Source organism: Antechinus flavipes, chromosome 3 (assembly GCF_016432865.1).
Source record: "Antechinus flavipes isolate AdamAnt ecotype Samford, QLD, Australia chromosome 3, AdamAnt_v2, whole genome shotgun sequence".
In the NCBI taxonomy this organism is placed as follows: Eukaryota; Metazoa; Chordata; class Mammalia; order Dasyuromorphia; family Dasyuridae; genus Antechinus; species Antechinus flavipes.
In genome coordinates this window covers 54,093,133-54,165,221 of record NC_067400.1, presented here as the reverse complement: position 1 = coordinate 54,165,221, position 72,089 = coordinate 54,093,133, and the positions used below count along the sequence as shown (strand labels likewise).

At 33.9% G+C, this 72,089-nt stretch overlaps 1 protein-coding gene and 1 long non-coding RNA gene across 2 annotated transcripts; one reads left to right on the top strand and one right to left on the bottom strand.

Annotated features, from left to right (window-relative positions):
• Positions 1-25,319: 25,319 nt before the first annotated feature.
• Positions 25,320-27,383, bottom strand: LOC127553034 (uncharacterized). Its single transcript, XR_007951648.1, has 3 exons — positions 27,232-27,383; positions 26,700-26,842; positions 25,320-25,468 (listed from the first exon to the last, which is right to left on the bottom strand). It is a non-coding gene; the product is annotated as an uncharacterized LOC127553034 (long non-coding RNA).
• A 584-nt stretch (positions 27,384-27,967) lies between these two features.
• On the top strand, positions 27,968-69,274 carry DAW1 (dynein assembly factor with WD repeats 1). The gene is made up of 13 exons (XM_051983395.1): positions 27,968-28,212; positions 35,169-35,241; positions 40,503-40,647; positions 44,973-45,031; positions 48,362-48,484; positions 50,685-50,784; positions 57,176-57,283; positions 59,561-59,667; positions 61,756-61,858; positions 62,517-62,631; positions 64,938-65,014; positions 65,838-66,000; positions 68,858-69,274. Exons 1-13 carry the CDS (start codon positions 28,131-28,133, stop codon positions 68,890-68,892), a joined length of 1,290 nt encoding a protein of 429 aa, XP_051839355.1. The 5' UTR covers positions 27,968-28,130; the 3' UTR covers positions 68,893-69,274.
• The last annotated feature ends 2,815 nt before the right edge of the window (positions 69,275-72,089 follow it).

Genomic DNA, 72,089 nt, shown 5'->3' with positions numbered 1-72,089 from the left:
CCTATGATCTTTTATGCTTCGACAAATCCAGGATTATCTCAACCAGCTACTTTTTCTGTTCATTCATGGGGTACTGAATGTTTCCATAGAATTTGGGCTAGATGATAAACTCATTATTGCAAGGCAACCTTTTTATTCTTTATTAAAATCTCTATCACTCTCTAAAATACCTGTCTTTTGACCTCCTATACCATCTCTTCCCTCCTCTTTGAGAGAGTACCAATACTCATAATTTATACATCATAAAGTACACATATAGGCTAGTAAATATAGTAAAGTACACATATAAGTTAGTAAATATAAGTATAAGCTAGTAAGCCATGGCTATTAATCCTTTCTCTATATTCTTCATCTTCTCTTTTGCTTTAATCTCTGATGGAGATGTAGGTCTTTTTTTTTTTTGTGAAGACAAACTCTTTCTCTTGTGTTTTAGGCACGTTTAAAATGTTCTTTTCCCCTTTTCTCCAGGGGCTTGTTCCATTAATCATATTCTTTTATTTTCTCATCTTCAAACTCTTCTTATCCATTGGCTTCTTCCCCAGCTCCTACAAAAATGTCCAAGTTTCCTTAGTCCTAAAAAACTTTCACTTGGCTTTGCATTCTCTCAAGCTGTCACTTTATATCTTATCTCCTTTATATAGTCAGGCTCTAGAAGGTTATCAATACTCACTGGCTTCATTTCTTCACTTCCCACTCACTTCTCAATGCTTTGAAATCTGGCTGCCACCCCACTATTCAACTGCTTTCTCTCAGATTATCAAAAGATCTTTAAACTACTCAGTCTAAGGGGAATTACTCAATCATTGTTTCATCACTGCAACTTTTTTTTGACATTGTCAATTATTATCTCCTACTAGACATTGTTTTCTTATTTGACTTAATGCACTTGATATTTCTTGGTTTTCTTACTACTTTTCTGCTGGGATGAATGAGCTGTCCAAGGAGGTCTAGCACTTCTTATATGAGGTCTTGCCAAGCCCTTTTTAGGACTGACCATCGACTTTTGGTGTCTATCTGGCAGTCAGCTCTCACCTGTGGATCCAAGAAGCTAGAATCCACACCCTGATAAACCATTTCAGCAGATGGGCTAAACTATGTTGAAGGTAATCAATGGACCTCAAACCTGTTGGTGAGTTAGATAAGGTGTTTACGCCAAGCTGGTGAAAACTTTTCCTGGCTCATTGAGCAGATGACAACAATGTGTTCCAAGGGTCACAAAGGAAGCTGACGCAGAATCTGTGGAGTGCTTAGAGCTTGGTCATCTATTGCATCCCAAGCCATTGACATCTTTGTCTTGCTATTTCAATGACTCTGGAAGAGAGAGTGAGATTGATGACTATGCAATTTTGCCTCACTTAAATCCAAGTCACAAAGGAATGAAGACATCACCTTATGATGTCATTGGTCCTCTCTAAGGACAAACAACAACAAACCTTTTTGCCTGTTCCTTCTCAGTCTCCTTTTCTAGATTCCTCCCTTCTTTCTACTAAGTAACTATGCTTTTAGCTCCCTCCTCTCTCCCCTCCTCTCTTTTCTCTCATATGGGTCCAAATATAATTTCTATGCATATGACTTCCAAATCTTTATCTATATCCAGCCCTAAATCTCTTTCCAGAACTCCAATCTGTTATTACCAACTGCTTTTTCTATATACCTACTTGAATGTCTTACTGGCATCTCAAAGTCAACATACTCAAAATGGAGCTAATTTTACTTAAAATCTTTTCCCCTTCAAACTTCCCTCTTCCTTTTGAGAGTACTACTGTCCCTCTAATCACCCAGGTATGCAATCTTTATGTTATACTTGATTCATTACTATCTTTCAACCCTCATATCTATTCAATTATCCAATTTTTTCTGTCTGTCCTCCATAATATTGCACATATCTGTTTATATGTAGTCATGTACACATGTGTGCATGAGCATATCTTTCTCCACTCACATAGCCGTTACTTGAGGTCAGACTTTCATCCCCTCTCATTTGAACTATTGCCACATCCTCCTAATTGTATTTCCTCCCTTCAGTTTCTCACAATAGCCAAATAGACAATTCTAAAACCCAGAACTGATCATGTTATTGCCCTACTCAAAAATCTTCACTCCTCTCTATTTCTTCTAAGTTAGACTAAAAATTTTTCAGCCTAGCACTGAAAGACTTTCACAATCAGACTCTTCCCTTTTTAGTTTTATATCATATTACTCTCCATTCCAATCAAGCTGGCTTCTTAGACATCCCCATGGATGATATTCCATCTCTTGTCTTTACACCATTGCCCAACTGTTCCTCCACGTGTGGAATATTCGTTATTTTTACCTCCACAGTATGGAATATCTAGCTTCCTCTAAAATATTGCTTAGATGAGACCTTCGTTCCTTTGCCCCAAATGAATTTGGATGCAAACTGCTTGAGGGGGGAATGATGTGGTGTAGCTTTTAGGGAGGATGTAGCAATAATCCTAAAGTTACCTGGCCTTGGGAGTGCTGTAGTTTCACAAATATTGCTAACTGTCAGATAGCAATCTGTTGGTCAGTGATAACAAAGTTTCTGAGACAATGAGGTATGTATCAGACCATTCCCCAACTCTATTTCTGAGCTATAAAATTAGCATTTTAATGACATGAAGCACCTAATCTCTCTAACTTTTTCATATAATTTTATCTTCTTCCTCCTGGTTCTTTGCTAACTTCTCTGGAACTTAGCCCACTTTAATTGTTGTTACAATTGTAATAAACTTTGCTCCTTGACTTGGAAAAACAAAAATAAAACAAAAAAACATTGCTTGGATGCCGCCTCCTCTACCAGGGTCTTTTCTGATTTCTCACATTATTAGTTTTCTTTTTCTCTCCTTTGAAATAATTTTGAAATATATAAATACACATATACATATATGGATATATTATATACACATACATAGTATTATGCATGTATGTATACATACACTTATATGTATGTGTTTATAGTACTTGTGTATATATGTTCCCACTTCTAATTTCATTAGAAGTAAACCCCTTGAGGACTTTTTCATTTTTATCCCCAGTGACTTGCACATAGTAGGCAGTATATGCTTACTAAATGGAATTGAATGTTTTATTTTTTTTAAATTTTAAATTAATTTTTTAAATAACAAATATGAATAAAAATGAATGTCTGAATTAGATGATTTCAAGGCTCTTTTACTTTCTTGGTTTCCCTTGCCCAGACTTGCCCTGGATTTCTAATGTTTTCATAAAATGTACCCATCAGAACTGAACACAATGGTGCAAAGGTGGTCTAAAGACTACGAAGGTAGAGCAAGACTATCACCTCATGTCCCAAACACTACTTCTCTTCATGAGGCCTAAGATAATTTTTCCACATTATTTACTTACATGGAGCCTGCGGTCAACTAGATCCCCCAGACTTTTTTTTGAATAAACTGTTCCCTAATAATTCTTTTTCTATAAAACCATTGATTTTGGGGCAGCTAGATGGTTCAGTGAATAAAGCACTGGCCTTGGAATTGAGTGTGTGAGGTCAAATCTGGCCTCAAACACTTAATACTTTCTAGCGTTTGTGACCCTTGGCAAATCATTTAACTCTAATTGCCTGCCCCAAAAAACAAAACAGCAAAAAAAAAAAAAAAAAGCCCATATTCTTTTTAAAACTCAAACCATGGGACTTTATAATACGCTTCATCTTATTAAATTTACTTGAAAATTTTAGTGTGCAAAAAATTCTTTTAAATCATACCCCTAAGTAGTTAGCTTTCTTGCTTAATTTTGTATCACCTACAATTTTAAGAAGCATGGTATTTATACCAATATAGAAGTTATTCATAAGTTCAAGACCAAGTTAATAAAATAGGTTCACAAATTATGGATTTCAGGCAACTTTTGTTGTGTTTGTTTGCAACAATAGTCCTGTGATAATATCTGCAAGTAAATAAGGCTTCTGAAAACAAAATTCTAGAAAATTCATTTGTGGAAGAAAACATGGAAGATTTTTTAAAAGAGAGAACAAATACCATAAGTTTTAAATGATTTATGCTAAAAATCCAAAAAAGAGTAAAAAGTACAGAAAGAAAGAAAACAGACCAAAAGACATCCTATATTTCATTATTCCAAGGCAATCAACACAGGAAAAATCAAACAGGCCAGAAAGAAATGGAAAAACTTGAAAAGATTGGGAGGAGGATGGGGAAAACCAAGTTGAGGAATGTCATGCCCATTAAGACTCTCCCTTTTCTTCTTCCCAGCCTCTCCCCACCCCACCCCCCTACCCCCCTTTCCACCACATAACCATAACTGAACTGCCTGGAAAGACAGGTTCCAATCATGCAAAAGTATCAGATAGGAAGTAACTTGGTGAAAATCTTCCTCTGCTTTAGGCTAATTTGAGCCTTTGATGATTTAATTCTGTCTACCACATATTGACCTAGTTGAAAACTGGGTCACATGTAGCTGGTTTTTTTTTTTTCTGTTTTTTTAAAGGAAGCCTAAAATCCCCTTTCCTTTAAGCAAAATATTTTTTAGGCTTTTTAAAAATAATAATAATATTCAGTTTCTCTTCTACCTTCTCATAGATAATTATAGAAATTGTTTCATTCAACCAAAGGGTTAGATTTGTGTATTAGCAGAACATTAAAAAAAAGAGTTAAGAAAACTAACAGGTATTTATAGTATCCTACCATATGTGAAGCACCAAATTTTCACTTTAATTCTATAAACCTTGCTTCTGTGTTTTAAATTCACAAAGTAATGGATTTAGAGCTAGAAGGAACCTTATAGATCATCTAATCAATCCCTCCCCTCTCTTATCGATGAAGAAACTGAAGCCAAAAGAAGTCATGTGACTTATCCAAGATCATAGTAAATGTTGGAATCAAGGATTATTCAGTACTTTTCCTACTGTATTTTTTTTTTTTACTTTGCAGCATTTAGATCTCTTCTTCCTTTTCCTCCTCCACCTCTTCCTCCTCTTCCTTCTCATCCTCATCCTTCTCTTCCTCCTCCTCCTCTCTTCTTCTTCTTTTTCTTCTTCTTCTTCTTCTTCATCCCTAGTACTTAACATAGTGCCTAACTCTTAGAAGAAATTAAGGTTTATATATAGCACTATCTAACATTATTAAAACTTTTCATCAGAATTAAGCTGATTAATATTATCAACAGATGAACTTTTGTTCTGGGTAGTTTTATTGGGATTTTTTTCTCTCTCTCATGTCATCTGCTGCTATATCATCCTCAGTGATAATTCTTCCTTCCTTTTTGAAAAAGATCAATGACATCATAGAGTGATGTTTTGACTTGTGCATGAATTAGATTTAGATGAGGCAGATTTGCACAAAGCCACCAGCTTTATTCTTTCTTCCAGTGACAAAAGTCAGGATGACTGGTGATGGCCTGGGATATGATGGATGACACTGGTGTCTTCTAAGTATGACCAAGCTGCTTTCAGTGAACAAATTGTTCTCTTCCACTCATTTTGCCAGGGAAAGTCTTTACAAGGTTGGGGTAGATGTCCCCCCTAACTCACTAGTGATTACCCTCAACCTGGTTTAGCACCTTGCTTGAGATGGTTTTACTGGAAGGTGGCATGCTACATCTTCTTGGAGCTACAGGTGAAAGCTGGGTAACAGGTAAATAGATATCTGTTGAAAATAACACTCAACACTAAAAATCAGATATCAAAAGGAAAAAAAAGAATCCTAAGAAATCATCTTAACATTTCTTACCAGAGGCAGGGCGCTACTCCTCTTCAGAAGAGGGAGCACTGAGTACAGAAATAGGAAATCTTTATACTTGCTGATGGGAAGCAGCTCCTCCCTTCAGAAAATGGATTTTCCCACTACATGTTTCCCCTTAATATGTATAAAAAACACTCCCCTCCATCATACATCCCATGTTCAAAAATGGTGGAAAACTCCTCCTCTGGGGTGTGTTGTTTAATATTCAATTAGCCTATTAAACAAGGGCAGTAGTGATTTGATTAGATTAAGTCATTGACCCCAACTAGTTTGGGCTGGATGGGCTATTATTTTAAATTTGAGGTTTTTTTCAAAACCACAAGACTCCTTCTGATCGACTGAATTCACCTGTGCCTTTCTAGCCCTCCAATTTCTTGTTTGCTCAAGACTTCTATTGATGACTTAATTGTTCTGTGAATCCTAATCTTCCTTAATCTCTCATATTCTGAAAACTTCTTGGTCAGTGGTACCCACTATCTCTCTCAAAGCTTGCAATACTATGGAAACCCACTTTTTCAGAATTTTTCACAATACCAAAGATGGATGAGCAACCCTGAAAAGGAGAGAAGAGGCAACAAACCTTGGCAACAGATTGGACATGGGGATGAGAGGTGGTAAGGACAACTTGGGGGCCTAAAAGGACGGTGGTGCCTTCAGTAGTATAAGGACATTTGGAAATGAGAAAGATGAGTAGAGTTTGGGGCATATTTAGTGTATTATCTGCTAATTCTAATTCAAGATATTTGAAAGACAAAAATATGAATCTGGAGGTCAGCTGAGAAGTTAGTTGCATAAGCAAATTTGAAAATCATCTGGTTAGAGATGATAATTAAATCCATGGAAGCTGATGAGATTAATAAGTGGAGTGTTATAGAGAAAGAAGAGAAGAGGGCTCAGAACTGAGTCGTGTGGATACACTGGGCACAATCTGAATAAAGTTCCAATAGAAAGAGACTGAGAAGGGGTGAAGAAGAGCTATTAGAAAGATAGAACCAAGAGAAAGAGTGTCATGAAAACCTAGAGAGACGAGAGTATTCAGGAAGAGAGAGTGATCCACAGTGTCAATTGCTGCAAAGAGGTCAAGAAGAATGAAAAAAAGAAAGAACATTGGATTTAGCACTTATGAGATCATTGTTCACCTTGAAAAGAGTAGTTTTGATTGAATGAAGAGGTCAAAAGTCAGATTATAAAGTGTTAAGAAGCAAATAAATAAGTGGAAACACATTATGGACAGCCTTCTCAAGGAATTTAGCTACAAAAGGTGGAAAGAAAGAAATATCATCCATGTTGAATTTATCTAATACTTTAATTTCAAAAATTCCCAAACTCAGTTCTTATGACCTTCATTTTCACTTCATCACTGAAATGTCCCAAGCAATAAAATTCAGGACAACCAAGGTGTTTGCAATTTAGAGAGCAATTTATTCACTGACCAGGACGGATCTCTGGATTGACGTCCATGCCAAACCCAAGTAGAGATAGGCTTATAAGCAATTCTTGTTCTGCCTTGCAGTTATAACAGTGACTTGACTTCTCACTTGAGAAGGGGGATGCTGGGGAGCTTACAGGATGTCTCACATTGTTAGGCAAGCATTCCATCTGAACATAACACTTCCCTTAATTTAGTTTAAGCAACATTTTCCTATAAGCCTGAGGCCCTTTGACCCAGGGATAAGGAGGCCAGTCTTTTGTCCATTTCACTCCTCCCCTTTTATGTTCATAGTTGTGACTCATCTGAGGACAATGGGGAATAAGTATGCAGGGAGCTATGAGGAGGAAGGGAAGAACAAGAGGACTGGACCTGTGATTAGAGTGACTGATACAAGGACATTGAAGCCTTACAACTGGCCTCCTGGTCATCCAACCACTGATGCAAGGAGGTGAGCGATTCCCTAATGACCCCCACCGACTTGACAACATCTGCTAGGGAGTCCATTGATTTTTCTAAATGGGTGATGAGACACTCTAGAGTCTGCATCAACCTGAGAGCTAAGAAGGCAAATGTAAGGCTGGAGAAACTGAGGCAAGATAGAGATCAGAGAGCTTCCAACATTCTATTAATTGGAGAGTTTGATTGACTGGACAGGACTCTATTCTCAAAGTATCCAGTGGTGAATGTGAGTTAGACCAAGGCAGGGGCGGGGTCAGAACACTGAGAGTGGGAACAGCAATCTGGTTCTGACAGCATGGTGGGAGACACTGGACATTCTGATAAGAGCCAGGAAGTCTGAACTCCCCCTTATCTTGAGTCTCACATTAACAATTTATAACCTTAGAGCAAGTGGCCCTCAGTCTTCAATGAACTAAAGGGGGATTTTGCAACGAAGGGGATTGAGTCAGAACAGTTAGGGAAACTGAGGCAGAATAATTTAGAGAAACTGAGGCAGAACCAATTAGGTAAACTGAGTCAGGACAATTAACGAGGATGTGGCACAACATTCCACACACTCTCTCTTCTGAATCCTATGTGAATCAAATAAACCAAAATAAAACTAGAAAAGAAAAAAAAAATGCAAGGACAAGTCTCTCCCTGATAACCCCAGAGTTAACAGCAGTACAAAGACTCCCTGTTGCAAGCATGTCAGGTCTCTGCAGCTGGGGCACCATCTCAGCCAGAGAATCCAGTTTGAGATGGACAATTCACTGTGAGTTAGGTGGTCTGCAGTCATTTGTGCACTTAACTCAGTCTCTACTTACAGAGCAGCAGGACTCAAGGGCTCAAGGCCCAATCAGAGGGGCAACCCTCTCCATGGGAGAAAGGTGAGGCTTGGAGTAGCTTCACTTGTCCCGGCCCAGAGGAACAGACAGGGCTGCAGAAAGGATCAGATTGCAGAGTAGATTATGCACTGTTAGAACATCAAGGAAGGCAAACCCCAAACTTTTAGATGTCTAATATCAAACTACAAGGTCCTTTGAGATTGCTGAAATACTAATTAATGAACTGGGGTTACAGGACTGGAAAAACAAATCAGAAAGACTGCCAGTCCCAGGATAGGTGTCTGATTTCTGGTTGTTTAAAAAAAAATCCCAAGAACTGAGTTTGCCAGGGCAATTCTGACAGAATAAGGGGTACCAAAGCTAAAACATCTGAACTAGTGAGATAGGGGGTGAGGTAGAAGTGCCTAAGGCAAAGTGAATATTAGCTAGGGGTTCCCATTCTTTCAGGTATTTTTAGAAAAGTATGCCAGTTTCCCCAGTGTTCTATCTCTTCCTCCCTTTTTTTTTTCCTCATGGAAAGAAATTATCAAATGACCATTCCACATATAAATCCCAAGAGTGAATCAAAATCCCTATACATAACAGACTAATACAGTAGCATTTCCTAAAAATCCCTCAAACATAACAGCAACAGTTACATAGTTATTACAACCTTGTTGTTGTTACAACTCCCATCTCAAATCTCAAACACACAGTAACAGATGACCCAGTCAAGGTTTAACAGTCAGTCATCAACTACTCCCACAATCCCCCATATCAGTCCATCAAGGGTGAGGGGACAAAGCTTCTCAGTCAAAACTGCATCCTGGCGAAGATGGTCTGTGGCTCTCAGTCCATGCAGAGGATGGGTGTGCCATACTGACAATCAAAGCTGATCAAAGTCCCAGAAGCAAGTCAATATCCGTGATTTGACACAAATCTCACAAATAAAGGTTAGAACAGTCTGAGATAAAAAGACTGGTCCACAAACTGCTGCAAAATGTGAAGAGCCAGCAGCTTCCTATGTGAAGAGATGACAGCTTTATAGGACAGGCACCAGCTGTAGTCTCAAGTCTTAACAGCAATTAGGTCTCACAGACCACTGTTAATTGTCCTCTTATCATTTAGAAACCTTAAAAAAACAAAACACAAATACCCAACAACAGACAGATGACCAGTCTAAATACTTATTTGCCTAAGCATTTAGGATACAATGATTACATATAATCAGACTGAAAACAGCAAGGTATGACATAATTGAATTGCATTAACAATCCTCTTGACCATTGCTCTGACCATAGAAATCAGTTATGGGAGGAAAAATTGCAAGAACTTAACTATAGCATAACATAAGCAGTCAAAACTCAACCTTCAGCACATACAAGATAAAATAGCTTTAACCCAGTTTTATTCCAATAAATTGTCCCATTAACTGTCAGAGAGTGGAGCTTTAAAACTCCCAACTATAAGCCCATGAAATTTTACCTCCAATAACAGAGGCCATTAATCAAATTTCTGGTAAATCCTAAACAAATATTTACCATAACCTTATAGTGATAACAGTAAGAAATTTGTCCCAATAAACTCACAACTTAAACAATTATCCAAGTAGATGTTTCATAAGTGAGCATTATATATACAAATCAGTTTGCTTTTAAAATACTCAACACATAGAAAAATAGCCCACATTGCATATTGTCCATAACAGAAACATTTTCAAAAGGACAAAGAAAAACTATTATTTTCAGAGGCCCTTTAAATAACCTCAGGATGATCCAATACAATCAATTTAAAACTGACACAGAATGTCCAAATACCACATAAGAGAATCTGAAAGATTCTTTAAACTGTTAGAAATAATCCCACCAAAGTATGGATCACATTTATGACCATATTCTTCAAACAAGAAAACCATTATGTATCAAGAAACAAATATTCAGTCAACCTAAAAGTTTGCTGCACTGGCAGTAACTTGATTTAAAAAAAAAAAAACACACTAAGGGGGGTGAGGGGAGGAGAGGATTCCATGTGGCCACCATTCTCCCACTCCTGCACTCCTGGACAAAAATTTCCTCAGGTTCCCCACTCAATTTCTTACATGGGAATCCTTCTCAAGATGTAGCCCATCAGTTTCTTCCCAAGTCTACCAGATTCCCAACTTTCTTCTTCTTTCATGCTGCCTACTTAAACAATCTCCAACAACTTCCCTAACTAGACACTCCACTGCTAAAGTAGCAGGAAACAGTGGGAGGCATGTGTGTGTGGGGGAAGTTGAATCTTTATTTTTGAAGACAAAGGATCCTCTTCCCGTTTCTCTCTCCCCAACCTCTTCCTGCTGCCAAAAACTTTTCTTTTACTTCCTAAAATCATTCAAACCTTTAATTGTTCTTACAAACCAATTCTTCATAAATCACCTGCATTCTTTTTTCCAGTTCTCTTAAAAACTTTTAAGATTCACAATATAGTAAATAGCTAGATAACTCCATAAAAGTAACTTATAATGTTAACATTTAAACTGAATCAAATAAAACTTTTTACAGAAGTTTTTTTTTTTTTTTTTCTGCCTCAGTGCTGTCTGACAGCAATTAGCATCTCTCTTATTTGTCCAGGCAGAGCTTGAATTTTATTGCTTTTTCCCTACCTCTCTAACTAAATCAAGTTGCTTTTTTTTTTCTTTAGTAACAAAGGCATCACTATTTAAACAAATTCCAAGATCTTATCCTCAGAATAAACAGATCTAGCATGCAAAGGCAATAGCAAAATTATTTCTCACAATTTTCAGAATCATCCCAAAGCTCCTAATCAATTTTTTCCCCCTGAGTCTCAATCAGATAAGGTTTTATTGCCCTCTAACAGGCTCTGAAAATTGCTTTAAGGGAAAAACTTTCCTGTCAGTTTAAAATGGCCAGGTTCCATTTACTTACAAATTAGAACAACAGGTTAAAAGTTTAAAATCACAAGCAAATTTTCAAATAACCCATTCCCAAATTTCTTATTCATTGTTCTTAAAACTTAACAGAGCTCTTAAATTAACAAAACAGACAGACAAATCACACAGAACACATACAACTAGAAGAGTGCCCCCAAAAGGCACTCAGAATCAGAATCAGACCAGATATGTCTAGATTTAGACACCCAGGACCATCACACAGCATCCTATGGAGGTTAACATGGGGACTTTAGTGCTGCGTCCAGCTTATCCCACTTGCTACAGATACAGGAGTACTCACCAGACCAAATAGATGGTTGCAGGATAGTTAGGCAACTGCAGGGGCCCCTCAAAATCTTATTAACCAGAACTGGCTTTCAGGATGCTCTATGCCAATTTTGAACCAAATTCAAAAATTTGGGCCTCACTCTCCTGGTCCACAGAAAGAGATTTCTGGAAACTGGGGCCAAGGAACATCTCTCGGTGACCACCCTCTAGGATCTATAACCTCTTTCGTCCTCCAGGGAGAGGGACTGGCCTTCAGACTGAACCAAAGGCTTATCTTGGTGGGAACCTCCAAGCAATTAGCCCAGGCAATAAAATTCAGGACAGCCAAGGTGTTTGTAATTTAGAAATCATTTATTGTTTATTTACCAGCCAGGACAGACTCTCAGTAGGGTAGCATCCTGAACCCAAGTAGAGACAGGCTTATAAGCAATTCTTGTTCTACCTTGCTGTTACAACAGTGACTTGACTTCTCGATTGAGAAGGGGGATGCTGGGGAGTTTACAGGATGTCTGACATTGTTAGGCAAGCATTCTGTCTGAACATAAAAAAGCACTTCCCTTAATTTAGTTTAAGCAACATTTTTTTATAAGCCTAAGGCCCCTTGACCCAGGGATGAGGGGGCCAGTCTTTTGTCCATTTTAATTACAGCCACTCAGTAGAACAAGCAAATTTTTGACCTTGGTATCCCCTGGAACCACTCCATGATCCCTAATTTGTTTTCTGAACACACACTCCTTAACTTTTATCTCTGATTCCTTTGGAGATACTAATACTGTTCTTTGCTCTCTATTCATTCCATGTATACTTGGTCTCCAAGTCTATATGCTCCTTTATGGTTCTTTACCTAATTACCTAGACCCTATAGTTCATGGAGGTCTGTCTTGTGTTGCTACTGAACCAGTTTTCCAGATAATGTCTCCTTTCAACCAACTTGCCTTTTCAGCCTTTCCCCAACAGAACCATTTCTTGCAAGTTCTACATCAAACAAAATGGATTATTGGCAATTTGACATATTTATGTTTTACTTTTAAGACTTTGAACATATCTAGATTGCATTGATTTAAGTCAACAGTCAAAGTCATTGGATATTTTTCAGTATGACTCCTACATAAATGCATTCTCTTTTCCTAATGAACACAGTTCAAATTAAAGACCCCAAAGGAGGAAAAAATAATATTTCAATTACTTAATACAGTGTGACCAAAAAAGGTTAAATTTGAATTGGAACACAGAATTGTCTATAGTAATATGTTATGTTAGAGGAGGCTTCAAAATTGTAATTTTGCCACCATCACCATCATTCAACAGAGGCTAATTCTAGGAATGAGTTGTATATCATCAATGCTTGCTACATTTGAACATGAAAGATAGAAATATGAAGTTAATATATTTGTGCTAAAATTAATATAATTTCAATAACATTTTGCAATGTCATTCATTTTTTACAAGTACCATATAGTAAGGTGAATCTCCAGAAAAGAATTTTATAAATATTTTTGTTATATAACTGAGATTTGATCAAACATTATTATAAAATATAATAAATGCTAACATTTCTTTGAACAAAATATGAGCTGAGTTCTACTCTTTAGTCTTTTTTCTCTTTGTTCCTCGCCAACTTTTTCTACCTTCTTTTCTCCAATCTCATCCCTCTTAAGTAGCCATAATGTGGAATCGAACTGTAGTTTTAAATAACTGATACATTGATATACTTATTATTTTTAATTTTTTTTTAAAAAGTCAAATATTTATCTTTTAAAAAAGGGACAGCTAGATCACACACTGACTCTGGAGTCAATAGAACCTGAGCTCAAATCCATCTTGAAACATTTAACACTTACTACTTATAGGCAAGTCATTTAATCCCAATTGCCTAGTAAAAACAAAACACCCTGCTTTTTATATAAGTTTTCATAACAAAATGATTTATGGAAAAATAATTTTTATAGGAAAAAAATTCCTACTCTGTTTGAAAGGAAGCTGAACTTTATCTGCTTATCAAGATAATAGAAAAAAATGTGTCATACAGACTAGAAAATATAGTAGATATTGTATATAATGGGACTAATGCTATTGTACCAGATAAGGGCTTATAGACTTCCTCTTTTGTTTCTGGATGATTGTATGCCTGTATTTCTAGAATGATAGTGACCCACACAGGGTGACTGCAGCAGCATAATCATTTGTAACAATCTTTATTGTATAAATGTTTAAATTGTGGGACTTTCCACTGTGAATAAAAATAGGTTTTGTTTGTCTTTTTTACGGTTTCTGGCAGTGAAAGTCAGGGGTAAATTTCTCTGCCAAAGGTTTCCAATAATTCTGGAATCACAGGACATGTAACAGCAGATTTTTTTCAAATAAAGCTTTTTATTTTCACAAGACTTGCGTAGTTTTCAGTGTTCACCCTTGTAAAACCTTGTGTTCCAAGTTTTTTTTTTCCCTCCCTCCCTTCCTGCCCTCCCCTAGATGGCAAGTAATAAAATATATGTTAAACATGTGCAATTCTTCTATATCTATTTCTACAATTATCATAGCTCAATAGAAAAATCAGATCACAAAGGAAAAAAATGAGAAAGGAAACAAAATGCAGACAAACAACAAATAAAAAAGTGAAAATATATTATGATCCACATTCAATCCCCACAAATCCTCTCTTTGGGTGCAGATGGCTCTGTTCATCACAAAACCATTGAAAGTGGCTGAATCACCTCACTATTGAAAAGAGTCATGTCCATCAGGATTGATCATAATATAAATTTATCGTTTTAATGGCAGATTTTTAATGCCTTCACTTCTACCTTTAAAAAGTCATTCTAGGATGACCACTGTGTTATTGAAAATATAAATTCCTTCTTCAGGATTAGATGAGAAGTACAAATAGAAGAGGAGTATGGGAATTGCATTAGAAGAGAATTTTAGGGCCCATGGGATCTCAAAGCATAAATGTCATTTAATAGAATGAAGTTGATTTTATGATATGGCCATATTATTTTAATGGAAATCAGATTTATTCTTCAAAGGACATTATACTTACATTTCAATAATTCATCAGATTTGTGATTTCATCTACTCATTGTCATATAGATCATATCTCTATGTGACTTTCTATGCTCTCCTACATCTTTTGTTTTCCTTAAGCTGTCTTTTAGGCCTTTTTACACTTTGTGGTTGCCAATGGAGTATCCAGGCTATCTGTCTTTCAGTCCTTACCACATGACCAATCCCACTTCCTTTTCTTAGTTCCCATAATATTACCCTGTCTTTAAAGAAAAAGGAGCTGAATCTCAGCTACTATCGTACTACCCTTGGATTATTAATATCTCTTGTCAATAGTGTAATTTCTTTTCCCTTGTAGGATTCAGAGCTAGAAGGAATATGAAAAATTATTTGGTCCAATTCCTCTCTTGATGAATAAAGGAACCAAGATGCATAGAGAGAAGGTGATTTGCCCAGATTTGGGCAGACTCCAACTCTAGTACTATGCATTTAAAATCAGAAGACCTAGATTTGAGTCCTTCCTCCTTTTACTTACTAGTTGTCTATTTTAGGCAAATTGATTAACCCTTCTTATTTTCATATCTTCACTGGCAAGTAGGTATAGCATTGCCAGTTCTGCCCTATATACCCTGGGGTTATGTTGTTGGAATCTTTACAAACTGCTAACTCATTAGAGTTGATAGATTATTGATCTGCTCTTACAAGAAGATGTTTTGGGCCAGAACCTGAAACAAGGTACTAAGTAGAATTAATTGATACAATGCTTGTGTTTGCACCTTTACTCACTGGAGTTCACACATTTGAGAAATTTCAGGGTTTAGTATGAGATATCTGAATTCACTCCTCCCTTGAAGCTCTTAGGGCCAGAGAACACTATGGGAGAAAACCAATAATCCCATTCTCTCAGAAGAGTCATATATAAGCCAGTGAAGAGGGATTCATTCGAATATTTTCCACTTGTCTGGCTGGTAGCGGAAGAGTTTTGAGAGGAAGAAGCTATGAGTCGAGAGTTGAGCTGGAGATTGAGAAGGCTCTGTGGTGTCTGGGCTCCTGCACTTCCCCCACTGAGACCAAGCTGGTCTGAAAGACTCGCCAGAAAGCTAGCAGAGCCCCAAGTGAAGGAGACAAGAGATTCATTCCATCTTTGTGCTGGCTGGAGGCTAAAGAAAGCAGAGGCAGAGGCTGAAGGACAAAACCTTTGGATTTGGAGACATTCAGAGGGGGCTCTTGGAACCAAGCAGAGAGATAGGTCTCTAAGAATCTAGCTATCCAGGCCCAAGGAAAGAGACAAGACTTGGAAGGAGAAATAAATGTTTGTATTTTTACCAGCTGGTTGCATTTGGGGTAATTATTGATCTGAACTGATACTAAGGCTGCCTCCAAGAAAACCTCTTCCGAGAAACCTGCTCTCTCCCCCAGAGAGAACTATTCTACTTATTTTAAAAGAAGATCACCACATTATGTTAAAAAAAAAAAAAAAAAAAAAAAAGGACTGTGAGCGGAAAAAGTTTAAGAAGTGCTGGTCTAGAAAGTCTACACCTGTTACTACTTATCTTTGAGGGTGGGGACAAAGCCATATTTATTATTCCCCTTTCCATTTCCACTATGATCTTCTTGGAAACTAGTACACAAATTTGCCAGTCTTGGATAAACTTTAAGAAGGCATTAGAACTTGTAGAAAGATAAGAAATAGGGAGCATAAACTCTCTTTCTCTATTAATATTGTCCCTATACAAACTACCATACATACCTCTTACAAGAAGAGAATAATAGTTGTCATTTTTAAAAAGCCCTATATGGTTTCCAAAGCATTCGATATTGCATACATTATCTCTCTTGATCATAATCAAAATGCTATTTCAGAAAGATGAATTAGTCAGAAGGATGTTTTAGAGCAAAGATAAATTGAAGATGAAGGGATCATTTGGAAGATTATTTTTAGCACAGTTCCTGGCACATGGAAGATGCTTCATAAATTCTTATCTCCTTTCTTTATTTTAATTGGGAAGAGATGAGGTCTGGAAGAAATGAGAACTAGTTTCCAGTATGAAAGACTAGGACAATTGTCAGTGGAAGATAAGTTGAATGAGGGCTATGAGTGAGGTTTTGAACCTTGAAGATTGAAAGTATGGAGGAATCATTAACAAAAATAGAGAGATCTGTTGGGAAGAGCTAGGGTGTGTGGGAGTTGGGGAGGGGAAAGAATAATGAATTTGTTTTAAGATGTGTTGAGGGTAAAATGCTGGTGTGATATCCAGGTATAAACATTTAGTGGGGAATTGGAAATGTGGGATCAAAAAAAATTGAATATAATCTTGGAGTTAATTGAGAGGCTTAAGTGTCCAAGATGAAGGAAGTAATGGTGCCATTATACTTTGCCCTGATTGTGCTAACTCTAGAATTGGTATTATGTACAAAACACGTATTTTAGGAAATGGGTAAACAATATCTATAATGAGAACCTTTCTTTCTATCTGCAGTGTTTAAAACAGTGTCTCACATATAATAATTGCTTAAATAAGTGTTTGTTGAGTTGCATAAACAGGGTAACTAGGAAGATAATAGAATTGGAGAATGTGACATTGGAGGATCAGTCTAAAGATGAAGAAGAGAAAAGTTGGGAAAGCTGTTATCAGAATATAAGAATTGGATGGCTACCGTGTCAAGTCTTTATTAGGTATTGTCATATTTAAAGGGCTTTTACAAAGCATTAAAAGGAGCTGAATGTAAACTGGGGAAAGATGAAGGTATCTAATCTGGGGCACCATAAGTCTAGATTACAGCCTGGACAGAAAAGGGGTTAGATTTGTTCTTTTTGAAGTTGGGTTAGCAGCAGAAGTAAAAAGCATAGATCCTACAGAGAGGCAGATTTAAGTAAAATTTTCTAACAATCAAAGCAAAATGAGTGATCTCAAGAAGCAATGATCTTGGCTTCATTGATCTGGAAGCTACTGGCTATTTATTTCATGGGATCATAGATTTAAAATTGGAGACCTTAGAGTTCAACTAATTCAGTTTCCTCATTTACCAGATGAGGAAACTGAGACCCTTTTTTGTTGAGTTTTATGTAAGTAGTAAATGGCATTGAAGATTTGGAAGAAGGGATTCTTGTTCAGGTACAGGTTGGACTAGAAGGTTTCTAATGCCTCTTCCAACTCTTACAATAGATTTTATGATTTTATGAAAACTTGAGAGGATATTTAGGGCTGGAGTTCAATATTTGTTCATTATTCACGAGAAGACAACTGAAACCATGGAAGTGGATTAAGTTACCAATGGATAAAGTATAGAAAGGAAAGTGTGCAAAAGACAAAAGGAGTGGGAGAAGATGCTTACTTCTAGGAGTTAGAAGAATTAAGCGAAAGCACTACATAGAGATGAAACCTTTAAAAGAGAACCATGAGCACAGTCTCAGAAACCCAAGGGAGGACAAAATACAAGAAGAAGGTCAAGTGATTGAGATTTGACACGTGTTGCTGTAGGGAGGATGATACCTGAGAGGAAAGTAGGAATAATATATAAAAATTCTGGGGAATATCCAGGTGTTCAACAAAAGCTCTAATTTTCAGACACTGGGGAATTGAAATAGCTGAAAACCTACACAAATATGAAACAATAAGTTACAAAAGAGGCATCTTGGCAAGTGTTTATAGGGCTGATCATAAAATCCTGAGGAAGATCTGGATTCAAATTCTACAATTGACACACATTGACTTTATGGCCAAGGGTAAGTTCTTTGAATTTCTTAGGGCTTCAGGTAATACTCTAAGACTACTCACATACCTGCATAAACACAAATAATTTGTATTTGAATGTCTCATTACATTACAGAGGATGTTCACATAAAACTCTCTGGACCTCAATTTCTTATTCTTTAAAACGAGGAAGACTGCACTAGATAAGCTCTAGAGTCTCTTCAGCTTCTGGTTTCATGGTCTTGTAATTGTGTCAAGGAAATAAAAGTAATACTAAGTTTCCCACTCTTCCTGTATTATTTTCTGAGTGTGTGTTCTCTGTTTAGCTGATAAGCTCTGATAACTTATCAAAAAATACCCAAGCTATCATTATATATACAAATATCGGACAATTGTGAAGAGAACAATAGAGTTCTATGACTTATGCACAATAAATTGTGCATAAATTCCATGTGCACTTCCATAAATTGGAAGTGAGGAAGCAGTATTATGCTTAATGTTTGCTGACAGAGAAGGAACTACCATTTTAAAGAGAAAAAAGAATATTGATTCTGGAGACAGGTTCAATTGGTTTTGTTTTATTTGACAAAGTAAAAGAAAAGCAAACATACTACGGGAATTACCAATGATATATAAAAATGAAGACTTATGAAGCCATGAAGGAAATAGAAGAAAGGAAAATATTGAATAGCATGCCTATGTGTTCAATAGGATCGACTGTTCAAAAGCATGTTTTAATTCATCAGTAACTACTTTCAAAAAAGGATAAGGATTTTCTGATTCTGTCTCAAATATATTAAACAATAAATAGAAATAGGGTATTCACAATTAAGAATATCAAATATAAGAAAGAAGAGGAGGGAAGGGATTAAAGAAAATCAAATCAAAAAAGGAAAAAAATCTCTTAAAAGCAAACAAATGGAAAATCCTTTAGAGAAACAAATCAAGAATCTATGTCTCTCCTATTTCCTCTTTTGGAACCACTAAAGATTATTATCTTCAAAGACAGACCGCAAGAAACCACAAGGATATTATCATAGATCCATGGGGTTCTGAACTCTGTCCTTTACCACACATATGCTGATTTGCTACTCCTGAACATGGGAAATCCCTTTCTTTATCAGTAAATGTGTACACTGCTGCCCTCTGCTGCTCCTAAAACATTTAGCAAAGAAATTTAGCAAATGTACCTCGATATTCGTTCAACAAATTTAACCAGAATACATCAGGCATTTGCTATGTATAAATCATTGCGATAAGTGTTGGGGATTCAAAACTTAATCTTGTCTTTAATGAACTTATGTTCTACTGGTAAAGATGACAATAATAAAAATAAAAATAAAATAAACATCTATTCAGTGCTTTAAGGATTGCCAAACATTTTACAAGTATTACCTCGTGTTACACTCATAAAATAACACCAAGAGGTAGGTATTATTATAATTTCCATTCATAGATGGGGAAACTGAGGGAAAGAAAGTTAAGTGGCTAGTCTAGGGTTTCCCAACTCGGCAAGTATCCTAAGTCACATTTGAACTTGGATCTCTTGACCTTAAATCCAGTCCTTCAGGCCACTGTACTATCTACTTGCTCAGATACACATAGTAATGCAAAGTGATTTCATGAGAGATAAGAAATATTTAGTTTAAAAACTAGTCTAATAGACACCAGTTGAGTTATACTTTGAAGGAGGTTAAGGATTCTATGACATGAGGTAAGGAGGTAGCAAATTCTAGACATGTATCTGTGCAGAGCAATAAAGGTAAAAGATGGAATATTGTATATAGGGACTAGTAACTAGCTGGGCAGTTTGATTGAAAGGAATAATAGGAAACAAGACTGGAAAGATAGATCACAGTTGTATAGGGTGTTAAATGGTAGGCTGGAGAACATAGAATAAAATGACTTTTATTGAAAGAATATCATATTTCTTTTTTTTTCATTAAAAAATTTTTTTTCCCCAGTCACATGTAAAACCACATTTTTTTGGTTATATATGTCATTTTTTGCATATTTTTATGTTTGCAATATTTTGTATTATATTTTTATCTCCCAGGTTGGGAGAGAAAAATCAGAATGAAAGGGAAAAACTATGAGAAAAAAAAAAACAGAAGAGAAAAAAGATGAACATAGCATGTGTTGATTTACAACTATTTCCACAGTTCTCTCTCTCTATGCAGATGATTGCCTTAGATCACTAAACTGCTAAGAAGAACCAAGTATACCATAGTTGATCATTGCAGTCTTTCTGTTGCTGTGTACAGTATTTTCCAGTTCTGCTTGTTTCATTCAGCATGTTCAATTCATATACAACCTTTCCATGTTTTTTTCTAAAATCAGCCTATTCTTTGTTTTTTTAATGGAACAAAAATAGTTCAGAATGATTGGATCATTTCATAACTCCGTCAACAATGCATTAATGTCCCAATTTTCCTACAACCCCTCCAACATTTATCATTTTTTCCTGTCATTTTAGCCAGTCTGATAGATGTGAATTGGTATCTTAGATTTGTTTTAATTTGCATTTCCTTAATCAATAGTGAGTTAGAGCATTTTTTTCACATGACTATAAAGAGCATTGTACTTTTTAAAAAAGCATGTTAGTTTATTACGATAGTGTTACTTTTAAAAATAATAACATCTTTTTAGTTTTCAAAATACAAGCAAAGATAGCTTTCAGCATCCACCTTTGCAAAACCTTGTGTCCCACATTTTTCTCCTTCCCTTCCATCGACCCACTCCCTAAACAGCATGTAATCCAATATATGTTAAATCATGCAATTCTTCTAAACATCTATTTCCACATCTATCATGCAACATAAGAAAAATCACATCAATAGGGGAAAAATGAGAATAAAAAAAAATAAGCAAGCAAACAACACCAACAACAAAAGGTAAAATACTATCATGTGCTCCATATTCAGTCTCCATAGCTCTTTCTCTGGATGCAGATGGATCTCTCCATTACAAGTCTATTGGAATTGGCTTGAATCACCTCATTGTTGAAAAGAGCCAAGTCCATCACAGTTGATTATCACAAAATTTTGTTGTTGCTGTGTATGTTCTCTTGGTTCTACTCACTTCACTTTGTATCAATTCATGTAAGTCTTTCCAGGCCTTTCTGAAATCATACTGCTTATCATTTCTTATAACAACAATATTCCATAATATGCATAGACTATAAATTATTCAGCCATTCCCCAAATGATGAACATCCCCTCTGTTTCCAGTTCCTTGTTACTACAAAAAGAGCTGCCACAAACATTTTTGCACATGTGTATTCTTTTCCATTTTTTATGATCTCTTTGGGATACAGGCCCAGTAGAGACACTGCTGGATCAAAAGGCATGAACAGTTTGATAGCCTTTTGAGAATAGTTTTAAATGAACATCTCACTTCTTAGACATTTCTATATTCATGAATGGTTTAAAAAAATCTTAATTACATAGTTAGATGTGTGTGGGATAAGAGATTTTGAGGGAGGTCCTTCAACTTTTGTTCCAATGCTGCCTAGGATGGAAGTGTATTATTACTTAAGAATTGTATTGTTTTGGGTTAACTGAATTGGGAAAAAAAAAATTGAAGGAAGCCATGAACTCTAAGAAACAAAAGAGAAGTCACAGATTTTATTAAGTAGCCTAGTTAAAGAACTCAGTCAGCTCAATAGTGATTGTTTACTTTGTTAATTATTATAATCAGCAAATATTTCATCTCAGATTTTTTCTGATGTGAGGTATATTCTTGGAGCACTTTTCCATTATTCATTTACTTTTTACTTTGTTTATCCATTCATTTCATAGCCATATATTGAGTGCTATAGTTAGATTTACCCATCAGAGACCAGTAGATTCCAAGATAAGGAATTTGGGTTTTCATCCTAGCTTTGTGATCTTGGGAAAATCACTCTTTACCTGTAAAAAGGAAATGTATTTAAACTATCTATTTGAGAAGAAAGAATTTTGCGAATTTAAAACCTTACACAAATGCTTGACATTTATTTAGTTGTTGTGACAAAAGATATGCACATGGATCCTGGAAAAGTAGTACTACAAAGCAATCTGACAAAAAAGTAGAGGGGAGGAGAGCTGAAGGGAGGAATTAATATTTATATAACACCTACTTTGTGCCAGGCACTGTGCTAAGCACTTTTTACAATCATCTCCTCATAATGACTCTTTGAAATGATGCTATTATTATCCCCATTTTACAGTTGGGGAAATCAAGATTAAGTGAAAGACAAGGTCATGCAGCTAGTATCTGAGTTGGATTTGAATTCTGCTTGACTGCAGTGCTTTATCCCCTGAACTATTTAGCTGCATGTGACATCACAAGGGCATCACAACAGAACACAAGATGTATAAATAAGTGTTGAGAGGTTTAAAGAATAAGACTACACACAGCAAGGAACATGATAGGAAGAATAATTTAGAAGTGGATTTTGGACCAACTTTTAAAAGTTGGTATATTAGGACAGAAAAAAAGAATTAAGCTTAAGGGTACATAGTGGATAACATGAGCAAAGACTCAAATCAGGAACAAAAATTTCCTAAGTATTCCTGGCACATAGGAATGGGCATACTCAATAAATTCTTCTTGACTTGACTATGGAACACAAAGAATAAATCACAATGAATGTTCAAGGGTTTATCTCTTTAAGCACTACAACTTTAAACTTCCAAAAATATAGACTCCTGTTTCTGGCAGAATGCAAGCCCCATGAGGGAAGATATTTCATTTTTTGTCTTTGTAGGTTCAGGATTTAACACCGTATTTGACATATAATTCTTTTGAAAGTTTATTGAATAGAATGGAACAAAATAGATAGAATTTTTATTTAAATTGATGGCAGAGGGAGGGTCATTCTCAACATCAGTTATTGTCAGGAAGGCTCTGAAGCTGTTTTAAAGCTATTTGTCTTTTTCTTAATTAACCTCAGATTCTTGGACTTCGCTGGTTCTTTTTGGCTTCTTTGCAGTTTTTCCTCTCTTTTCTCTTTCATTTGCTCTCAATTGTGATGTTTCATTGCTATCTATACACCCCCAAACCTCTTCTCCTTTCTGGCTTTTGGCTTTTAATCCATGAGTTAGAGAATCAGATCATCAAGCTTGCATTAAATCCCATAGAATTTTTGTTTAAAATGTTTATTACCTGGAAAGCATTGTGCTAGGTTTTGAGAAAAAGATAAATAAGACCCAGTTTTAAATATATGTGTGTATATAATGTGCCATATATAACCATAGTCATAGTCACATTTGTTGTCATAATAATAGTGGTAGTAGTAGTTATGGTAGTGGTAATAGTATGAGGATCATAGCAACTTTCCTCTGAGCAAAGTACATGAATGAACTTAAACTTGGACTTGATGATATTGATTGTTCAGATACTTGCTGTAATCTTTTTGCTAATATTTTAAGACTTTTGCATTAATATTCATTAAGGAATCTAAAATTTTCTTTCTCTGTTTTGACTCTACCTGGTTTAGGTATAAGCACCATGTCTATGTCATAAATATAATTTGGTAGGATTTCTTCTTTCCCTATTTTTCCAAATAGTTTGCATAGTATTGGAATTAATTGTTCTTCTAATATTTGGTAGAATTCACATGTAAATCCATCTGGTCTTGGAGATTTTTTTCTTAGGGAGTTGATTAATACCTTTTTCATTTTTCTAAAATGGAATTACTTAAGTAATCTGGGCATCTATGCTTTTGTAAGTATTCATCCGTTTCATTTAGATTATCTGATTTGTTGGTTTACAGTTGGGCAACACAGCTTCTAATTATTGCTCTAATTTCCTCTTCATTGGTGGAAAGCGTGTGTGTGGTATGGGTAGATATATGTCTCTAGGATATGAATGGGTATATGCATTTTTATTTCTTGCTTTTCTGTTACATTCTAGATAGGTGAGATAAATGGAAGAATAAAAATTATGAAATTGTAGTTTACAAGTAGCATTGGAGGTCATTCTTCATTAAATATCTGCTAGATGATGCTTTAGTTTCTGCCCAATTACCACAAATAATCAGTTTTGTTATTTTATAAGGAATTTCATGACAGGAAGAGAAGACTGGACACAGTAGCAAGAATGAGGGATGATACAAAGAATCAGAAGTGTTGCATGTGAACCATTGAAGGGTTACTGTCCTTTGTTCTCAGTGAGGACCAAAATGATATCACACATGTTAGAGTGTGTCTGAATATGGCTGATCAGCCCCAGAATGCTCTACCCACAGGTGGGACACAAATAATACATATAAACATTTGGAGTGGATTCTTCAACTTTGTACAGTTTGTACGTCTCACCTTGAATGAGGGAATGAAAAAAGCATTTAATGAGCACTTAGTGTGTACCTAGCACTATGTTAAGTAGTGGAGTTACAAACAGCAAAAAATGAAGACAGTTCTTGCTCTCAAAGAGTCCACAATCTAGTTCAGGGAGACAGCATATAAAAGAGTTCAGCTGGAGGGAAGATGGAAAAACTTGGAAGTTCTTAAAGCTAATGGCAAGACTACTATCCTTGGATTGCATCAGTAAATCAGATGACAGTACCCAAAGTTCTAAAAGACGTAATAACAGTAAGAGCAAGTCCTCCCTCCTGGACCTTCCTCCTGAAAGGAACAGAGTGGGGAAAGACCCATTTTATCCAATGGCTATGAGCACTCAAATGATCCAATTAGCAGTTAGGTGATACAATGCATAGAGAGTCGTCCTCCAGTCAAGAAAATCTGAGTTCAAATATAACCTCATACACTAGTTATATGACCCTGAGCAAGTCATTCAGCATCTGTTTACCTCAATTTACTCAAATGTAAATTTACATCAATTTACAGCATCTGTAAAATGGAGATAATAATAGCACTTATCTTCCAGGATTGCACTGTTTGAACCTAACTCTACATAGCTGAAAAACCAGACCTATTGCTTAGAGACCAGATTTGTTTAATGCTTAACTTGGGACCTACATAATGTTGACCAAAACCCAGACAAATACAAACCCATGTCTTATCTGAAAACTGCCTTCCTGCTGACCAATCATTTAATGTTTTCTTATTTAACTTACAAACAGATGGGGAGGGCACACCATCCTCTTTTCATCTCTTCCTCCTTTTCTGGACTTTGTTCTCAGCTAATAGGCTCTAAAGAGATAATTATAAAGTGATTAGTATAATGCCTAGCACATAGTAAGTCCTATATAAATAGTAGTAGTAGTAGTAGTAGTAATAATAATAATTTTAGTAGTAGTAGTAACAGTAGTAGTAGTAGTAAGGGAAGGAAGAAAAAGGGAAATTAAAGTAAGCTTCTAGCTTGTGAGACAGATTGTCTGTGGTGAACTTTTGGGAGATGGACAAGATGAGTAGAAATCATTGGAGGAAGTTCCCAAACTAATGAGTTCACAGATCCACCTGAATATTTAAATATTCATACATTTATAATATAAGAAATAATAGATCAATAATGTCAACAAATGATTAAAAGTGCTTTTATAACTTTGATCTAAATTCTCAATATGTCAATATGCAAGGAAATCAAAGTTAATCTGGTGAATCAGCTATGAAGTGTGTTGACAAGTTGTGAATCTTTAGGTAACACTTGAAATTTTCTGCATCTCATTCTTTAATGTTCCCACCTTTAAAAAAAATAGCAAAAAATTATGTGCAGAAAACTGCCAAAGTACTACTACTAGTACCCTGGGACTGCATGAGAGATGAATTTCTACCTGCTTTGTAATTTATTTTACTAAATAAATGTTGCTGATTTCCAGTTAGAGATATGGAGGTTAGAATAGTAAAAGGACTTTTCATTCCTAATTGATAGCCATTCTTAGTGAATGACTTTCTATTTAGATGAAGAATGAAGTAGGGAATGGATGGTCAAGTTAAAAAAAATGAGTTGTAAACAATTTTTTGGAATTGAATCAGTGATGAGTCAGTTAGTCCAGCACAATTTAACCACAATTTAAAGCAATGCCACAAGGGAAAGTCTTCTGGATTTGTAAACCATGCTTCTCTTGCTTCTTGATCATATCTGCACACAAATTGTGTCCTAAAATTCCATATAGTGTTTGGTAACCTGAACTAAAATGCATATGGAAAAAAAATCCCATAAATCACAAAGAAATGTGCCTAAACTTTCAGGTAAGTTTCACTCCCTCACACTACACACCATTCATACCTTTTATATATCTTAATGCTTCTCTTTCTCTCTCTCTCTCTCTCTCTCTTTCTTTCTCTCTCTCTCTCTCTCTCTCTCTCTCTCTCTCTCTCTCTCTCTCTCTCTCACACACACACACACACACACACACACACACACACACACTCCCCCCACATACACATCTAGAAGGGACCACAGTCCAATATTTTTTCTTACAGATCAAGAAGCATCCCCAGGTAAATAGCCCTGGATTCCCCTTTTATTTTCCTCTTCTCCCTGCCAATAGAATCTTCCCAAAGTTTTATTAGTCAAAAAGATTGACCGATAAACTGAAGGTGAGCCAAAAAAGAATCTGTAATCTGTAAAAGGAAGTGAAATGAATAGAATAATTAGTACTGATTTGACTACCATATTCCCTTCCTAACCTTAGGGTTTACTTATTATTCCACAAGTCTATACTTGGGCTTTATTTTATCATGGAAAAAGAAAGCTGAGTGGGAAGGGAGAGTTATCCAAAAGAAAGGCAGTTGCTCAGGAATGAAAATTGAAAACTGACTGATTTTTTTACTTTGGCTTCATTTTCTCCATCTTGTAAATAGGGATGGTTGAAATAAATTCTCTTAAGTTTTTTCTCTTTATGTATTCTACATCTAAAAATTCAGCACATCAAGTGAATACCCAAAAAAGTTTAAATAATTTTCAGACACTTCAAAACCCAGAGATCTGAGACTCAGATAAAATATCTTACTCCCAAGTCCTGGGTAGAGTCAGTCCAATTAAGAGACAAATAAGGTGGAGTGATTATTCAAAAATTCAGAATTTAAATCCTGCCTCTGACATCTTTCTCTGGGTCTGGGACATCTTTTCTTTTCTGCAATATGAGATGATTAAGACCCAGGATGACAACAGAAATAATAGGTGCAAGCATTTATATAGCTTTACATATTCGTGATGACTCAAAAGTCTAAGTGATGATTGGCGTTTTAACAGCTGCATACTTCACTGGGGGGACACCTGCATTCATTATCTATTACGTCCTTTCAGAAACCTTTTAAATAGATGCTACTCTTATCTCAGTTATACGGAGGAGGAGACTAAGGTACCAAGAGTTTAGATGATATGCATAAGGTAGCCATATGAGTGTAATCAGAGGGACCATAATACCACCAGATTAGTCCATAGTAAACACTGCCAGATTTTGATTTTAGGCTAGGTAGGATGTTTACACAGAATTGAGTAGAAATTATTTTTCTTTCTGACGAGGGAGGGAGTTTGGGATAATTCCCATTATTTGGCCCTCCAGGACTCTTCACTTAAGTCTAGGGGAGGTCTCAATTTGGGGTCCGTGAACTTTTTTTTAAAATAACATTTGGAAAGCTATATTTCAGCAAACATTTTATTTTATGCACTCAAAAAGAGAATTCTGAGAAAGGTCCCGGAGGATGCTGTCCAGGACCCCCCAAAGGTGACGAAACCTTCCTTCATTCTGTTCCAGGTAGACTCGAGACCCTCCACTGATACCAGCAAAGGAATTCCGGTGTAGACGCTCTGGACCCCTCGAGCCCACCACCCGCAGAGCCAGAGCTCTCCCCTATGAGCGCATGCGCAAACGTTGACCTACCGAGCAGCTTCTGTTAGGCGGTTTCCATGGAGATGCAAGTCTCTGGCCAGTGCTCCTTGAGCGAAAGAATGAAGCTTAAAAGGCTCCTGCTTCGATATTATCCACCAGGTATTGGCAGTCTTCAGTCTCCTCGCCCTAGACTGGTTCTCACCTGTCGGGAAAAGTCCTGGAGGGTCCCCTAACGGGAATTAGAGATCGAAGCCGAGATGGGAGGCGGGATGTGGTAGGGGCGTAGGAAGCGGAGGGAAAGCAACATTTGAGGAAGGGGCGTCCCACTCATAGCGGCAAGGGGGGAACTGAGACCTTTGGCCGGGGACTGGAAGCAGAAAAGCACGAGTTCCCCCACTTTTAAGTTAGGGAACTGAGTCCCAGAGAGTTCAAGGGACTTAAACTCATAGATTTGGAGCTGGAACTTGGAGGCTGTTGGGTTAAACCTTCTCATTTATAGATTAGGACCCTGAGGCTGATTGATTGACATATTTAGTGGCTTCCAGCCTCTAAAGTTTCTCTCCCCCCCCATTCAATCCTTCCTAAACAAAGGTATGATTACGTCAATCTTCCCCCTCCCCATAACCTCAAAAATCTCCATGGCTCCCCATTAACTTCGGAATCAAATACAAAATGCTCTACGTGGCTTTTAAAGCCCTTCACAACTAGTCCCCTTACTTCTTTTCCAATCTTGTTATATCGCTTTGTAAACTCAATGATCCCACAAAATCTATTTGTAGTTTCTTGAATATTATACACTTCCATCTCCCACTTTTTTTTTTTTTAAACTGGGGAAGGGAGTGGAGGTAAGGGGATTTTGTTATTCCCGATGCCCGGAATGTTCTCCTTCCTCAATTCTATCTCCTGATTTCCTGCAAAATTCAGTTCAATGCTATTTTGCCAGGTCTTTTCCTCTTCCTATTCCTCCCCTTCCTCCTCCTTCTCTTCTTCATCGTCCTCCTCTCTAGAGCCTTCCCTCTGAGATTCTTCAATTTACACCAAATATATCTTGAATATAAATCATTATTTATATGTTGTCTTCATTATTAGAGTATGAACTCTTTGAGGGCAAGTACCTATCAGCTTTGATTATTAAAAGAGTACCTGGCATGTAAGTATTTAAACAATAGGCCATTGGAGATTCACTGATACAGTCAAATGAGTGCCAATGGCAGAATTTAAACTCAGATCTTACTGATTTCAAGTCCAGAGTTCCTTATTTTGCTAGGGAGATATTGGGGATCATGGTTGAGAGGAAGAGGGGAGGTGGGGGAATTAAGCAGCTGTTTACCTTTAGAGAGGAGGAGACTACTATCTCCTCTTAAGGTGGATCTCCTGACCTCCCATTCCTCTCCCCTTCCAATGGACAGGAACACCCAAACCTTGGGGGTTTATACAAAGATGCCATTCAGACCTGGAAAGGAAATTGAGCTTTCATCCAATCTCCTTCTTTTCAAATGAGGAAACCAAAACAACAGAATAGATGGAATTGCATGAAAAAAAAAAAGTGTACAATACATAGTTTGTTTAAGTGAAAGAAGGTAAAGAGACATAGACTACTAGTTTTGGAGTCTAAAGGACCTGGATTCAAATCCTACCCGTGTGATCTTGTGGCAAGTCATTTTTACCTCCCTAGATATCCTTATCTGTAAAAGGGAACGATTTGATCAGATGGATGCTGGGGTTTCTCCAACTCTTAGCATCAAGAACCAATGATAACAGCTCTGAACAAATACAAGTAGAGTAATGAGTTGGCAGGCTTTCTTATTCAAATCAGGCTTGAACTTGATAGAACTTCTTGATAGAGCTTCATTAAATCTAGTTTCAATAAGTGTATTATTACTTTAACTGAAATAGGACAGGCTATGAAACTGAATCCCAGAAACATTAAAGACCAAAGTCAAACAGAGAGAGAAAAAGCTAGGATGAGGACCCAATTATCACAACTCTTAGGTCCAGTGCTTAAAGGAAAAGTGGTTTGTTGAATGTGAGTATTTGGGGCCAATTAGTGTGAAGGGACCATTCTGGAGATTGCTGTAGTGTATAAATGTAGAATAATAAAGACCTAAACTTGCATTAACAGTAATTAGGAAAGTAAAGAAAGATGGTGGGGGGGGTATTATAAAATAATTAGTTCTCCTTTAAACTTGTTGAATCTGGGGTCATCTATGCAGAAATACAGGATTAGAGTTCAAAAGATTGGGCAGGACTAGAGAATGTAGTTTGATATCTTTCAATTAGAGATAAAAATATCGTATTATTTTGGGGGGAACCCTATATTTTAGAGATAGAAAACATAAAAGAGACAAAATATAAGTGGAAAATGGCTATAATGAAACCATATTACCTTAATAGTTTGTATACATAAAGACAGTTCTTCAAAATCATTGGGACTTCAACATTTATTTTCATTTGGAATAAAATTTTATTTATCAGATATTCACAAATAAAATTTTCTTATTTTTGCTTAATATTTCTCCCTATTTACTCATTTTTTACTGATCCCTTTTACTTATCCTTTGAACTAGTGCTGTTATGTAGTAAACATTTGAAAGTAGAACCTAATTTGTTCCTTACTAACAGATTCCCTATAAAAATAAAAAAAGGAATACTATGAAATAGTTTTTTTTTTTTTTTTTTTGCTCCTTGCTGGTTCTTAATAGGGCATGACTATTTTTAGTGTTCAGTATGTGGTAGTGATAGTTTTCATGTCTTTTAATCTCTGTTTTTAATGTCAAAAGCAAATACCAGTATTTATGGCTTACATGCAAACCTTCTCTATCCAAGGGAAAATTTTGCATAAGTTTTTGAGCAAATTTTTTTTTATATAAAGTAAATGTGCATTTATATTCTAAATTACAGACTTTATACACTCTAAATTTGATTTGTAAATATGCTCATTTGTAATTTTTTGAAGTATATATCTATAATAATTTAGTAATTGCTGTTAAAAGTTTTTGTTTTTGCGATTTTCTAATTAATACATTGGTCACACTAATCTTATTAATTAAAATGGTTTTAAATAGCAGCAAATTAAAATTTGTTATAAGATTAAAATTATGAGATATGTTATAAGATTATGGGTCCATATTGTAGAAATGCATTTGAAAGAAATACTTGCAGTATTTCAGTAGTTAATCTGTTGTGATGATTATTAACTATATTAATAATATAATATATAATAACAATATTATATATAATACATAAATATATAAATCACAACACATTATATTTATTAATATATTAATGCTATAATAATTAACATCAATATAAAGGTTAATATTATTGATATTAATAAAATATCAATATAATAATTATTAATATTAGTAATAATAATAATATAAAATTATAGTAAATTTCTAATATACTTTAGAAGATACCCTTGTGGAATAGTTGTTGAAATAATAGCATTAGATAAGAACAAGAACAGTCATTCTCGAATTATTTATTTCCTACCCTGATCACTTTATTCAGCTCTCACACTTCCTTATTTATTTATTGTGCTGTTTTTCCTGACTGAACACTTGATTTTCTTTCTTCTAACAATGACAATTATAATACATATACATAATATATGTATACAAGGTATCCATAAGCATGCATATGTTCATACAGAAATTCATATACACAAATATAATTTTTTAATTAAACTGGTTGGAGTTAAATATAGTATCTTTCAGTTTAAAAGTATTTTCACGTGTCATTTGATTCTCACACCAAAACTATTAAAATTGTAAGTATCATTATAATTACTAATAGTAAGATGACTCCTGTTAATACAGTAATTTAACATTTATTAACAAATATATTACCCCCATTTCATAGATGAGAAAACTGGAACCCAAGGAGTTAAGCCCAAGGCTACTAACTTTAATTCCCTCTTTGTACTACCCCATGTTAAGCATCTTATCTCTAGGTGAAATCCATTACTTTACATCCTCGCTCCTTGCCTTCCTTCCTTTCTTCCTTCCTTCCTTTCTTTTCTTTCTTTCTTTTTGGTCTCCCTCTACAGCATCCATTATAAACATGATTACTCAATAAAGGCTTATAGGAGGATAAATTTTTTAGTGAATGAGTTTTGAAGTTCTCCAAGAATATATTTCATGATAAAAGAAAATTAGATTAAGATAAGTATTTGTTGCTCATAATAGAAATAGCTAGGAGGTACCAAGGATGGAGTGTTAAGTATAGAATTTGGAAGAATTAAATTCAAATGTAGCCTCAAACACTTACTAGCTATATGATTTCTGACAAGTCTCAGAAACTTAATAGTGATGTTAGTCTTGGAAAGTCACAGCTTCTGTCAATCTTATTTTCATGAAAATGAAATAACATTTGTAAAACACTAGCCATTCATTATATCATATTTAAGATAATATGTATTTTTCATCCATTTTCTTTTTCCATTTTAGATAAACCAACATTTTTTTTTCTTTTTTAAATAACTTTTTATTGACAGAACCCATGCCAGGGTAATTTTTTACAGCATTATCCCTTGCACTCACTTCTGTTCCGATTTTTCTCTTCCCTCCCTCCACCCCCTCCCCCAGATTGCAAGCAGTCCTTTACATGTTAAATAGTTTACAGTGTATCCTAGATACAATATATGTGTGCAGAACCGAACAGTTCTCTCGTTGCACAGGGAGAATTGGATTCAGAAGGTATAAATAACCCGGGAAAAAAAACAAAAATGCAAGCAGTTTATATTCATCTCCCAGTGTTCTTTCTTTGTGCGTAGCTGCTTCTGTCCATCCTTGATCAATTGAAACTGAATTAGCTCTCTTTATCGAAGAGATCCACTTCCATTAGAATACATCCTCAAACAGTATCATTGTTGAGGTATATAATGATCTTCTGGTTCTGCTCATTTCACTCAGCATCAGTTCATGTAAGTCTCGCCAGTCCTCTCTGTATTCATCCTGCTGGTCATTTCTTACAGAACAATAATATTCCATAACGTTCATATACCACAATTTACTCAACCATTCTCCAATTGATGGGCATCCATTCATTTTCCAGCTTCTAGCCACTACAAACAGGGCTGCCACAAACATTTTGGCACATACAGTAGACCAATATTTTTCAAAGTACTGTGGAGTCTTTGTAATGTTCTGAAGTTTGATGTCATCACTAAATAGGAACTGTGAATTGGAATTTCCTATTTTATTTGGATCACACATATCTTCCTGTCACTGGTTTTCACCTTTAGTCATGTTTTCAAAGTATAAACATAATATGTAACCCCAAAGTATCTATCATTCTGAGCTAAAAATTCAGATTTTCTTCAGATACTTGATTTCCAATGCCCTTACCATCTGCCACCTTCCTCTATGTATGTTTCTATTGTGTCTCTTTGGAAGTGTACATCGGTGCTCAAATTTCCAAACGGGGAGTCTGTGATCTCATTGATTGGACATTTTCTCCAGGGATCCCTCTCTACACATTTTTATGTGTGACTCATTTTTATGTGCCTGCTTTTGAGTTCACCACAGCAGGATTTACTTAAAAATTTTCAGGTCCTTCTGGCATCCTGAGGAAAGATACCACTGGATCTGTGGGTCATTTATTGATTGTCTCTCATTGCCAGCATATGGCCAACATTTTCAAAACCAGCATTTAAATCTTATATGTCTGGCACAGTGTCTGGCACATAATAAGTGTTTGTTGACTGACTACATGGAGTCCTTTACACTCTTTTATATCCACCACTCACATATTCATGTTCTTTGGGTGATTACCAACTTGAACTATTTGAAGAGTGACTGATGTATAACTTGGAGTCATATAATTTCCTTATAAGAATATTGATTTTAAAAAGTTGAACCTTTGTGCCAAGGAGAAAATTATTAAAAGAACCTAACAATTTTCTGAAAATAATTCATCTTCCTAGTTAATTCAGGGTCCAACTTTTCATCAATCTACATTGCCTGACTAAGAGGTAGGTAGGTAAGTAGATAGATCCATAGTTTGTCCAGCCAACTGCATACCAAAGTCTGGACAGTAGGAATTTTTTATCCACTTGGTTTTCCCCCCTTGATTTAACTGACCAAAAATCTGAGTAATTATGGATCTATCTCTATAATGTTTTGAGAGTTGATGACATCTTTTACTCATTATTCTTGAAGTGCCTTATTTGTTGTATGTAGTACCCTGTTCATGCTTACCATATTGCTCTTCATTCACTATCTTTTGTGTGATGTTTATTTTAATTTTTGGAAAATATTGTCTTCTATGGGTACTCACTATTTAGGAACAGCAGCAGGAGAATATTAGTATTTTTAAAATGAGCAATAGGAACTTGAGGGCTATAAATTACTTTCAGAATTTTTTTAAAGAGCACAGTAGGAAGAAGGATTAGTGTTTATTGATGTTCTCTTAGTCATTATTTTTAGGGGAAAGATCAGGATGACAATTAGATCTAAGATTTTTTTCCCTCACACATTTTCTACTTTACTGTTGTACAGTCATACCTTTAAAAAAGTATCACTTCTGTCATGGTCTTCTGTGTTTACTTGATTTATTCTACTATTTTTTTTTTTTAATCATGGTCACATGGAAATATGACCCTAGATTTTCAAAGATTCTACTAGTACAGACCTCCACTTTGAAATATGGAGTAATTAGTAATGAAAATATGTTATAGTAGCTAGTATTTACACATAAGATTTACAAAATGTTTTACTATGTTATTTCATTTGATCTTCATAATATCCCTGTAATTTAAGTACTTATATTATTTCCATTTACAAATTTTATAAATTAAGGGTGAAAGAGGTTAAGTGATTTGATCAGGATCACAATAGCCTGAGGCAGGATTTGAACTCAGGTCTCTTTCTGACTCCAAGTCAAAGACTATCTAGGGGCAGCTAATTTTTGTAGTGGTTAGAGCACCAGCCCTGAAGTCAGGAGGACCTGGGTTCAAATCTGACCTCAGAAATTTAAAACACTTCCTAGCTGTGTGGCTCTGGGCAAGTCACTTAACACCAATTGCATCATCCAAAAAAAGCAAAAAACAAACAAACTATTTACTGTGGTTATCAGTGATATTTTAAATTGTGATTATTTATTTTTCATAGGTATCATTCTGGAATATGAAAAAAGTGGAGAACTAAAGACAAAATCCATAGACTTACTTGATCTCAGTCCCAAGTAAGTTATCTAGTTAATATGGCATGTAAGTTCTCATAATATTTAAAAAGTTCTACATTGTTAATTATATTAATTAATAGGCAGACTTTGAGTGATCCATAGATGTACAGAATAAACCTCAAATAAAATAGAAATGGCACTATATTGTTTTTTTCTTTTCTTGTTTTGATAGAGGTGGGGCTTATTTAGGGAATGATGGGAAAAGGGGGGGGTACTCTTTGTGTCTTGATATTTTCATTTCTGTTCATTCTTTTTGCTGGCTACAAATGAATAAACTTAATGAAACTTAGATGACTGTCACTGAAAGACACTATATATTTAAATATGAATATTTACACCTTCATATTCCACAATACAGACATGAGAATGTGTTTCATTATAGTCACACCTCAAAGAAATGACTCTCAGCAATATTTCCCTGCAGAATAGCTGCTATTTCACAAGTGCTTTGTAGATAGTAACTATGTCTAGGGAGGGTCAGAGGCCACTTCCAAGAACCACAGATAGCCTGGGAAAACTTATTTCTGAAATAATATTGATCTTTCCACAGTCAGTGTTGGGGTGAGGGAGAGACTGACAAACATCTTTATTACTAGCATCTATTATCTTCTTAGAGACCTTAAACCCAGCTGCTGAACTAGGAAATAATTGTAATTATGCTGAAGATTATTTCTTTTGCCATGTCTCCTTTTGGGGACTGTGCTGTAAAAATATACATGGAGTATATCGTCCTCTTTAGAGCACTTTATCATGTCATACTAAATCATCATACACTTGGACTGTCAATTGATGTGAATTGAACAGACTTATTATCAGGGCTTGACTTAATTCTGGAAAGGGCATTTATGTGCTGCAAGAGCATTTATTCCAAGAATATCTTGCAAAGCTCCTCCCTGATTCTGGAATCCCCCAGCACACAAAGGGGTTGATAAAAACTCCAACTTACCACTGGCATACCACAACTGGCTGACTGGCAGAACTTGTAGGGACAATTGAAGGCTGAGTAAACAATGAAATATAATTTGTGTGTGATTGTTTTTCTGCTGACTAAGAGGTCATATTTCATTAGTATTGACATAGGTATGAGGTCACCCTGTGGTTTGAAGTTTAATCTTGCCTAATGATCAGTGAGAAATTCTAACTGGGCAGGTAGCAGAAAGGAGAGTAGGGGAAAAAATCCTAAGCATTTAATAGTAATAATAGCTCATTAACATTTTTTCCCTAGTTTTTTATTATGGCTATTTCTAGATGACATAGCACACCCATTGGGCTTCTTGTTTATGCTTTAGTCTTATCTCTGTTCCTGCTGGGGATCCTCCCTCTACCAGTGCATGCTACAATCCATACATATCTTACCATCCTGTTCTATTCCTGCTCATGTCTTTTATTATTATTTTTTAAATCCTCCATAGAGGAATCTGGCCAAAAGACAAGAAGGCCTTTCTTTCCATCTTTTGGTCATTGTATTATATTCAGAATTAATTCTCTTTTCCTGAAAGTTCCTGTAATATATATCTCTGATCTGTTTCTCTTACTCTTCACTTATATATCAGTAGGTATTGCCCTGGTAGACACTTACACACAGGATATTTTATCATACAAAACATTCTTCTAGATGCTATAGGGAATATAAAGAATAATCCTATCCTACCCACATTTAAAAAAAAGCCTTAGAGTTCTTAACGTCAAGGCTCAGTTCAAGTGCAAACTTCTACAGGAGTCTTTTCAGAATCATCTTCATAATGCTGCTCCTGAAATTCTTTGGCTTGTCTTTGTATGCAATTTTTATCTACTTTTAAAAATCTACTTTTTATACTCTATTATTTAATTACTATGTTATAATCATCATTGTTATATACTAATTATTCTAATACATTATCTGTATTTTCTATATTCCTTTTGTCATCAGTCTCTCACACAAATCTGGAACATAAGCTCTTTGAAAGGAGAGAACTTTGGTGCCTTACCTAGTTGGCAATTAAAAAATGCTCATTGAATTTAATTAATTCTTGGAGCCATTAAAGAGATTTTTAAGTACAAAAGAGACATGGCCAGATATAGAGTTATAAGAATAAAGTTATAAGTAACAGAGCATTTTATTGATCATTAGGGATGCACCAGACACTATTAAAAAAATGCTCATTGAATTTAATTAAATCTTGGAGCCATTAAAGCGATTTTTGAGTACAAAAGTGACATGGCCAGATATAGTGTTACAGAAATCAAGCAGTCAGTAACAGAGCATTTTATTGATCATTAGGGATGTACCAGACACTATGCTAAATGCTAGGGTTACAAATATCAAGAATGAAACAATTTCTACTCATGAGATGCTTACATTATTTTGGTAGCCATGTAAAGAGTTGGTAGTATGGGGGGGAGACTTAAGGAATTTCGGAAGCCTAGGGCAAAATCAGAGATGATGAAGATGAAGTAGGGTTCAGCAGCATAGAGAATGAGGGATGTGAGAAGTGTGAGAATCAACAGGATTTAGGAACTTATTTGACATGTTGAAGAGAAGGACAATAGATCTGAGGTTTCTATCCTTTCTGATATATAGAATGGTGGTACCATCAGCAGAACTAGAAAAGCTGCAAGGAGGTCCAGGTTGAAGAGAAACTCTGGAGTTTGAGGTTTTTATAGGCTTTCCAGATAGCAGTAGCAATAGACGGTGCATGAATGAAATTCTGACTATACAACTTCATATAATTTTAAAGAGGACAAAAATGGAAGAAAGCTAAGGAAAATAACATGACTACATACATATTGAACTCAGATTTAAAACACACACATACACATGCACACAAGATGAAAAAAGAACATATAATAGAACAAATTTCTGTTACCAAGATGTAAGACTCAGTATCATAAAAGTAAAAATCCATAATAAGCTGAATTTTAGAAAAGTATAGAAGACTACAGAAATATGAGATTACTTTAAACTTGTGTTTCAAACAAACCAAATCATGGAGAAATCAGAACTACTCAATTCCTACTATGTTTTCATCATTTTCATGAAGGAGAATGATTATGATGCTGGAAATTATTCTTCAGCAAAATTCAAAATTAGATGAAAGAAATGATTTGTAAGCACATGGGGAAAAGAGAGCTAATCATGAGGAATCAAGGGTCATTGAAAATGTCATGTTTATATAATGTATTTTAAATTGTCTTGGAAGATGGAGAAAATTTGACTCAAAAATTTTTAAATGAATATTAACATTTTTTTACATGTAATAGTAGTGTTATGATAAACAAACATCATTTTTTCTTTTTGATTTTATATTTTTTTGCTAGAGTGAAAGAGTAGTAAAAATTGTTGAAGACAGATTTAATTGAAAAAAAATCAACAAAATCATTTTCACTGTATGTGATGAATGATTGAATTACACAATGAGGTTGGAAAACTGTATCTAAAGCATTTTGATTAATTGATAGATGATACCTCTCACCAAACTAAATAGTAACATCACAAGACTTTGTTTCCTTGGCCATGCCATATTCAATTTTGTCATTAGAGTTGGGAATGGAGAAAGAATAGGGAAAAGCATTTATATAGAACCTACTATGTGCCAGGTACTGTGCTAAGTGCTTTACAAAAACTATCTCATTTTATCCTCACCAAAAACTTGTAAGCTAGGCACTATTATATTACTATTTTACAGTTTAGGAAACTGAGGCAGTGATTTGCTCTTGGGTCATACTGCTAGTCTGAGGCCTGATTTGAATAGGCTAAATTTATATTTAGGCTATGAAATCTGGGTGACAACAGTTCATGTGAAAAGACTTGGGGACCCTTTCTTTGTTGGTTAAAATTAGCCAAAAATATAGGGAAAAAAATCAATACAATCTTAGTCATTTGTAATATAAATGCAATATTCAGCAACAAATGTAAATTATAGTAATGATACACATAAAATGTATGTATAATATGTGTTTTATATATACATATACATATGTGTGTGTGTGTATGTGTGTAAATGATTCCAGTTGTTTCTACCCACTCCATCATCTATCCACCCCAGTATCTACTTCTTTGAGAAGGACATTGATAAACCAGAAAATATCCAGAAGGTGACTAGATTGCTAAGGTATTTGGAAAGCTATCTCAAATTGAGCAAGAAAAAGTTGAAGGAGCCAGGAAATGTTTGACTTGAAGAATATAAAACTTAAGGGAAAGTTATTTGAAGAATATAAAACTTAAGGGAAAATTATTTTTTCAAATACTTAAAGAATGACTTCTGGAACAGAAGAGTAGACTTCTTGGAGTTACTCTAGGGTCTGCTCTTCCTATCCCTAGGAGCATTGTGCCTCACACATGTTACATGGTAAGAGCTCAATTGATGCCCATTGACGGTTGTTGGTTGAATACTAGATTTAAAGTTAGAAGACCTGAGTTTGGATCCTGAATTTCCTAGTTAGTAGTTGTGGAGCCTTGGACAAGGCATGAACCTTTCTATGCCTTGTTTTCCTTTTCTATAAATTGAAGGGGTTTGGTTGGACCTGGGTGTCCTGTTTTAGGTCCTTACCAATTCTAAATCCTGTTGTATGGATAGGGACAAGACTAATGACTTCATTGATTTAGGGAACTCTTTGGGGAGAAATTTTTTTTCTACCAAACAGGTTAGTGTCTTTTCTTCAAATTTCATATAATCTTATAGAGTTGTCTAAAATCCTGAGGTAACTTGATGTATTACCTCAGCCAGGATGTGTCAGACAGGGGATATGGTTCTAGAGCATCCTGGTTTTTAGGTCAGCTCTTTGATTTGATATCAGTGTGTAGGGTATCTTAATATTAGGCAGTTTGAAGGTGAATATTGTATTAAATTGGCTACCAGGTAGTAGATAGTATGGGTTGTTATTGGTGTACTCTAGGCTTCATTCTCAAAGAGCATCAATGACATAATGAGGATGACATCTTGATTTGTGTGAGTATGGATGAATAAAAAATTCAGTTTACTAAAAGATATCTCAAATGAGTGTGCTTGCTTTCAGTAGTAAAGAATGAAAATAATACCATAATACACTAATACTGGGTTTTCTAAAGCTATCACATCCATCTTACTTATAATATTAACATGACAGAAATAATTACAGGAAGAATAACATAATTTGTACTGATAGATTTTTTAGAATTTCTTGTCTTTCAAGATGATTGTATAGTTTTCACTTTGTCAAAATTTTGCTTAATGAAATAATTCAATTTTGTGTTGCAATGTTGTTTTCATATGGAATAATCAGTATTTTCTTATATATTACAGTACAGATGTAAGTGCCTTAGTAGAAGAAATCAGGAAAGCAGAGCCTCTTATCACAGCTTCACGAACAGATCAGGTCAAACACCTAATCTTGAAATTACAAGATAAACTTGGACAACAGGGTGACCACAAATTCTACCTTTTTAAGGTAATAAATAATAACATTTTAATTATAGATGTATTATTTAGTTTTCAGTTGAACCAAAAGATGAGTTTCATTGTCAGTTTATATTTGTTGGTTTTATTCCACTTCTTTCACTCTCTTCTATCCTTTATCAAAATATGATAAAGAGTTCTTTAGGGTGTAGCAAGTTTTTATCACCCCTGTACCCATGACAATTTGAATTGAATTCTGGAAATTCTTTGTTGTATAAACTTTTAGCAGCTAAGGCTTTTCAGAGTCCTAAAACTCCTTTTTTAGGGTTAGCCCACCAGTCAATGATGTAATCTCCAACTAAATCTTTTTTAGAGTTAGCCTACCTTATATTGGAGCTGATTCTCTAGGAACTTGCCATCCCTTAATGCTATCTTTATAAGGGCGGCATCTCCCTAATTATTTGTGAATTCCATTAGGGAACTTAGCTCTTCTTTTTTCCCTTGTTAATTGTTAAAACTCTATATAGATTTAGCCCACTGTTAGTAGCAAAACAAAATCCTTGCCTTTTGGGGGAAAAAAGATTTTTAACAAACTTATCATTCCACAGATAACAATAATAACTGATACATAAAATATTTAATATCTTTTTTTCTTTAAATGTAGTGACTGAATGAATGATTCCAATTGATGGTGCATTATAATCTATGTCATCAAGTAAATGGATGTCTCATTCCCTTTGAGTATCTTTGAAGTCTCTGTTCTTTGAATAGCTGATTTTCAAAAGACTTGTTTATTGTCTTTTAGACTAATAGTAGGCAAGAAATATTTATATAACGAGCAATTTTTTTTCTTCTATAACCATTACTGTTCAAGTTTGTGCATTTATGAACTCTTAATTTTTTCTTTTAAAATCTTTATTTATAAAGTAAATATTAGACATCAATGTAGTCACAACTTTTAGGTAATATAATTTCAATATATATGTCATAATAGTTTTTTTTCCCCAGCCCGTTCTTGAAGTCACTTTCAAGTTTTCTTGTCTGTTTATTTCCCATTCCCATTTCGTATTAATTGTTCTTCCTCATTGTCTCCTGAATCCTAGAAGTGGCCTGTCTGGTCAGCCTACTGCTTATAAGTAATCTAATTTTATTCAATTCAACAAGCTCTAGAGTGTTTACTATGAGCAAAGCAAATAATAATAATGGGTCACAGTAATTGAATATAGGATCAAGAGTTTTGTTTTCTCCAGAGCTTGTACATAAACCTAGATCAAGATACTGAAAAGCTGACATTTTGTTTTATTTTATTGTCACAATAAGAATAAAAGAAATGTCCTTTTAACATTTCAATGAGTACATGACATATTTCCTATTCTAATGATTTAAATAACAATTTTATTGACATTGCTATTACTACTATAATAACATCAATATATCACTGCTCTGATAGCAGCTCATATGAATTACAGACCCCTTATTTAAAAAAAAAAACTCATTGAGGGTAGGTGACATGAGTATTATCATTCACATTTAAATAAGAAAAAGTTAAAGTTGTAATGAAGATGCAGAAAAAGAGATTTAATGTTTTAGAAAGCTTAAAGTATTATTTATGTGAAAAATTCCAATTGTCAGCAAACATTCATGCAAAAATTCATGCAAAAATTCAATATATATGCTAACTACTTCAAAACAGATAGATATTAACATGCAAGTGAAAATGAATTTATGTGAGATGCTTAGTTTTATTGAAGTTCACTGTGCTCCATGGAGACACCATTATTCATTTCTTGAAAATTAAAAGCAAATAACAGTTACTAAAGAATTCTCTTCAAGGTACCTTTGAAAATCAGACACACAGCTATGGGACTGAAACTCTATCCATTGTATCATACCACCTCAGAGTCAAGGCACTTGTAAGGAGAGGGGAGCAATAAGAAAGGGAGTGGATGAAAAGATCTCTTATAGAAGGGAAGGTCTAAGTTAAATCTTGAACAAAGCCAGAAAAACTTTGTGGCAGAGGTGAGGACTTTGCCAAGTAGGAGGGGGAAGAGCCAGAGCAAAGATCTCCCAATTATATTTAGAAGTTAAAATTTGTATATATTGTATATATTTTTAGATTTTCTTAATTCACTGAAATTTCATGTTTTCCACTTCCATACAATTTGTGCTATTTCCCTGTAGTGTAACGAGTGATGACAAACACGGTTTTAATGAAATTAAAATTGTTTTTTTGGTCTGGCTTTCAAAATAATTAATATGCCATTTAATATCTATCTAAAATATCTATCTATCTATCTATCTATCTATCTATCTATCTATACTGTATGCCTAATAGTTAAATGTCGATTTTTTCCTTTCTTCCCTCATTTTGTTTTTTCTCCTTAATTTTTTCCCCTACCTTGCCCTTCTTTTATTGGGATTTTTAAATATTTGATGCATAGGAAATGCATTTACTGTACTATATATAGTGGATACAATGGATAGTAAGTAGAAAGAGCACAATAGACTGAGTACAGAGCCCAATTTTGCCACTTACTAATTATGTGAACTTGGCCAAATAATATTTGATTTTGGGACACTGTTTCCTTACCTGTAAAATGAGTACGTTAGCTCTAAGTGCAATGATCCTAAAAACCATGATAATTTTATATAATTATAACAATATATAAAAGTTTTATATAATTATAACAATAAGTAAAAGGCAAGGAGATTGGTGAGATTGTGTGGTCTACTGGAAAGAGCACTGGATTTTCAATCAGAATCCCTTTGATTTGTAATTCAATTCATAATTTTTAACTCCAATTGTCTCTCTGCTACTTACTACCTAGAGCAAATGATTTGAACCTAAATTAGGAGCATAAATTGTATTATCTCTAAGAGACTTCAGTTTCCAAATCCTAAAACTACACGTGTAAACATACTCACAGTTTTTTGTCTGCCTTGTTTTTATTTATTGATTTATATAATAATTATTTTTTAAAGAAGGGATAGATTTCATTTATTATAGCAATATTGTTTACAAACCAAACTTTTTCTTTCAGGTACTGTACATACAAGCAATATTTTCCAGCCACAGGCAACAATTTAAAGCAGCGGAATAAAAATAGATCTATAAAGGCATATAATTGTAAATTAATTTTCCCCCTATTTTTTTTGTCCTGACATGATCTTTCCAGCAGGTGGCAACATTCAACTATAGATAACAGGTTTAGGAACCCATTTTTCTCTTCTCATTCCTTAATTACACAAACACTAATAATTGAGAACCCTATTAAATATGCCACAAGAGATACAAAGATGAATAAAATTCAGTTCTTGCTCTCCAGAGAATTTGTAAGTGCCAAATGATTTTGAAGTTGTTGTTTTTCAATTATAACACACAGATATATTTAAAAAACAAAAAAGCAAAATTTAAAATGATGATTCTGGGATAATGAATAATTATTGTCAGTTTTGAAAATAGTGATGGCATTTGATAATAGAAGTATAGCGCTGAAGAAAGAACACTAAACATGTTTTAATTCTATTTCTGCTACTTAATAACTGTAATAGGTACTTATATAGCTTAAGTTTTAAAAGAAGTTTTTATTTCATTCTCCCAATAACTATTTGAGGTAGACTATATAGGTTTTACTATAATCTTTAGTTTGCCTATGAGGAAACAGATTCAGATGTGGTAAGGGATTTATTTTATTTCTTCATGATCATACAATTGGTAAGTATTAGAGGCAGAATCGACTTCAAATTTGAAGATATTTACACTTTATCATTATATACCTCATTATCTAAAAAATGTCTCTAGCCTTCAGTTTCCTCATCTTTAAAATGGGAGAATAAATATGATCATCTTTAAGGTTACCTTCTAGTTCTTAAGCCAGTGATATGTATATATTCATAATAGATACACACACCCCTATGTCTGTTTGTTGTATATATTTGTGAGATTATACACACATAATGATTGTAAAGTCAATCTAGTAGATTGACTTTTTTGGTGGATGATGCTACCTTTTTTTTTTTTACTTTTGACAATGAATTTCAAATGAATTCACTGTGTTTATATAAGTTCTTATACCTGGAAAATGTATTATTGGTCTTAGAAAAATCACAATATTTCATTTTTTCTTTAATTTATTTGTTTTTAAATTTTATTTGTTATTTTATATTTTGTTATTTATAAATTTCTTTTTTGTTATTTTATATTTTGTTTTTGTCCTTTTTTTTGTTATTATATATATTGCTTTTTGGGTTTTTGTTACTTTTTTAAAAATTGTTTTAATTTTACTAGGGAATTTTATTTTTACTAGGAATTAAAAGAATGATGACTTCTAATAGTTTGGTTTTGTTATAGAATAAATATGTTTTCTTATATTAAAGGTACTCAGAGCACACATATTACCATTGACTAATGTCGCTTTTAACAAATCGGGTTCATGGTAAGTTTCTCTTTTTCATTCTTAATATTTTTGTCATTTATATAGGATGGATGATTTTTAGGGGAATTCTAAGCTGGTGCATTATGTTAAAATGTGCTTCAGTTTATTACATGAAATATTTTTTAAAAAAATCTGGCACTAATTTTAATGACTTTTTTTTGCAACATATAATTCATACTACTTTTAATGATGATCTCTATAATTATGTACCTTCAATATTAGTGTACCATAATCAGTCAGTCCTGACCAGTCAATAAACATTAAGTATCTATCCTCTCAAAGAACTCACAGTCTAAGGAGGAGAGACCTTAATTTAAAAATAAAATAAAACAAGTTATTTACAGAAGAAATTGGAAATAATCAACAGAGGAAAGTCCCTAAAAGGTAAGGATTGGGAAAAGCTTCCTCTGGAAGATGGGATTTTTACCTGGGACTTGAAATTCACTGAATGGAAGAGGAATAAAACAAAATTACAAAGAAAAGCTTTTATAGCTCACACCTATAAATAGATAACACTCTTGAGGGCAGGTAAAGTGTTCAGGTATTCAATACTCCCTCATATCCTTTCACTAACAAACAGGTATAGATATGAAATTCCTTTGTATAATAATCACAAAATAAAGAGAACAGCTGTTTGGAATTGGAAATACAATCTACCACAATCTGAAGAAGAGAAGCAAAAAAGCAATAACATTAAAAGAAAACCACAATCTCTATGCAATTAAAACAGATTGATCCTGAATATAGGAGTAGAAACAACAAGAATTACAGGTTTTCTAGAACAAGAGGACAAAAGTAAAAAAAAAACACACACAAAACTTGAATGTCATAAATCAGGAAATAGTACACAATAAAACTGCCCAGAACTTTTGAACATAGAAAGTATCAATTGAAAGATTTCACAGATTGTCTCAAGGAAAAAAAAAAAACAAAATGAAAAAAAAAAAGAAAAAAAACTAACCCCCTCTTTCCATACCTCCCCACAATCCATCGCCCAGAAAACCCACCTGTGCTTCAAACTCCAAAACATGCTATTGTTAAGTTTAATAATTTCAACAACTAATTCTTCAAACAATCACCAGAAAGGCCTTCAAAAATAAGAGAAATTCAAATGGACAAGACTACTCTGCCCCCTTTAATAACTACAGGAGGGAATAGAATATGTTCTGAATTGCAAAGGAGCTCAAAATGCAATCCAAGAATGCCCAATATTTCATAATGCCATTGTTACCTTTAGGTACAGTCTTTAGGATTTGGCTCTTTCTTGTTACCTTTGCCATTTGAAATGATAAACAACTCTAACTTTGGGAATGATTTTTTTGGTTTTAAGATTTCATTTTCAAACAAAATTCAAATTTCTCAAATTTATTTTTGAAACAAAGGTGTTTTCTTCTTCTTCTCTCTGAAATAGAGATTCTAAAATAGATTGTTCATGAATAAAAATGATTTTTTTTACACTGGAATTTTAGAATTTTATTCACTATGGAAAAGCCCTTGTCTTTTTCTTAAACTCCAAATTAAGGCTACTTATTTTAAGGTTACATTTGTAAACTGCATTTATTACATTTTTCTGAACTTTTAAAAACAAATCTGTTTTGTCTAGGTAGATTTCAGTGTAGATAAATATGAAATGGAAAAGAAAAAATGGTGGGAAAACTATAGAAGCTCCTATTTAGAGTTCTCTTGCTACTCTTACTGAATCTTCAGAGATTTTCAATTTAAATGGACTAACTGCCATAGGAAAAAATATTTTCTGGAATATACCTCTGTAGCTGTATTCTACAGTAGGTATAGCATTTCAGTATATCTTTGTGGTCCAAATGAAGAAAAATCTGGGTCAGTGTCAGTCTTTAGTTGTGAGGTAGCAGTTTAACAAAGAATTGTATATTCTCAAAATCAAAATTACTACTATTTCAGTAGTAATCCATGCCATTCAAGCCATCCATGTGTTCAATAGTTTATTGTGTAATTTCATTGTTTATAATGAGATCAGTTAATAAAAGCTGTCTTCTACTTTTTGATTTTTAAAAAATGTAGTTAAAAGAAATGATAGTGTGAAGTGCTTTGCTCTCCTAGGTAAGCTATCTTCATCTGTCTATTTATCCATCTATTGAGAATAAGCTATTATATTATGCTTTAAAGGTATTCCATTTTGGAGGAAGGAGTGTGGATTAGGTGAACATCAAAATAGCTTTACTAAATCCACCAGTGTTTCATGCAGACAAATATTCTGTTTTTAATGATGACACCAAGGATGTGTGTGAGGAATCTAAGATATCAGTCTCCAAAATGAGAACTAACAGCATGAATATTTCTTACTTCTGTTTAATAATCCATAGATTGATGATTCATTATCTAAACTCTTCATTAACCTTTAAATGTTTTTTTAACCACTTTTAATTTATTGAATCTTACACATTACTGCCTGTTTTAATAATTCAATTAATTCATTAAAAACAGTAGAGCACTTTATTGTCAGGGAAATAGAAAATTTAAATAAGATACCTTTCTTATTCTAATGATAGCCCAGATTACTTCTTTTCATTTATTCTAAAATGAGTTCTTTCAAATTTGAAGGCTATTAATATTTTCCAGAAGGGGGTCGAACATATATATATGTATGTTCCTTTCCTTCAGAATACAACTCAGATGTTCTCTTCACTGTCTTTAGTGACAGTGGACTTTCTTTATCTTCCCAATTGTAAGTGTTTTCTGCCTCCTGAAATCATTTTGTAGGAAACTTATTTACCTGTATACATTGTGTCCCCCAACAGAATGTAAACTCCTTGGGAACAGAAAATATTTTATTTTTTGGTCTTTGTTCTGTCTTCAAAATATCTTAGTCCCTGGCATGGCATGTTGCACTTAACTAGCAGGTGTTTAGAACATTTCTGTTTTATTGAATAGTAACTCTCAGCTTCATTTTTTCTAGTCTGAAAGTTTATGTAGATATTTATCTAAAATAATAATGAGGCATTATAAAATTTGTAAATTTGTAGGAAATGGTGACTTGTTGGGACTAATTTTTTTCTCTGCACTGCACATAACTCAAATCCTCCCCCCCCCTTTTTAGAGAATTAAAGCCTAAGTAGAATTTTAGGTGGTATTTTCTTTGGCGGTGTTATCGTGTATCACTTGTGTTTTTCAAATAAGGTGAAATTGGGATTTAGTTTTGGTTCTCTTGTGCAGCTAAACCAATTCCATTGAGGAATCAAAGTGAAAAAACACTTTTATGATCTATTGATTTTTTTTAAAAAAAAGGAGTCAAATGAGATGCAACATTATTTTCACCCTTTTTCTCTTGTATATCCTTTTTTATTTTTTTTCAAGCTTTATTACTGGTAGCTATGATAGAACATGCAAACTCTGGGATACTTCATCTGGAGAGGAGCTGCATACACTGGAAGGTCACAGGAATGTGGTGTACGCCATAGCATTCAATAATCCTTATGGGTAAATATAATTTTATTTAATCATTTATGTATTTGAATTAAAATGGCATTAAGATTTTTGGGTCATCGTATAAAGTCAAAGCCAATGACAGACAAAATCCCTCAGACTTGGTAAAAGATATGGCTTTGTTCACTTTCATCAAGATATCCAATTTTGGGCCCAGATACTCTACTTAAGCACAAATAATACAAAATAAAGACAAAACTCTCTGGCAAGTCTCCACCCCTGAGGAACTCACCATTTAATAGGGAAGCCAAAGTGAGCTTATCTCTAAGTCATGAACTACAGAAATGAAAGGAATAGTTTGAGGGGAGAGGACTCTAGTTTGGTGCGGTTAGAGTGGGATGATGAGACCTAGGATGGGGTCAGACAGGTATTCAGAGAAATAGAAGACAGATCCTCTTCTAGGATCTTAATCATGTGACTAGGGAGATAACACAAATGAAAAGTTAAATAAGAAGACAGTGTATGATTGAGGGCCAAAGGAATGGTAATGGTAAGAAATGGCAAGTTCATATACAATTATCGCTCTGATTGGTTTTGGTCAGGGAAGACTTCATTGTTTATGGGGTACTTGATTTGGATTTAAATAATAGATATAACTGAATGATTAGTAGGGGGAAAAATACTCTAGGTTGGATGAAAATAAATATAAAGCAATTTGGTGCAATAGAACTCAATTAGCCATGGTTGGGAGACAAGTAGACTTATCTAGATGTAATAGACAAGATTGGAAAGATAGATTTGGGGGGTTATATTGTGGAGGGCTTTGATAATGTTGAGAAACAAGGCTGAAATTATACATTTGAGTTTGTATTGTGTTTGACCTTAAATGCTAGACTAGTAGATTTGAACTTTATTTTAAAGAAATGGCCACTACTGAAGGTTTTTCAGAAGAAATCAGCATGATGAAAGTAGCATTCTAGTAATGTGAATTAGGTTTTCAGGATGGTTTTAAAGGGTAAAAGCCTGAAAACAGGAAGGGGAGAGGCACTTAGAAAATTGTGAATAATACAGATCCTGGTAGTAAAGGCCTGCATTTGGAAATGGCAAAGAATTTTGTAACCTTTGATGTAGTTAGAGTGAAAAATTTCTACTATTTTTCTCAAAATTTGTAATATATATATACATAAAATGAAATTACACACATATATAAATGTTATATATATAATATAATGAAATTAATTTTGAAATAAAGCTCACCTAAACTTTATTAGTATGTCAATATATTTTTAATGTGCATTTGAAAAATGATTAAATTCTTTTAATTAAATTTCAGATAATTTAATTCTGATCTATCAAAGCTCATGTTAAAGCAGAGAAAAGCAATTTTTCATGATCTTATTAAATTGTCATAGAAGACTTTTGTTGAAAATGATAGCAGATATAGTATAACTTCTGATATAATTATTTCATTTGCAATATCTTTTTAAATGTTTGATTGTATATTATCTTGATTTTCACACAATATCCATCAATGTTTCTTTTAACAGACTTGTGTCTTTTCTTTTTTTTTGGTTCGGTATATAGAAAAGAGAAATACATGTTTACACACATAAATATAAACTAGTACCATCTCTCCTCAAACTATTCCTTTGATGTCTATAATGCATAAAGTTAGAGATAAACATACATGGGACTTCCTATTAGACTGTAAGATCCTTAGGAACTATTTGAAAGTAGAATAGGTAGTCATTTAATAGGAAATAGTAATTTTGACAGTTTTGTCTCTTGGGGAGAGAGTAGAAAGTACTTTACAATTTTGTGCACTCCTCTGATTCTTTGAATTCTCATTTATTTTATTTGAATACATTATCATTCATTTAGACATTTTGGTGGAACATACTTTTTTATATCTGCACTGACCACATTTTATAGCTGTCTAATAGTAGCTTACCAGATAGAATTATTACCTTTATTTATGTGCATTTAAAAATCATAGCAGTCATTATTTAAAGAATTTGCAAACTAATTATAGAACAAATAATAGGATTTTATACTTGGGTAGACTTTTTAAGTTAAAAATATTTGTGTCAGATACAAATCTAGGGTACTATTTATATCTCTTTGAATAAGGTACTTTTCCTAATGTTTTATTATTAGTGGTTCCAGAATCATAAATCATTTCTCCTTGTCTTTAAATAATTTATAGTCACTGAATTTTATTTTTTGCTATTAAATAAAGTTTTCTTAATTTTAGTGACAAAATTGCCACTGGATCATTTGATAAAACCTGTAAACTATGGAGTGCAGAAACTGGAAAATGTTATCATACTTTTAGAGGCCATACAGCAGAAATTGTGAGTATACTTAGAATTCTATTATATTTTTAAACATTGTGATTTGTTTTAGAGGTTCTCATGGAAATTAGCTCATGTGCTACCAAAACCATGATTAATAATCCTCAGGTACTTTCCAACTCTAACATTCTATTTTTTAATCTTTTTATTTTTTTATTCTGTGCAATACCTTTCATATAACACAGCTTGACTGATGTGACTATCACTTAAAGCTAATTGATTTTTAGTTTAACATAACTTTTATTATCTTTTGAAGAGCTCTATAATACATAGTAAATGAACATAACAATATATTATTTCTATCTTTTCAGTACAGTTGATTTCCTGAAGGTTAAATTATTAAAATGACTTTTCTGGACTTTATAAAAATATTTCCTGATAAACTGAATATTTCCATTTTTAATTATTTAAGTGAGATTATATAACATGGTAAATTGAGAATAAACTGGGTTTGAATTCTTCAGAAGATTACTAACAATGTGACCCTGGGAAAATACCTAGACCTTTCCTCTGTAAAAAAGGAATAATATCTAGATATTCTGATAGTCAAAACTTCATAAACCTTAAAATGCAGTGTAAATGGGAGTTATTATTAAACACCTTTGCACAAAACACTGTGAGAAAAAGACAAAAGAAACAGTCCTTTCTTTCAAGGAAGATTCCTTTCTATTGGAAAATGTATAAAAATAAAGATAAAGTCAATGCAAAGTACATACAAATTCACATTCAAATTACATACAAATTAATATATATTCAAATTATATGCAAAGTAGATACAAATTAATTTTAGGAGAAAGAAAACTCTTGACAGCTGGTCAACTAGAGAGGGATAGCTGGGTGCAGGAAGTAAAACTTGAACTGCTTTGAGGAAACTTAGGTTTAATGGAGGCAGAGGTGATAAGGAATTACCAAATGGGAAGAGCTACATGTTCAATGATGTGGAGATGGATAAGAGGCTACTCTTTCAAGGAGCTGGTCTGACTGAACAAAGAGTATTAGAAGAAAAATGAAATGAAATATAACTAGAAGTCTAGTTGGGAAGTATATTATGAAAAACTATAAATGCCAGACTGAAGATTCTTTATTTCCTTCTAGTAACATTAAGGAGTCACATAGTGTGGATTTCTCTACCCAAAGGAATATAAATTTTGATTGCTGAAACCTCTCAAGATATCTTAGGGTTTACAAGGTCCATTTTTTTCTTCCCTATTTATTTATTGTATCATTAAAAAAATACAAACTGGAACTATTAACTCTTTTGCCCCATGTAAGTTCATTTATGATTTTTTTGAAAATAATTGAACTTGCAAAAAAATAAGTTTTGATAAAACTCATTGGCAAATAGAACTACTTGACTATACCTTAAATCCAAATCCAAATCACCATTTGCCAACAACAGGTCCCAAAGCCTTAGTTGGTCATTGTTTGGATTCTGATGACTCAACATGAGTGTAAATCAAAATTATTTCTGTTCTACACCAAAACACAGAGGACCTCTCCTTTCCAATTAGATTTTTTTGGACTAGGTAAAAGAAGCTATTTTTTTGCCTCATTTCTTACCTAGCCTTAATCACTGAATGGGCTTTGCTGCAGACAAACTGAAACTAAGAAAGACCCTAGTTTAAAAAGACCAAGGTCTCCCACTACATTGGAACCATCTCCAGTCATCTTACCTTCTATCTTGCCATTGAACTCAGATGACTCTGGAGGAGAGAGAGACGAGCTGGTGACTTGCATAAGTCTCCCTTCCTTAAGTATAATTCACTTGCAAGTCAAGTTATTATCCTCCTGGTGTCATTGGTGCTTTTCTAGAATGAAGGACAACAAGGAACCATTAAACGTTTTTTTTAAATAGAGGAATAACATCTTCAGAATTATATTTTAAGAATATAAATTTAGCAGTTTTGAGGAAGATGTATTGAAAAAAGAAAAAAGCTGGAATCAGATAAATTAGGAGGATATTGCAGTAATCGAAGCAAGAGGTGAGCTCAGTGAAGAGAAAGGAATAGATGAGAGATATGAAGTTGGAGGAAATGGGTCTTAAAGGAAGAGCCAAGGATGACAGGATTGTAGAACTTGGGTGGGTATTGGTAGCATAGGGATCCTCAAAATTTTTAAATAGGGGGCCAGTTCACTGTCCCTCAGACTGTTGGAGGGCCGGACTATAGTAAAAACAAAAACTTTGTTTTGTGGGCCTTTAAATAAACTTCATAGCCCTGGGTGAGGGGGATAAACGTCCTCAGCTGCCGCATCTGGCCCACGAGCTGTAGTTTGAGGACTCCTGAAGAGAAATGGGGAAATCTGGAAGAGGAATGAATTTAGAGGGAAGCAGAATTAATTATTTCAGACATGCAGAGTTTGAAATCCAAATGTTTTCCAGCAGGCAATTGATATTGCAAGACTAGAATGCAAGAGAGATCTTAGAACAGTAAACATTTATTTAAATATCATCTATAAGGGATAATGATTGAAGTATAGAGATAAGAGAAAGGAGAGGCAAAAGGATAAAGATCCAGTAAAGAAAGTTGAGAAGGAACATTCATACAGATATTATCAAGCACCACTATAAGAAGCTTAGAAGAGAGATCACCCTAGAGAAGAGAATGGAAGTCTATAATGTCAAAAGCTGCAGAACATTACTAGAATGAGGAAAGGCCATGGGTTTTTAGCAATAGAGAGCATTAATAACTTTAAAAGCTTTAAAACTAAATTTGTTATGAATAGATTTTGCACTCTAAATATCAGTTCTTCCCTTAAACTGTGGCCAATTAATTATATGTTACTTGGCAACATAATTGTAAATCTTTTACAAGTTAAATAATCACATCTCTGGTTTCTTTTTTTCAGGAATACCTCAAAAGCTTCTATTTTGTTGAATATCTATTTTTTTTTTAAGTTCAGGTTTGTCGAATATGTTGTTTTGGGTTGCAGTTTGAACTGTTTTTATTTTTTGGAATATATGATTCCTATTTTGTAGAATGCAGAATAATTCTAAGTTACTTCAATTGCCTTTCTTCCATATTTGAAGTTTCTCCTCCTTATTGCATGCAAAGTTTGTCATTATTGAAATTATTATATTCAATCTCTAAAAGTCTTGGAATTTAAAGCATAGTTTCTAACCCCCAAACAACTGAAAACAATTTGTGAATCTCTCCATCATTGCTTTTTTGGTCTGTATTCAGATATTTTCAATACTTCTGTTATTTCCTGTATTATGACACTCAGATTTTTTGATGATTCATGATCTATATTGTTACCTTTTTACTTGTCTTTTGATAAAATTTTCTCAAGTTCATTATTTTTGTTTCAAATCTGTTATTCTTTCAAAACTTAGGCTACTTTGAAAGGATTTATCATTATTAAATCTTTTCTATGCTGCTATTTGTATTTAAATTTTTTAATCAATTTTGCTTTCTTACCTAAATTCTTACCTCATTTCTTATTTTAAGAGTCCTGTTTCACTTATTATTCCACAGTCTTTTAAAGAGTTTACAGGACTGTCTCTTTTCATTGGGTTATATTGATTTATTTTCCCTTATACTATAATACTTGTTCAAAATAGGAAAAAAAGATTTTAATCATTCTTTTTTGTTTTTATGATCTTCCTTACTAGTTTCATTATATGCTATGCTTTTAGTTTTCCTTCTTCATATTTTGACATTTTAGCTTTTCTTCTATATTAACAGCTACTTGCCTTTGGGAATCTTTCTTACTCTTAATATTTAATCCTTAACTCTAATTTATAGTTCTCTGAAGTTGGGCCATAGGGGAACCTCAAGCTCTACTTGCTTTGGAAGAACAGGGAAGAGTCCTGATTGCTATCTCTGATGGTAATGGGGATAAGACTTTCTACTATTGCTATTTCCAATTGTATTTATCTGAGGCCTGATTCTCATTACTCTTTTCCTTTTGAGCACCACTTTACTTTGCCTTACTCTTCTCTTTGTCTCCTTTATTGTTTCTGTCCCTTTTCTTTTTGTGGCTGCATAAAATCAGTATTGACCATATTTTGTGGAGGTGTAAAGGATTTTTGAGTTATCATTGCTGTGGAGGAACCCATACAATAGGACTCTGGAATTCCAAGTTTCAAAACTTTATTTATCCACAGTTTTAGGCAGCATGAAGTCAGTGGCAGATGGGAGTATTTATGTCTTCTTTTGTAAATTCCTGAAATTTTTGCCTTGTATATTGTAGGTTTAGCTTGCTTTAGATCTGGAACATAACTTCTTTATTTTAAAGTTTTGGTGGGGGAGAAACTTGAGATAAAAAATTGTTTTGCCATCTTGTTGATCACTTCAATTATCATTTTAATTAGCCAATTTAATCAGTAGTTTTTGTTTTTAAGAACACACTAATTTATTGAAGAGTGGAATTCCTCATCCTATATCTATTTTTGCATTTAATTTTTCTGGAAATAATATCATAATATGATGTAGGAATCCTAAGTTGAAATACTAGCTCTTCTACTTACTATCTTCATGACTTCTCTAGCCAGTATTTTCTCCATTTATAAAATGAGGAGCTTGAACTGGTTAATTTCAAAAGTTCCTTCCATCTCTTGAAACTATGAGCAAGATCATATTCTCTGGGCACTTTGATAGTTTTTTTCCCCCAGTATACACTTCTCAGTTAGATATTGATTTCTTCTTCAATAATTTTGCTAGGGCTATAGCTTGCAATAACTGGGTCGGCATTTACAAGTTCCTTTTTAATCTATACTTCTCTCTCTCTTCATCTAGCATCTTAAATTTGTGCTTTGTGGCTATTAATGAATTTTTTTGACACATTAGAACATATCCCAATATTTCCTCACATAAATGATCTCAAGAGGTATGAATAATAATCACCAAGACAGGTTGAATGAATATAGGGTTTATTTGTTGATTCAAGGTCCTTTCCTACTTTTTAAAATTTGTGTATTTTAGACCTCCCTATCTATCTTTGCCTTTCTGGAACCAATGGTTTACTTTTTTTTTTTTAATTTTATAATAACTTTTTATTGACAGAACCCATGCCAAAGTAATTTTTTTTACAAAATTATCCCTTGCACTCGTTTCTGTTCCGATGTTTCCCCTCCTTCCCTCCATCCCCTCCCCTAGATGGCAAGCAGTCCTATATATGTTAACTCCTATATATGTTAAATATGTTGCAGTATATCCTAGATACAATATATGTTTGAAGAACCGAACAGTTCTCTTGTTGCACAGGGAGAATTGGATTCAGAAGGTAAAAAAACCCGGGAAGAAAAACAAAAATGCAAATAGTTTACATTCATTTCCCAGTGTTCTTTCTTTGGGTGCAGCTGCTTCTGTCCATCCCAATGATTTACTTTTGCTAGACAGGAAGACCATAGAACCTAAATGAGAAAATAGTTGTGCTTAGTGGACAAAATATACCAGAAAAGAATCTGGAGTAAAGGTGTTAGCGAATGTCTTCTAAATCATTTTAATTCCTTTATTTGGAATATAAACACAATAATACATAAATCATTAATGCAGCATGTAAGGTGCCAGGTATTATTAAAATCATCCTTAGTGGTGCATTTTGATGCAGATTTGAAGGGGGGAACAGGTTGTATTTGAATAAAAAGGCTGATTTTAATCAGAACTTCTGATTCTTATATTAATTGAGGTATGTCTTATAGATAACAGCTTGAGATTCTAAGCAACAATGACTGAAAAACCACATAGCCTATCTTTTGCTGGGAGATGAAAAAAATACGCTAGAAATATTGTGTATTTATATTTATTTGTGTATGTGCAAATATTTTCTGAACCAAGATTCAATTTAACATAAAAACATTACCATTAAAGGCACTTTTAATTCTTTTTTTTTTTTTTAACCTCAAAATTGATGTCTTTCTCTTGGAATACAAGATTGAATTTCTTTCTTAGGGCTTCTGTGCAGTATAGAACATCAATCACCTCTTGAAACACACATTTCTTAGATTTCTTAGATAGTTTGGGGTCAGTGTGTTTCTTTTAGTATTGCTATTGCTCATATGCTATTTATCTTAATTTTGTTAAATGTACCATTTTTCTATATTTATGAAGATCTGCAGTTAGTCATCTTTCAAAATTCTAGTTAATAACTTTTTCCTATTAAGTCATTCTTAAGTCAAAGCATTTTATGTATCAAGCATGTATTCATAAATAATAATTTGTAACTTAATTTAATAAGTAATTGAGTCCCTGTATTCAAGGATTCATGGTAAATTGCTGCTTCAGTACTTTCTGTTTACAAGGGGGAGCCCATGTTTATAAAGTGGTTTTTTTTCCCTTTTTAGGGTAACAAACAAATAACCAGAATGTGTAAGGATGTTATTGAATTTTAAAGCCTTTTCCTAAATGAGCAAACTTGTTGCTATTTTTTTCCCTTTCATGTGATTTAGGTGTGTTTATCATTCAACCCTCAAAGTACATTGATAGCTACTGGAAGTATGGACACTACAGCCAAGCTGTGGGACATTCAGAATGGAGAAGAAGTTGTCACTCTAAGTGTAAGTTGATTATTAGTTTACTGAGATAATTTCATTATCAGATATAGTTTGTTTCAGATTCAACTCAGTTAAATAAGCACCCGGTTATATAGAAAGCATTTTACCAAATGTCTGGCATACAAAGCCAAAAAAAAAAAAAAAGTAGCTGCCCTGCAGGAGTATTTTCATTTTACTGGACAAAGATATAACATAGCCACAGAGTATATATGTAACCAAAGGCCCAGGGATGTTAGAGGGACTAGATTTAATATTGAGGACCCATCTCCGAAATCATGTCTTTGTCTTGTTCTGCTCTTTCTTAAAAATTCTGTAAATCTCAAAATAGACCTTCTATCTAGGTTTTCACAGTTGGTAAAAGGAGTCCCAACTTTTCTGGGAGCCCTTAGGGTAACAAACAGTGAATTTTTATTATATTATTCTCTTTTCCCCATCTCACAGACAGCATGCAGGAAACATTACACAGTAGTCCATAGAATTGAAACAATTCTCTCTTCTTCTTTGCCAAACTCTTCTTCCAGATTTTTGTAATATCACCTATAGTTCAGATTTCCCTCAGAGAAGGAAAAAATTGGATATCTCTAGAGAGACAATCCACTGACATTCTGGTGAACTCCTTTAATTCAGAGACCTTCAGTCAGTCAGTCAATACCCTAAGGACTTGGACTCCTCTCAGAAAGAAAATAAATTTTGGCATTGGTTTTTAAAGATATTCCTGCGATTCTCGACTTCTGATATTCCTGTGAATATCATGGCAGGGGATCTTCTAGGGTCATGTGCTTGTTGAGATCCCACCAATTTCTCATGCTGTCAATTCTCAGACCGTATGGATAGCTGCACTTCTCAAAATGTAGATTATAAAAGTTCTCCAGCTTGCTGGGTCTTGTTTCAAAATGAAAAAATGGATATACTAAGTCTGGTGAATCTAAAACAGAGCAAAATGAAAGAAGGCAGGGCCATTTACAATTAGTGATTTTAATTTTCAATACTTTAAAATTCAACACAGCCATTTTCTATTGATTCTATTTAACAGACATTGCTACAAAATTTCCATAACTGCTAGTTTGGATATAAGTAGCAAAGTAATGAATCACAATCTCTTTTCTTCAGATTAATGCAAATTTTTCTACACACATAAAAGAAGAAATGGCAAAAGGGGTAGTGCAGAACATTTAAAGCTTTTGCATATGGACTCTTTTGTTTTTCTTTTTCCCCTTTTGCTATTCTACTTTTGATGTTTAGAATCTCACTTTTTGTTTTTTTACTCCTCCCTGAAGCTTGAAGGAAGAATGAATTAAAAGGTAATATTCCACAAGATGAATTAATCACCTAATATTTCATTCCTCCAGAGTCTGTTCCTGTGTACTATACTATTCAGTCATGTTGATATAATATTGGCAACAAGTAGAACTATTCAAGCTTGGTGATCCCCTGAGATCTTTGGTTCCTCCAGAAATGGTACACAGGCTGAAGAAAAATACAACTGCTATTCATAGCAAATTTATTTAAATTCTGGACTAAAAAAATAACAATTTTGCTACTTTACTGCTAACCATAAAACCAAGTTTAATTCCATTACTTCCCTCTTTCCCCAAGTCTTTTGATTATTCATCCAGATAAAAACCTTCTGTCATTAATTTTTATCATTTAAGGGTCCCTACTTCTTTTCAACAGAAGAGACAATTAACTTTCCCCATTAATACCTGTGCTTAAAAGTAAAAATATGACTTTCACTGCCTTAATATGAGTCATATACTGATACTTGCTCTACCCATCTGCTTCAAGAGAATTAATTTTCTTTTGTTTTTAAATTATAGAATCAAATGTTCAAAAATTTTAATTTCAATTTTTGAAGCTTATTAAGCCTAAATAGATTCTGAAAGAATATTTATAGTTTATTTTAATATGAATTATATATATCTGATTTTAAAAACTGTTTCTAATAATAATTTTCTGCACAATTAAAAAGAATAATTATAGCAGTGAGAAAGACTAAAAAGTCACTTGGGTAATACATAAATACAATTAAATGAAACCTAAATATTTAATGTTACAGGACCATGATTTTCAGTTTACATGTATAATAACTAATAATTCCATCTTGCAATTAGGGAAACAAAGTGCTCTTAAGATTTAAAGATTTGAAAATCAGAAAAAATTCGGTAAAGTACCAATTGCCGTGCTTAGATAATTATTTCTATATTTGGGATACTTAAAAGTCAGTGTGGGAAAAGTGAAAAGATTTTTACTCATGATTATATATGCTCTATTTTTCTCTAGGGACATTCAGCTGAAATCATCTCCTTGTCATTTAACACCACAGGAAACAGAATTATCACTGGTTCCTTTGATCATACAGTTTCTGTATGGGATGTTGAGACTGGAAGGTATTTAGTTGTTTATGGTATTGAATTGACATACTGCAGCTATTCATTAATTTAATGTTAATTTCTGGTTTCTACCATAAAGGGCTAGAACAACACTGACTCACATATATCTATTTTTCTCTTTTAAGAAAGTTTAATTAAGTATGTTTAATTAACAGTCTCTCCCTCCTTTCTCTCCCACCTCAGGAGAAGGGGAAAAAAAAAGATAAAAAAACAAAACTTGGTAACAATTATGTGCATAGCCAAGCAAAACAAAATCTCACATTGGTCATTTTCAAAACTATATATTGCATTCCACATCTTGAGTCTATTGCTTCTCAGGAATTGCATAATATGATCCATCATTATTTAAACAAAATGATGGCTAATCTTTGCATTTTTCAGAATTCCTAAGTCTTTCAAAGTTGTTTATATTTATGATGATGTTTATTATATAATTTGTTTTGTTTCTACTCATTGCACTCTGTATAATTTCATGTTAAGTTTCCACAGTTTCTTCTGAAATTATCCCCTTTGTGTCATCACTTCTGCTATAATCATTTCCCTATACATTCATATATCATAATTTGTTCAGTCATTTCCAAAATTATAGTACCTCTTTTGTTTGTTTCTTTGATATTATAAAAATGCTACAAATATATTTGTAAATAAGGGTTCTTTTCATTTATTCTTTAATATTATTGGAAAATATTGGAAAATGATATCATTGGGTGAAAGGACATAACACACTTTAGTGATGTTTTGGACAAATTGATTTCTAGAATGACTGACCCAATTCACAACTCTACCAATAGTATATGAATATTCCTTTTCCCCTGAAGTCCTTCCAATATTAGTTATTTTGATTTTTTTTGGTAAAGTTTGCTAATCTGATTATGAGGTAGTTTAAATTGTCTTATTTAAGTTTCTTTAATCTGGAGCATTTTTTCATATGATTATTGATAACTTGGATTTCTTCCTTTGAGAACTGCCTATTTATATATTTTGACCATTTGCCAATTGAGGGAATAACTTTTATTTATTTATTTTTTGATAAATGTGAATATATTTCTTATTTATCTTGAAAATGAAACTTATCAGAGAAACTTTTCTGCAAATATTTTCTGTCTCTTCCTCTGCTGTCCCCCAGTCTCCTGGTTAACTGCTTCCCTTAACTTCAGCTGTGTTGGTTTTGTTGTGCAAAACCTTTTTATGTAATCAAAATTAGCAATTTTATCTTCAGTGATCCTCATTATCCCTTGCTTGATCCATTCTTCCTATGAATTCCCTGTTGACAGAAATATCTATCTTCTGTAAATTATTGAAATAATGTAAAGTTGAAAAAAAATGAACATGGCATAATGGTTTGGCTTGGTTTTATATTACATAATCGATTTTAATGGATTTTTAGTAATATCAACATCTCAAAGATGCACACACACACACAGATAGATTCACCAAATTTGATTTGATTTCAGTTTTTTTCTAGTTTTTATTTTTGTCTTAGTAACAAAGAAATTAAGCAATTTATCTGATTTCCATTGTAAAAGGCTTGGCTGCAAATTCTAATTCTAATTTAGGGCCTTCTAATTTGAAGGGCCTAAATAGCAAGGAATTATTCAACACACTTCCATCAAAAGGAAAGAAGAGAAACAACGGCCTCTCTATGCCACAAATTTATTATTCATTCTCTGAATAGGCAATAGTTCACTAATCAAGCATTAGGATATTTTCCACTTTCTGGATTTTGGGCTGACCCCATTATTTTCACAAGTCTCCAGCTCTTTCAGAGATGAGGGGACTCTTTTTGTCATTGCTGTCAATATTAATATTTTTAGACTTTTCATACTGCCTATTAAACCATTGCCATTACTAACCATTTCATTAAGCCCAAAGTTCATTTTGGGATCCACGTGAAACAAAGACTTTGGAATTCATCAGCTTTTTCTTTGACTAAGGTGTCACCATGTTCACTTGGATCATGGCCATGTTAAAAATCACAAATGTTGATCTTTTTTTTTGCAAACACCTTAAATGTCTGGAATTGGCATTATTTAATAAGCCATGAACTTTCTTTTTTTTTTCTTTTTCTTTTTCTTTTTTTTTTAGGAAGGTATATACTTTAATAGGTCATCGTGCAGAGATTAGTAGCGCCTTATTCAACTGGGATTGCTCTTTAATTTTAACTGGATCGATGGACAAAACATGCATGGTGAGTTAAAGAAGATCTTCAGCTAATAAATTCATTGTCTATCTGTGTGCTAAACTTTCATAATAAATTTTTTTGTTTTATTTTATTTTTATATATATTATCATAATAAGACCTTATTAAATTTGGAAGCCAAAAAAGTGAATTTTAAAAATGTATTTCCTTTTCTCTTTCTTAATAGTAAATGATGACTGTATGTAAATCAGTGGCATTAATGAATTTTTACTTTTAAGATTTCTTCTTTCTGAATATTTTTCTTGTCCTTATAAGGGAAAATGGAAAATTTGATAAAAATATAATCAAGTAAAATAGTATCATTTTCATTTTTTTAAAAATCAGGAGAAATATTTAAAATAATATATTTTATTATACTTCCTAATCTTGAAAGTATAACATAATGGATTGTGAATTTAGACTGAACTTCACTATTTAGCTGGTGCACTTCTGGATTTGTGTGAGGGCAGCTGGCTGTTGGAGAGAGGAATATGTGGCCATGGAATAGAGGAAAGCTAACTGAAGGATCAAATTCATGATCTAAGCACAGTGTTTCAAATAACTGAGCCCTCCAATTACACTTATATCCTTAATATTGCTTTTGAGTTTGACTTTATATAGTTTTCTTAAATAGAAATTCATGTTTGTTTTTCACCCTATATTGCAGCTCTGGGATGTTTTGAATGGAAAATGTGTTGCAACTTTAACAGGTCATGATGATGAAATATTAGATATCTGTTTTGATTATACTGGACAACTTCTTGCTACTGCTTCAGCTGATGGTATGCAACTGATAATATATTTTACTTAAGCTTGTTTTTACTCTGTACCTGTGAGTCCACCTATTTATAGAAGCTTCTTCCAGTGTTATACTTTAGCAACTAAACTACTCATGTATATAGTTTCAGAGAGTTGCCAAGACCATTGAGAGGTTAAGTTGTAGATGGTCACTAAGTCAGTCACTCAGAGGCAATATTTGAACCCAGGCTTTTCAGATTCTCAGGCTAACCTTCTGTTGACTCTTCCCTGCTGTTACTTGTGATGTTCTAAGCACAGTTGCTTATTTGGTGGGTGATAAAATATGATATAACAAGTAGTAAAATATTAGAGGAAAAAATAAGCAAATGATGAATTTTTATCCTAAAGATAGCATTTTTTCACTGATAGGATTTTCTCAGCCTTAAGTGAGCCTTTTGTTGAACCAGGTCTCTTGTTCAAATGGACTTTGATTATAGCCAAGTTATATTAAATGCTTGAGCTTATATTTCCCCTATAAAAGATCTGATCATTGTGTACATTTTCCCTAAGTCTTTGTTAGAATTAACACACCATGGGGGATAGTCCTGCCATTTTTCTTATTAAAGCTAATTCTTTTTAGGATTCTAAATCCCTTCTAGGGTTAGCCTGCTAGTTGATGATTTATAATTCCCTTCCCCAGCTAACCTCCTTTTGGGGTTAGTCTACTAACCTTCTCTATAGATTTAGCCTCTCAGTCAATGGGATTCTCCCACCTCACCATATGTTCCCTTTAATGGTTTTTTCCTCATGCTTAATTGTAAATTCCACTAGGAAACTTGTCTTTCCATTGTTTATTCTTTCTTTTTCTTGTTAACTCAATTGTGATATTTGCATAATAAAATAGCAAAACTTTTGTAAAATTTAAAAATTTTTAAAATTAAATTAATGTTTAATTAATTAAAGTAATTTGAAAACTATTTTTACTTTATTTATTTGTTTAATCATTCATTCATGTACTCATTCATTCATTCATTTATTTGTTTGTTTGTTTATGCTTGAGGCAATTGGGGTTAAGTGACTTGCCCAGAGTCACAAAGCTAGGAAGTATTAAGTGTCTGAGGCCAGATTTAAATTTTTTAATGTGAATCTCTTGCCCTCACTTTACAGATGTCTGTGCAGTAGATAGAAGGCATTTGCTAGAGTCAGAAAAACTCTAGGTGCTGCTTCTAATAAATACCTAGCCACAAGCCAGTCATTTAACCTCATTAATACTCCACAGCTGTTTGTCTGCTGTTCCTGGAATGATTTCCCTCCTTACCTTTGCCTTCTGTCTCTGGTTTCTTCATGACTGATCTCAACCTCCAACTGAGAGAGAGGCTTTTGCTGGTTTCTCCAACTCCCCGTGCCTTCCCTCAGAGATGACCTTCCATTTGTTATTTATAAATTCTCTGTACATTATTATTTGCCCATGGTTTTCTTCCTTTAGATTGTAAGCTCCTTAAGGACAGGCACCTACCTGTGTTTTTGCTTTTCTTTGTATCCCAGCACTTAGCTCAGTGTCTGGTGTCTGTAACACTTATTAACTGACATAATTCTGTTTTTTTTTTTTTTTTTCCAACTCTTAACTGTGTTGGAGTTTGTATTCAGCTGTGGAGACAACACAGGAGGATGTGTTTATACTTTTACCCAGCCTGATTCCCTGACTTACTAATCTGCAGAGCTAGTTAGCAAGTGACTATCACTACTCTGTACTGCCATTACTTAACAGGACCACCCATCTCTCGCTGAATCCAGTTCACTCAGAAACAAGCTACGTTCTGTTCCCTGACTTCTTTACTTGCTTCCAATGCTCCAGAAATATGGCAATTTTAAACATTGCTTCAACCTATGCAAATAGCATCTTGATGTGTATTAGTCATTTGTCTCCTTGAATTAATTGAAGGCATGGAGGCAGAAGGAGTCAGGAGCCAGTCATCTGGACATTTTGGCCCATTCACTTTTGTACTAAACACTGATTTCTTTGATCTCTCAAGAAATCAAAGGAAGAGTTAATGATGTTTGCAGAGCCTTTCATGGACTTTTATGCTGGGGCATTTACCATCAAAACTCCTCCTCAATATGCTGTTTTCTCACTTCTCTGGTATAAAGTTAAAGAAATGGATGAAATTTATGAGAATCCATCTACTAATTTGTAGGTGTAGGGCAAAAAGGAAGGTAGGGCCCCTTTGATATTTGGAATCTAAGGGTTATTATTTTTTTTTTTTTTACATTCCAACACAGAAGTTTACAAAAACAAAAATCAGATGCTCACACCCAACTCTGAATATGTGTATTTTTTCCTCTGATAAAGGAACAGCAAGAGTTTTTTGTGCTGCTACAAGAAAATGTATTACCAAATTAGAAGGTCATGAAGGTGAAATTTCAAAGGTAAGTTAGTTTCTCCTTTTATAACTATTTAGTTAGAATTTATATCTTTTGAGAATAACCCAGTTAACTCAAAGAGCCATCTATCTTAAATGAGTTACTTAAATAAAACTCCTAAGGTATAAAGAGACTGAAATTTACTACATGTATTTTATGGTACACATTTTTAAATAAGTGTATCCTCAAGGAAGATAAGATGATTGAAAAGTAAAATCAATTTTCCTCCATAATATAACATTTGTGTCAGCCACAGAAAATTATTTGCACAGCAATAAAGAACTGAAAACAAAGTAGTTAACTCAACAAATGGGGAATAGCTAAAGAAATTGTGGTCTGCTGAAGTAATAGCCCATTACTGCTATGAATATGTTGTTGTTTATCCTTCCTTCTCCAAGAGAACCATGACATCCAAGAGAACCATATCAGGGAGATGATGCTGTGACATTCAAGTGAATTGGATTGATGTGAGGGGGGAGGTTGGGCAAGGTCACCTTGATTGAAATCACCATATAGCTATATAGTATAATGTTGTCTATAATATTCTACATTAAAAGAAAACATAGGAAAAATATGGGAAATGTTTTATAGAGCTCAAAACTACATATACAATTATTTTCATTGTTCATTGTAGCCTTGCATTTGACCATATTTAGGTTATCAAAATACATCTTAGAAAGACATTTGAAAACATTACATGGATTCTAGAACTCTACACCCTCCATCCTCCACTCTCCATCTTAGAATGTTGTTATTAGGAATATTGTATTCTTTTCCATTAGCAATATTATATTTGAAAAATATAATTTTTTTTCTTTTTCTTTTTCAGATTTCCTTCAATCCTCAAGGAAATCGTCTTCTGACAGGCAGCTCTGATAAAACAGCTAGAATATGGGACTCTCACACAGGACAGTGCCTTCAGATTCTAGAAGGCCACACAGATGAAATCTTCTCTTGTGCTTTCAACTATAAAGGAAATATAATCATTACAGGTAAATTAAGAATACAAATCATTGATTTAATTTTAAAATAAGTTTTCATTATCAATCAGGATTATAGTGTGCTTGACTTGAAATATATGGCTTATTTCCAAGAAGAACTAGCTAAAATGCCTTTCCCATATCTTTATGATATGGCATTTTAATTCTATTAGTCAATTTTAATAACAGCATAATCTAGTTGCTAAAGTGCTGATCTAGAAAAAAAACTTCACGACTGGCTCCTGACATTGAATGATGTTGTGTTATATAAACTTTTACAAGACAAATTTCCCTGACATAAAAAAGTTGGTTATCCTAACTTTTACCAGATACTTAAATTTCATTTTTCATTAATTTCATTGATCTTTCATCGATCTTTCTAAAATTTCATTAATCTTTCTCAAAATTCCATTAATCAAACAGGATTATTTGTTCTCTGAAGTAGTAATAATGGTACCTGTGTTAGCATCCAGCCTCACAGATAGAACAAGCAGATAGTCTATCCTTGTATACTTTGGGGGCAGGTGCCAAACAACCTTGCAGTCAATATCACATTTTATAAATGAGGAAAATGAAGCTAAAACACTTTTCTGACTTGCCCAGACCTTCAAACCAGGCTTTCTAAATCCAGGTTCTTGGCTCCTCCAATTAGTCATGTAATAATGAATGTGAATTAGTTTATCTGGAGAGTAAGGGAAGAAGACCTAGAAAGGATCAGTATTTATGAAGAAAAGTAATGTTAGGACAAATGGGAGTTCGGATATTTCCGCACTGTCTGCTCTGGCGGGATGTGTGTGGTGAGTAAAGGCCAGGCTTTGCTTCATGATTCCTAAATTTTTTTTTGGCTGAGGTATTTGGGGTTAAGTGACTTGACCAGTGTCACATAGGTAGGAAGTGTTGTGTTTGAGGTCACATTCAAACTCAGGTCTTCCTGACTTCAGGGCTGATGCTCTATCCACTGCACCAACTAGCTGCTCCCTAATTGTTTTTTTTCCCTAATTTTTACTAACCAACTGGTTTCCATGGAGTAGGGAGCTCCCAATACAGAACTTCTCCCAATGTACATCAGCACTTTCTCTGAAACTTTTAGTCTTAGAGAATTGTCTGGGGCCATATGTCAAAACTGGGACCTGAATGAAGCTCTTCCTTATTTTCCATGGCTGGTGGCACATTCACTAATCATTATTAAATTAGTTAAAATGTGAGCAATTCAAAGTTTTCTTTCTTTCTTTTTTTTTTTTTTATTATTTTGAGGCAGGGACACATAGCTAGGAAGTGATTAGTGTCTGAGGGCTAAATTTGAATTTGAGTCCTTCTGACTCCAGGGCCAGTGCTCTACTCATTGTAGCTGCCACCTATTATTTTGATTTTAAAAAACCAAAAAATTTTAATACATTTTAAAGTACCGAATTCATTCAGAGCAAGAGTTGGTATAGATATAACCACAGATGAATTTCTTTGAAATGGGATTTAATCTCCTTAGTCCCTACACTATTGATCTGTCAACTTACTTAGCTATGGGATATTAGGGATCATTCTTTATTTTATCAGGTTTTGAAAATTATTAGTGACTGACATTGTCTTTGAATTGAGGGTTTTTGTACATTTAAACCAAAGATGTGCTTTACAGAAAAAGATCCTTGTCTATGGAGCTAAGCAGAAAAGAAGTCTTGACCACTGAAGTCCTTTTCTTTATACTTGAGTATAAAGGTTTTGATCTACTATTGCTACCAACTAATAATTAGCCTTTGGGAAGGTGACATGGTCATTTCATTTTAATGAGATAAAGTTTTCTGCTCCTACCCTAAAGATAGTTTTCGTTGTTTGGGTAGAAAGATAAGAGTATACTAGGTGTCTTGGACCTTCTCTGGTGGAAAAGAAAGGCTTAGGAGAGGCCACAGTAAAACTAATTCACAAGTAGGTAAGATCAAGAACATGTGGAAGAGAATGATTTCTGTCTTTGGAAATTAATCATCTCTAAGAGGGTTATAGGAAAACACAAGGTTATACTGATTAACTCCATGAAGTTTGTGAGAGCACTGATTGAATTTAAAATTCAATCAATGTTTAGCATGGACTAATAATGATAATAGCTAACATTTCTATAACACTATGTGCCAGGCACTGTGCTAAGTACATTGTATTTAGAATCTCCTTTAATCCTCCCAACAATTTAGAGCGTTAGGTGCTATGGACACTTTACAGATGAAGAAACTGAAGTAAATGGATTAAGTGATTTAAAATTAATACAGCTAGTAAGTGTCTGAGGCTGGATTTGAACTCAGATCTTCCTGACTCCAGACCCAGCTCTCAATCCATTATGCTACTTACCTACCTGGTCCATAGAGAAACTGACCCCATGGTTTTGGTTTTGTTCATTAAAATTATGCAAAATATTTAATAATACATCACCAATTCCTGACATTCTCAGGGAATTAATATTTAGATCTTGAAGCTTTGGCTCATTTAGTAATTATTCAGTTGTTTTAAGTTGTGTCTGAGTCTTTGTGACTCCATTGGGGTTTCTTTTTTGGGGGGCGGGGAATAGAAAGATACCAGACTAATTTGATATTTCCTTCTTCAGCTCATTTACAGATGAAGAAACAGAGGCAAACAGGGTTAAATAACTTGCCCAGGGTCAGATAGCTAGTAAGTGTGTGAAATTGGATTTGAACTCAGGAAGATGAGCCTTCCTGACTCCAGTCTAGGAGCTCTATTCCACTGTGCCATCTAGCTATACCCTGGTGGTGGTGTTTAGTAATATTCAATAATTCATCATAGATAAGAAAAGTCTAAATTGTAAAAGATAACAAGAACATAAACTTATTAAAAGTAACAATAAATAACAATAATGTCATTTGTATTACAGGTAGCAAGGACAATACCTGTAGGATATGGCGCTGACTTGTGAAATCTGTATTCAAGAACACAAGCTTTTCAAAATGCAAGCAAGGTTTTCTGATGCATCATTTACTTTCTCTTTTCAGTATTTCTCCAAAGCAGGCTACTTACATGTATTGTATTTAGCTTGACAGGTATGACTAAAAAGACTGAATAAGTAGGTTTGGCTGTGTGTATATTATTGGATGGGAATTACTGAAAACAACAGACTAACGGGATGTTTTGACATGGGTTATTTCTTTCTTTTTCTTCTTTTTTTTTAAAAAAAGTTATGAATAATATCATGTTACTGTTCAATGAAAACAAGTAGCTGAGTCCCTCTAAGATTCTGTTTTCAAGGACCATTGTAACGCTTTGTTTAATAAAATTTTTAAAGAAAACATTATATGTGTATTTCCATAATATTTATTGGGGAAAGGCATTGCTTTGAAAGTAGGGAATTTTATTTGCAGTTAAGAGTCAGGGATCCTGCAAATAATAATAGGATTGTCAGACTACAGAGAGCAGGGATTTCCAGCCTTTAGATTTCTTTTTAGGATCATATAAATGTAAACTTAGAATATCCTTCATTATTAAGTAATCATATTCTTTATTGACAGTGTGTTGGTAAAAAATATAGGAAGGTTTCTCTGTATAGACATAGTGAACAAAATTTGAGATATATGACATTAAAAGCTAGATGTTAAAGTCAGTTATCCAGAGATATAAGCTTGAGAATATAAAGAGCCATCAGATGAGTTCTGTTAAAATACAAAGTAGAGTCCTAATAAAATCATTTGTATTGTGTTCCACAGCAGCTAGCTAGCAATTTCTGTGCCATTAAAAAAATAAAGCCCACATTAAGACACACAAAGATAAAGATAAGAACATTGAGATATCTCATCAAGGAAATTTTTAATTAGCAAATTAGGTAAATACAGTAAGAAAAATTTCTCACTCCACTTCATTTCTTGATAGAGTGGAAGCAACTTGTTTTATTGTTTATATATCCTCAGAGTACAGAGTACAGTGCCTAGTTTGTAGTAAAATTTATCAAATGCTTTATCTAATCTCTATTTTTAAAAGTGCTTTGAGCAGTCCTTTTCAGGAAAAATCAGATTTTCAAAGAGACTGGGTTTTCTTTATATGTGACATTTTAGAGAATCATCTGATTTCTCATTGAGAGATAAAAACAACAACTGCAATTTAACATCAAAATGGAAATTTCTTTCATTTTCTTAACAATTCACAGCTGGGAAATGGAACTCAAATTTGAAAGGAACTTTCTGGTTGAAAGAGAAACAACTCGAACAAAATCATTTTGCTTCCTTTTTACATCTTTCATTCATTTCTACACTAATCACACTGTACTTCCTACCCTGCCCATCCCTCTTTCACACACTTTTTATATTCCATTCAAATTGACCTAATTGTTCTTTGTTATATATGAAATCCCATTTCCTTGCTCCCAAACTGGGAATGATCTCTATTCTAGAAACACCTTACTGACACTTTTATCAGTTAACTTCCCAGGGTCTATTGTTTTGTTTAAAAATTCTCTTAGTTTTAGGGTATATTGTGGATAGATTATTAGGCCTGGAATGAGCAAGACTCATTTTGAATTCAGATGCACCTAACTCCTCCTATATTCCCTAAATGGGGTCATTTGTTTCCTGTCTCAATTTACTTTTTATTCCCTTTTCCCTTTTCAGATTGGGGCTCCAAAGTTTTTTCCCCAAGGTAAATAGTGGGATTAGAGATAAATTAAGGATTTAATTTTCCATGTCTATCAAGCCTGGGTCAGCTGGAATAATCCTTCATCCTTACATTTTTCCCAAATGTGTTCCTAACTTCTAGGATGTAGACCCTAGAAACAATAGCTGAAGAAGAAAAACAATTAGCAAGAATCATTTCACATTTATTATGTGCTTGGAGCTATGATAATTCGGTTAAATATTAAGTATCTCTTTAATATGCAACATATTAGCCATTTGAGATAAAATCTTGTCCTTTTGGGTCTACTTGGGCATCCGAAACTTGGATATCTCAGAGATTTGAAGAGCAGTCCAGAAGTTGATCTATTATTAATCTGTCAACTTAGTGCCACCTTCTGGTGGAATTTAGTGTTATTTTTCTTTAGTATAGGAGTTCCTCCAATCTCATTCGGCTAATTAGCTCCTCGGATTCTAGGTAGCACTATGTCTAAACCAAAAAAGTGTCACTCATTCAGTGGTCTCTTACCTCAGAAGGACCAATGAAAAAATACATTAAAGTTCCTTTTTAAAATTCAAAATTTGATGATGGGTTGGCAAAGAGATAAATTAGAAAAGCTCCCTTCAATATATTAGAAACTCATTTTTATTCCCGTCCTTAAAAATAAAGAATATTATGTTAATATTTCTATGCAAAGATAAACAATCAACAAGCATTCAATGTCTTTTCTGTGTCAAACACTGTGCACAAAGACAAAAATGAATTTTTTTTTTTGCCCTCAAAAGGAGACAACATATAAGCAAAGGGTCCCTTGTTTACCATCCTAGAGCCAGACCAGTTTTGTTTTCTCCCCTTTAATTTCTAGGGCTGCCCCTTTCTGTAATGCTGTTGACTCGAGTCCATTTTTATTGTGCTATTGCCCTGTTAGCTACCAGTGATTAGCTTGCCAGCTCCATTTATCTAATATCAATTAGCTTATACTGAAGAATATTTCACAGGTATGGCAAGAACAGAAGTATAAATATTTGTCTCTAGTGCTGAAGTGTCATAGTCCTTATTATAATGTTTTGGTCTATGGAGGGACCTAATATAGTTTTTCCATAGTGTTGATTTCACCAAGTTCATGTCCAAATGAAGAATAATTACTGGATGAATCCTCATCTCACAAGTGAGCTGGCTCTATAACTCCTAGCTTCACAGGGTCTCAAAACAGGACCAGCTGGCTGCAAATCTCAACAAAGATTATACTTCTATATCTGCTGGTGGCTCACCATCCCGAAACCTTCAAATCCACAAAGCTGTAATCATCTCACCTCCTCCACATAAAATGAAAGAACAAAGATGAAACCCAAATGGAACAAAGCACGGAATCACAGACTCTCCCTGAGAACACTGAGAAAAAGTTAGGACTCAGAAAAAAGGATCTAGAGTCTTTCAAATGCCCCCCACATGTAGATAAAACCTTTTCATCACAGGGTTAGTAGGATAGAACCACTGGCTGAACATCT

Excerpts from the sequence above, each read along its gene's own strand:
- DAW1 (XM_051983395.1), top strand. The coding sequence starts at position 28,131 with ATGGAGATGCAAGTCTCTGGCCAGTGCTCCTTGAGCGAAAGAATGAAG. Across the intron at positions 40,648-44,972 it reads ACAAATTCTACCTTTTTAAG|GTACTCAGAGCACACATATT; the intron begins GTAATAAATAAT and ends CTTATATTAAAG. Across the intron at positions 45,032-48,361 it reads TTTAACAAATCGGGTTCATG|CTTTATTACTGGTAGCTATG; the intron begins GTAAGTTTCTCT and ends TTTTTTTTCAAG.